Raw genomic sequence first — 72,089 nt, forward strand, 5'->3', positions numbered from 1 at the left:
TTCAAAATTCATTAAAATATTCGGCAGTGGGACCCACGTCTCAAATTTTGAAAAAACTTACGAAATCCGAACACCCATTCCGGGACGAGTCCAACCATATAAAAAATATCCAATTTCGATATCAAATGGACCTTCAAATTTTAAATTTTTATTTTTGGAAGAATTTATAAAAATCTGATTTTCCCCCCCATAAATTCACGGATTCATGATATAAATGAGTATAAAATCATGAAATATAATCAATATAGGATAAGGAATACTTACCCCAATATATTTTTGTGAAATCGCCCAAAAATTACCTCTTGAGGTTTAGGGTTCGAAAAATTGAAGAATGAATGAAAAATCTCGTCTAAGTCCAAAGTTATCAGTTGCGGATGTCGCATTTGCGACCTGAGCTTCGCAATTGCGAAGCTAGCAAATGCGAAGGGTTCATCGCAAATGAGAGAACCTTCACATTTCCGCTGCCTTCGCAAATGCGAAGATTATGTCGCATTTGCGACAATTCGCCCTTCGCAATTGCGAAGATATACTCGCAATTGCGAGAACTGCTGGCCTAGGCTTTCTTCGCAATTGCGATAAAAATCTCGTAATTGCCATACCTGCTTGGTTCGCATTTGCGATGCCTGATCTCACAATTGCGAGATCAGAGACCTGCAACAGGTTCAGTTATACCAACAACATTTTTCTATGTTCAAAACATCCCGTGGCCTATCCGAAACTCACCCGAGCCCTCAGGTCTCCAAACCAAACATGCATGCAAGTCTAAAAACATCATACGAACTTGCTCGTGCGATCAAATTACAAAAATAACACTTAAAACTATGGATTTAGCATCAAAACTCATGAATTCCTCAAGAACCTTTCAAAACTACTATTTTCTCAACCGGACGTCCGAATCACGTCAAATCAACTCCGATTTCTACCAAATTTCACAGACATTACTTATATATTATATTAAACATGTACCGAGCTCCTAAATAAAAATACAGGCCCGATTCCAACGAGATCAGACATTAATCAATTTCTTTAAATCCATAGAATTTCAGTCTTACAATTTTCATCAAAAAATTATTTCTCGAGCTAGGGACCTCGGAATTCGATTTCGGACATACTCCCAAGTCCCATATTTTACTACGGACCTTCCGGGAATGTCAGAACATGGATCCGCGTCCGTTTACTCAAAATATTGACCAAAGTCAACTAAAAATCGAATTTAAATCCCAAAAATTATTACTTCATAAATTTTCACATAAAGGCTTTCCGGATTTACGTCTGGACTATGCACGCAAATCAAAGTGAGTAAAAATAAGGTTTTTAAGGCTAACAAGCCCGGAATAGAGTCTTAATTCACAAGATGACCCTTTGGGTCATCATACCTTTTTTTGCAGGTTCTATTTCTAGATTGTTCTCAAACCTTAGATCTCGATTTGCTGGATTTCATATCTGTTAACATGAGTTTCAAAATGTCTTGATCAAAGTTTCTGATATGAGTTGTATCTTTTTTCAAAGTAGAGCGGACATGGTTTGTTCATAGCTGAATTGATTTTGAATGTTAACATGGAAGAGGAAAGGACAGAGGAGAGGGTGGCAGCGGCTAATGAGATTAGGATTAGGTTCGGAAAAATGGGTTAAACCATTCACATATAGCAATGGAATTGCATTTGCAGGTTCATCAGCAACCATTGAAGCCGAAAGGAGAACAAAAATATGTACTGACCCTAATTGTAGATGTATTTATATGTATTCGGGTCCGCATACATTGATTTTTAGTTTGTACAGTAGATTTCTCTTCTTGTATTTAGATGTATTTATATGTATTCGATAAGGCATAATTGTAGATGTATTTATATATATTCGGGTCCGCATATATTGATTTTTAGTTTGTACAGTGGGTTTCTCTTCTTGTATTTAGATGTATTTATATGTATTCGATAAGGCATACATTGATTTTTACTTTGTACAGTGATTTTTGACCGTTTTATTTAGATGTATTTATATATATTTGAGTTCATACAACAACATTTTTAAATACATTATTAGTTCTATCATTTTGATGTTATTCACCAATTAGTTATGCATTCAATCTAGCGGTATTCATATGTATTTTCAACCTAACTGTATCCATCTGTATTTAAAACAACAATACAATGAAATACAGTAAAATACTCTCAATATAAATAGAAAATCAATGAATACAACCAATGAAATATACTCAATAAAGCAGCAATACCATATATTAGGAATAAATAAAATATTGTGAATAAAAAAATAAACTTGAATACATTAAACACAACTGTTAGATACAACATAATACAAGCACTAGGTTTATTATGAAAAATGCAGGCAGTAAGTTACTATTACAGGTTGTATCCGGCATAAATACATGATGTATTCATATACAAAAAATCAATTTTTAAAGTATTTCTGTAGATACTTGTATCAATTCCGAGGAGAACCTCGAACAATGTCAGAAAAAAAAAACTCGAACTGTATCAGAAAAAAGAGAGGGATTGAAACTCTGAAAAATGCTCTATTTTTTGTGTTTAGCGTTTGATAAAGCTTTTCATTAATTGGATTGATAATGTTGTGTAATAATTGATTTAGGTGAGTTATATTAGGAGTGTATCCCGTTAAATTAGCAGCTTTCCGTTATTAAACAAATGAAGAGACCTATTATTACGTTGTATTCATGAATACATGGTACGAATATATGTGAATACAACGGCTGGCAGCTGGACTGCCCTATTTTTAGACGATTTTTGCTACCGTATTCATGAATACAGTAGCTCGAATACACCGAATACATTACCATAATAACTAAAAGGTAGCTACGGAAAGTAATTATGTATATGGTAGATATAAGAAGTTAATAGTCACTAAACAATAGTCATTTATGAAAATTTCTCAAAAAATTAAACGACTATTGGACTTAATATTTTGGGCCAATATGTAGTATTTATTATTCTGGATTGTGAGATAATAAAATACTATTTGAAATAAATAAAGTGAAAGAGTGAAATAAAAGAAAAAAAGATAAATATGAAAGCCGGCTATACAAGGATGCCACATCAGCTGTCCATATATATATATATATATATCCATGCAATTTGTGGGTCCTTTTTTTTTATCGATGCTCTTATGCAATTGTCATTTGTCTATGTCACTCTGAAAAGTTTAGTTACACTATTTTTACTTGAATTTTTTTTTTCACTTTTTTTATTTTATTTATAATTCTTTATGTCCAAACGCCCACTAGGTTTCCTCCATTTTGTTTGCATAATAAACTTTCGGATTTTACATTGCTTCTCAGAGATCTCTTCATCTTCCTCAAATTGCTTCTATCTACGGGTATGTTTTTAATTAATTTTGCACCTGTGTTTTGCTTTGCATCTGATAAATTATCAGTTACCAAAGCTAAACAGTGCACTCCTGCACTTTATTGTACTCCAAATTCGGCAGAATTCATACTTTCTTTTGATTTCAAATTTGATCCATTCTACAGAGGCAAAATCCATCATTATTTGCCAATAGAACAAAATTCCCAGTTTCTGCCGTCCCATTCCAACGTCGACTTCAAAAGAGCTATTTTGCCCATTTTTTGGTTATTTGTTTTCGTTCCTTCTAACCAAATGGCTAAGTTCTTTCAAGGAATTCAGAAGTGGGTTGGGGAATTCTTCTTAAATAGTATTCATGTACTTGATTCAGTGCATTATCTGGACTGAATCCTTGATCCAAATGGCTCAGTTCTGGAATTTACTCTTTCAATTAATTTCAGCCCACATGCAAAATTTTGGGTCGAGATCAATTCTTGATCTCAATCCGCTGATGATACTGATGTGGGTAAATTCTGAAGTTCAGTGGCTGTTGTAGGTTCCTTCCCCCCCCCCCCCCCCCCCCCCGTTCTTCTTTGATGTTCCTCACATATTTTTTCCCTTCTTTTAATTTTTGCCATATCTTCTTTTAGGTTCTGTTCATAAATTTTAATTTTACAGCTCGATGGTTGGTGTGTGCTAAATCGAGCGATAAAAATTATGTTTGATCTTGTAACGTGCTGAATTTTGGATTAGGGTTTTCTCAATTCTTCACATACTTCTTGACTTTTCAATCAGATACTTCTTGACTTTGCAATTTTCTGGCTGGTATATACGCTAAATTGTATAGGTCTTAATTTAAGGTTTTTATTTCTGAAATTATTTGGGCGGCGCTATCTTTCCCTAACTGGTAGGGACAATATGATCAAACTGACTGTTGTTTAATCATCACATGCATGACTGCTTCTAACTCTTAGGTTGTTCTAATTTTTCATCTTTCTCCTCTGTTTTGGTTGGAGTTATCTACTACTAATACTATTTCCTCCCGATTTTTTTTCTTTGTTATTGCAGTTCTTGCGATCCATTTTGATTGTCGTGTATTGTGTTATTCAATAGCGCCGGAAGGTAAATTTTTTGACCTCTAACCATTTATGTATAGGTATTGTAAGTTTTTGCATCGGTGCTTTACTTAGTATAAACATGCATGCATATCAGCCAATGTTGAACATACATTCAGTAATGTCAATATGCACTTGACTTTCACATTCAGGGAGTAGACGACCGAAAGGTCAAAATCATAAAAATGAAAACTTCGAAAAAATACATGCTGACAAGAAGGCTAGGCGCCACGAATTATATAGAATGATGCAAGCTGATAAAAAAGAGGCTCTCCTAGCACGAGCGCGAGCAAATGTGCCACTAACCTTGCTATTTCATCAGATTATTACAACCTCTCAATTAATAAAATCAGTGTTTAATTCTTTGTAGATGAATGGTTATGGAGGATCCATCAATACCTTCATACTGAAACTTGTGATTGGATAATATACTTATTCAGCAGACGGCCATCTCACATGATCTAATAAGGTAATTATGCTTTGAGTTCTTTGTTAATCACTCTCTTGAATTTGTATATTGTTTCAAAGATAAAATTTAGTTGATTTCAAGGCGACGATATCTTAATCCACTAATTTATAGTTACCTACCTCATGATGCCTCTAAATTGTTTCTCAAAGCTTCCTATTAGTGTGAGTCTTATTGTTGGATGTGACAGCTTGGTTTTGCTTCTCTTAATAATGTACAACAGTTTACGTAAGATACCCTGCTTGATCCTTTATGTCTAATCCATGTTAATCATACAATTTACTATAGAATTCAATCGAGTTACATGTGTTAAAAACACTGGTACTTTATACCTCTTCTTTCTTTTATTTTTTTCAGATTTTTTTTTTCAATTGCTTTGCTTTCGTTCTATTTCCTTTTTTAAAAATTTATGCATCCAATGTGTTTGTGTGATTCATTTTTTTGTGAGTTCAGGAAACACGACATAGCCAGCGTTATTTAGATTTGATGTTGAACTTACATGTTCTACAGATATTTAAGACCGTGCTAAGATCTTAACTTGTATTCGGAGCGTTATTTGGATTTGATGTTGTCTATATCTTACTTAATGAACAAGACTGCCTACCCTTAGAACCAACTAAAATCTTCTATAATCGTAATCTTGAATGAAATCGGTTGTTTCTATGAACTTAAAGCTTTGCATTTAGGCATTTATTACACTATTTAACTTAGCGTATGATTTTAGAAATGCTCTTAAAAGCAATCATGCAAGATCGCTAAGAAGCGACTAGAAGGTGCATGTAAGAAATTTCTCCTCTGGTCACTTATTCTCTTGATGAGATTTTCCTACAGTTTCTGTTTTTCCTAATCACCCTCCAAAGTTTTCTAAAGTTATAATAGATATTTCAAATGGCCATGCTTAGCTCGATTAGAATCTAACTATTGGAATCTGCATGTAGTAGCGTAAACGAACACAAGAACGCACTATTAGTAACACTATATTATAAATCCTGCGTTGTTTCCCACATACCTTAACTGGCAACCGATGATCTCTTCCTGTATTAACCTCTTATATACATAAACTCATTTGCGGAGATATAGACTTGGTACAAAAAATTGAGAGCTTCTACGATGTATAATGTACACAAATAGCTCTCTTAAATGGTATGTGCACATGAAAGCTCCATGAGTTGTGCTGCAAAACTTTTGCATGAAATATTATATACCTTAATTAGGATTGAGTTTTAATTGCCGAGTACCAATTATGGAAAGATTATTTAATTATTGTAACGATTCGGCCGGTTGTTTTGAGTATTTAGCCCTGATCCCCTATTTATTGTCTCCTCTATATTGTATTATGGTTATGTGACTTGCCGAGGTATTTGATTTTGGTTTAGGGTGCAGTTTTAGAGTGAAATGGGGCACATAGTCCCTAAGTTGGAGGCTTAAGTTGAAAGAGTTGATCGTAGTTTGACTTTTGTGTAGACGACTCTGAAATGGAGTTTTGACGGTTCCAATAGCTCCGTATGGTGATTTTGGACTTAGGAGCGTATCTGGATGTTGATTTGGATGTCCGTAGATCGTTCGACTTGAATTGGCGAAAGTTAGAAAATTAAAGGTTTGGAAGGTTGAGAAGTTTGACCGGAGTTGACTTTAGTTGATATCGGGGTCGGATTCTGATTCCGAAAGTTGGAATAGGTCCGTTATGTCATTTATGACTTGTGTGCAAAATTTGAGGTCGATCGAAGTTGTTTTGGTGTGAATTGACATTAGTTTTGGAATTTAGATGTCCATAGTTGTCACGACCCAAAAACCCACCACATGCGTCGTGATAACACATAGTCTCTAAGACAAGGTAAGCCGATTACTAACAACGATTAAGCCAGTTTTAACAATGATAATTTAAAATATATCTTAAAATAAATACCGAAATAAAAGAGGAACAAGCCTACGCGACAATGATCATAACAACCTCCCAAGATTTGGTAATACAGATTCAAGAACTCTAGATGAATATATGGAATGATCTCAAGGATGGAAATAAAATACTGTTCAAATAACAACCGACAGTACAATATAAGGAAATTACTCCAATGGACTGCGACGACCAAACAACTCTACCTTGAATCCTCGCGATCAATAAGCTGACTCCGCCCGAGTCCAATATCTCCAACACTTGGCCCTGCACAAAAATGTGCAAAAGTGTAGTATGAGTACACCACGGTCGGTACCACATAAGTATCAAGACTAACCTTGGTGGACTAGTGACGAGGTACAATCAAGACACTCACTAGACAAAGTAACCTGTGTAGTATAGAAATATAAAGCTAATACTGGAAAGCAAAAATCGGTAAATGGCAACAAAATCAACATGTGATATAAATAGTAAAGCAATGAGAACACCGTAAAATTACCATTGAAACCAAATAGGGAACACAAAGGACAAATAATTAATCAAGTCGTTCTAACACAAGATTCACAATGAAATCACTTCGTGATACCTCATTTCATAGTCACAAGTCACGGGTTTCAACCCGCCATCATATACTCGCGGCACCTCGTGCCGCATCTCGAATCACAAACGCACGGACAACTCTCGTGCCAATATCTCAATCCGCCTGGCATGATCACAGGCTCACAATCACAATCCGCCCGGCGTGGTCACATGCTCATAATCACAATCTGCCCGGCATGGTCACAAGCTCACAATCACAATCCACCCGTCATGGTCACAGGCTCACAATCACAATCCGTCCGGCATGGTCACATGCTCACAATCACAATCCGCCTAGTATGGTCACATGCTCAATAATAACATAAAGACGGATAATACAAAAACACATGGGCATGATCAATAAATGTCAAGTTTCATACTTCTCAGCTAGTATAAGTGGTATACTACGGTGTATGCTTGTGCGAATGTACTACTGCAGCCCCAACCAACAAGTAATATCAAGGACATCGAGTATCTCATCGAAGCAACAAAACAAGTCTCGTAAGGTGTATGACAGACACAAGGAAAAATACACCATCACACGAAAATCACCAACACAATGTCCCCAAGCCATCACACATCATCCCTGATATTGCCACCCTTATCTCTCCGATTGGCATCCGTATCACTCCGCCTTGACAATATCGTTAGCTACCCTTATCTCTTCGATAGCCACCCGTATCACTTCGTATAATAGCCACCGGTGTCACTCCGCCCTGACAATAACACAATAGCCACCCTCATCACTCCGTACATTCAACAACAGTGAGTTGCCACCCTTATGCTCCGCATAACAACAACGATAAAATGCCACCCTTATACTCCGCATAACAACAACCAAATCACACAACAATTCACAAATGCTAACATCACAACAACACGATGTATCAACTCATAACACAAGTGCCCATATGCCACAACCTTTCCAACGATCCAACAATATCAATATTTTCACCACAAATATCCCACGGCTCAAACATAATGTGTATAAAATCTCAATAACAACAAAATGAGCGAAAAAGTAACTCACAAAGAACAACACCCCCTTTAAACACAACTTCAATTTAAAATAGATTTAAGACTTTCGATAACCTCAATTCCATTTAATTGTTTAAGGATAAACTCAATAGTGAAAGTATCTCCATGAAATGGCAATTCTGGGTTCTAGTGTATGAATTAGGCTAACAATGAAAGAGAGATGGCACGAACTAGTATTACGTCTAAATGCATGCGAATGACCCGGCAACAAAAGGATATCGTGTACAACAATTTCAACTAAGAGTAACGTAACAATAAAAGAGATCACATAATGATAAAAGTGGTAACAACTTCAAATAACAAAAAAAAACACCTAGTATGATCCCAACAGGTGGGGTCTGGGGAGGGTAGTCTGTACGCAGACCTTACCCCTACCTAATGCAGGTAGAGAGGCTGTTTCCAATAGACCCTCGGCTCAGGAAGGGCAAGAAGAAGAAGATGAAAGCAAGGAAGGAAGAAAGAAGGAAGAGAAAAGAAAAAGGGAGAGATAAAAGATAAGTGGTACCAAATAATAGCAATAGGGAATACAATATCTGAGGCGAACAAAATCACATAACGTAATAAAAATCTAAGAATATGAATGGACATGTATGCTACTAAAACTATCGATGAACTACTAAAAACTACCCACTAGTCTTCTACCTTAATCCTCGACCTCCACACCCTTCTATCAAGGGTCATGTCCTTAGTGAGCTGAAGCAGCACCATGTCCTGTCTAATCTTCTCTTTCCAGTACTTCTTAGGCCTACCTCGGCCTCTTCTCAAACTCTTAATGGCCAACCTCTCACACTTCCTAACAGGAGCATCAATGCTTCTTCTCTTAACATGTCCGAACCATCTCAGCCTCGACTCCCGCATCTTGTCCTCCACGGAGGCTACTCCCACTCTGTCTCGGATAGCTTCATTCTTAATCCTATCTCTCCTGGTACACCCACACATCCATCTCAACATCCTCATCTCTACTACTTTTATCTTCTGCACGTGGGAGTTCTTGACTGGCCAACACTCAGCCCCATACAATAGAGCCGGTCAAACCACCACTCGATAAAACTTACCTTAAGTTTTGGCGGCACATTCTTATCACATAAAACACTGGAAGCGAGCCTCCACTTCATCCATCCCGCTCCGATGCGATGTGCGACATCTTCGTCAATCTCTCCCGTTACCCTGGATAATAGACCCGAGATACTTAAAACTCGCTCTCTTGGGGATAACTTGAGCATCAAGCTTAACCTCTACGTCTGCATCATGGGTCCCGTCACTGAATTTGCACTTCAAGTATTCTGTCTTGGTTCTACTCAGTTTGAAACCTTTAGACTCCAAGGCTTGTCTCCAAACCTCCAACCTCACGTTAACTCCACTTCGCGTCTCGTCAATCAACACTATATCATCGGCAAATAGCATGCACCAAGGCACCTCCCATTGGATGTGTCGCGACAGTACATCCATCGCCAAGGCAAATAAAAAAGGGCTAAGAGCCGATCCTTGGTGCAACCCCATCACTACAGGAAAATGCTTTGAGTCACCACCCACAGTCCTCACTCGAGTCTTAACATCATCATACATATCCTTAATCACCCTAATGTACGCTACCGGAACGCCGCTAACCTCCAAACACCTCCACAGTACCTCCATCGGGACTTTATCATACGCTTTCTCAAGGTCAATAAACACCATATGCAAATCTTTCTTCCTCTCCCTGTACTGCTCCACTAATATCCTTACCAGATGAATCCCTTCCGTAGTCGAACGCCCTGGCATGAATCCAAACTGATTCTCAGAAATAGACACGCACCTCCTCACCCTGGCCTCAACCACCATCTCCCAAACCTTCATAGTGTGACTCAACAACTTGATACCCCTATAATTGTTGCAATTTTGGATATCACCCTTGTTCTTGTAAAGCGGAACCATCGTATTCCACCTCCATTCTTCGGGCATCTTTTTCGTCTTAAAAATAACATTAAACAGCCCAGTGAGCCACTTCGAACCTGCCCGCCTCGCGCTCTTCCATAATTCCACCGGAATTTCGTCTAGCCCCGTCTCTCTGCCCCTGCACATCTTACGCATCGCCCCTTCCACCTCCTCTACCGTAATCCGCCTACGGTACCCAAAAATCCCGCCGACTCTCAGAGTGCTCCAACTCACCCAGCACAATGCTTCTATCCCTATCCTCGTTCAACAATTTATGGAAGTATGTCTACCATCTTCTCCTAATAAGTGCCTCGTCCATCAACATTTTTGCCATCCTCGTCCTTGATGCATTTGACTTGGTCTAAGTCGCGGGTTTTCCTCTCCCTTACCTTGGCCAACCGGTACAACTTCTTGTCCCCGCCTCTGCCCCCGAGCTTATCAAACAAACGAGCAAACACCGCGTTCTTAGCCGTTGTAACTGCTAACTTCGCCTCTTTCTTTGCCTTTCTGTAACACTCCTGATAAGTCTTTTTTCCTCCTCGTTTGTACTCTCCACTAGCTTCAAATAAGCAGCTTTCTTAGCTTCCACTTTACCTTGAACCTCTCCATTCCAACACCAGTCCCCTTTATGACCCCCAGGAGAGCCCTTCGTAACCCCTAAGACCTCTCTAGCAGCTACCCTAATGCAATTCGCAGTCGTGAACCACATACTAGATGCGTCCCCCTACTCGTCCAGGCCCTCATAGCCAACAACTTATCCCCTAACTCCTGAGCTTTTTCCTTGGTCAAGTTACCCCACTTGATCTTAGGTTGCCTGTACCCCACCCTCTTCCTCCTACTCATCTTGATCTCTAGGTCCATAACTAAGAGCCTATGTAGCGTCGTGAGGTGCTCACTTGGGATGACCTTGCAGTCAGTGCACATACCTTTATCGCATTTCCTGCAGAGAAGATAATCAATCTGAGTCTTGCCCATTGAATTCCGGAAAGTGACCAGGTGCTCTTCCCTCTTCGGAAAACTCGAGTTAGCTATAACCAAATCAAAAGCTCTAGCAAAATCCAGCAGTGAATTACCTCCCTCATTCCTATCTCCAAAACTGAACCCGCCATGCACATCATCATAACCCCTAGCACTAGTTCCAATATGGCCATTGAAATCTCCGCCAATGAACAACTTCTCTGTGTGCGGGATACTACGCACCATCTCGTCCAAATCCTCCCACAATTGCTTCTTGACCTCTTGGTCCAAACCTACCTGAGGAGCGTATGCACTAATCACGTTTACAGTAAACCTACAAACTACCAGCTTAATACTCATCAACCTATCATTTACCCTCCTAACCTCGACCACGAGCTCCCTGAGGTCCTTGTCTACTAAAATACCTACCCCATTCTTACCCCCAGCGCTTCCTGAGTACCATAGTTTAAACCCGTCTACATCTCGTGCCCTAGTACCCTTCCATCTAGTCTCTTGAACACACGCTATGTTGATCTTCCTCTTCTGAAGAATCTTACCTAACTCTATAGACTTCCCTGTCAACGTCCCAATGTTCCAAGACCCAACTCTCAGCCTAAAGGCTTTCTTACCCTTTTCCCACCCCTGGACCCCTCCCCCAGCCCCACCCGAGGACATGACCTTACTCTTACATCGTTCACTACCGCCACTATAAACCAAAGGTATTGGGTAAACACTACCACTAAGAACAAGTAGCGGGGACGAATGACTACAAGCTACGAACCCGAGAGCTAAAAACAACTCAAAGGAGCTACTACGCGAACAGTAACGCGAGCAGGCACTAGAACAATGAATCTACCACGTCTAAGAAACTACCCCTATGCAAACACAGAATTAAAATGGATAGATGAAACCTTAAGCTTAAAATACTAGTAGAAAAGATAGAAAAAGCAAGCAATCCAATTAAAATTGCTGGCAAGGCAACAGTAAATAGATGTGCGCAAATACAATTCAAGAAAGGTGGAACCTGGATCACAGTCGGGGATGTCCGGACGCGCTTCCAAATCTGCTGAATGCTGCTGCCTCCCAAACCCGTGTGTAGGAAAGTTTCGAGGATTTGCCAATTTCACCGTAAAGGTATCTCACAGCGGCAGTCGAAAAATTTCAATTCGATAATCAGAATGAAATGGGACACATAATCCTCTATGTTGTATTATGGTTATGTGACTTGTCGGGATGTTTGGTTTTGGGTTCAGTGAGTTTCAGAATGAAATGGGACATATAATCCCTAAGTTAGAGGCTTAAGTTGAAAGAGTTGACCGTAGTTTGATTTTTGTATAGACGACTCCGGAATGGAGTTTTGACGGTTTCAATAGCTCCGTATGGTAATTTTGGATTTAGGAGTGTGTCCGGATGTTGATTTGGAGGTCCGTATGTCGTTTTACTTGAATTGGCGAAAGTTAGAAAATTGAAGGTTTGGAAGGTTGTGAAATTTGATCGGGAGTTGAATTTAGTTATATCGGGATCAGATTCCAATTTCGGAAGTTCGCATAGGTTCGTCATGTAATTTATAACCTGTGTGAAAAATTTGAGGTCGATCGGAGTTGTTTTGGTATGAATCGACATTAGTTTTGGAATTCGGATGTTCATAGTTTCCATAGGCTTGAATTGGGTTGTGATTCGTTGAATCAATGTTGTTTGATGTGATTTTTGGCCTCGAGTGGGTCCGTTATGTATTTTGGAACTTATTGGTATATTCGGACGGGGTCCCGTGGGCTCCGGGTGTGATTCAGATTGAATCCGAAACAAATTTGGACTTGTGTGATTGCTGAAGCTTGGCTGTGTCTGGTGCAATCACACTTGTTCACTTTGGGCCGCAGGTGCGACCCTCGAGCTGCAGAACTTAATTTGGTCTTGCCCAGCTGGGACCGCAGGTGCGGTCAATGGCGAGCAGAAGCGAATGCGCAGATGCGACCGACCTTCCGCAGATGCGGTTGCGCAAATGCACTTATGGGTTCTGCAGGTGCGATCCTTCAGAGCCTAAGTTGGAACCGCACCTGCGATGGAAATTCCGCAGGTGCGGTGTGCGACCCCATGCCCGCAGAAGTGACATCACTGGGCAGAAATAAGGGTCTTCTAGGGTTTGATCTCATTTTTATTTTTGGACGCAGAGAGCTCGATTTGCGGTGATGTTTCGAAAGTTTTCAAGGAAATCATCGGGGTAAGAGATTCTAACTCGGTTTTGGCTATATTTCATGAATCCATTGTTATTTTCATCATTTAATTAGTGATTTGAGTTGAAAATTTGGAAAAAATTATGAAAGCTTCTTAGACTAAATTTTGCGGATTTGAAAGGCGATTTGAGTAATTTTTGTATGGTTGAACTCGTTATCGAATGAGTGTTCGAATTTTGTAATTTTGGTCGAATTTTGATACGCGGGCCCGAGAGTTGACTTTTTATTTCACTTTAAAGATCGTAACTTTATTGTTCGAAATAGTTTCCTGTAGTTTATATTTATGGTATGAAGTTGTTTTGGCTATATTCGAGCCATTCAGAGTTTAATAATCGAGGGAAAGGCTTACTAGTGGATTGAGTTAACGTGTTTTGAGGTAAGTGTCTTACCTAACTTTGCGAGAGGGGGAGGGGGGATTACCCCTTAGGATTGGTGTTGTTTTGTGTTAATTGTGATGTGTGGAAGCTGTGTACGTAAGGTGACGAGTGTGTACACGGGCTAAATTTGGTAATTGATCGGTTCTAGCTATGTAGATTCTTTTCATGCCTTTAATTGAGTTACCATAATATGCTATATTTATCATCTTTAGTCGATCTTCACATGTTTTACTTTCCTTACCTCTTACTTGGTATTTGCCTTTACATGCCTAGTTGAAATTATAATTTCCTCTATTCCTTATTAATTATTTAACCGTTGAGCTCCTTACTTGAAATTGTTATTCTTGGAATATCTTGTTGTTGAAATTGATATTGAGTTATAAAGGTCGTGATTCACATCGAGGCAAAGTTGTTAAATTGTGAAATACTATTCTTGTTGAGTTATTCACTTCCAGTTGCTATTGTTGAGACTCTTGTGCATATTGTGGTTGAATCATGGGCTATTTATTGTGGAAACACCATTATTGTTGACTTCAGGTGTAATTTGTGATACATTATGATATAGATACGCATGTGGTGGTATAAGGATTGGGGTTGAAACGCATGTGGTGAGATAAGGTGGGCTTGATACGCGTGTTGCTAGTAGGGGAACTGCTTGAAGCCACGCAGTGTGATAAGGTGGGCTAAAACACGGAAAGCTATTTCGGGAAAAATAATTTTCAAAACTAAATGCAAGGCTCCCGCTGTGATATAAGGAAAGATTGTGAATCGTTTTGTGATTTGAGACTACGAGGCAATATCTCGGTAGTGATTCTTGTTGATACATTTCTATTACTGTACTTGTGTTTTGGTTACTTGTTTCCTTGACATATCATTCCTTGTTTTCTTCCGTGATGCATTATTGCCTTAGTTCAGTATAGCTAATCTTGGTATAATTCTTTATTGTTTCATTTCCTTTGTTATCATTGTTACACTGTTATATACCGGTTTGGTTTCTTATTTATTTCAGTAGGGCCTTGACCTGACCTCGTCACTACTTTACCGAGGTTGGGCTTGGTACTTACTGGGTACCGTTGTGATGTACTCATGCTATGTTTTTACACATCTTTTTTGTGCAGATCTAGGTACCTCCTACCAGTACATGCACTAGTGAGACGAGGTCAGCTTCAGAGACTTTAAGGTATACCTGCCGGCATCCGCAGGCCTCAGAGTCACCCTTTATCTAGTCTACTTCATTTTCTTTCCCTTTTATAGACATTGTTGTATAGGGATGATCAGTACTTATTCGTAGAGCTTGTGACTTGTTTATCACCGAATTTTGGGAAGTTTGTTATGCTAAATTGCGAAATTTCTTTTATGATAGTTGTTGAGTAATTGAGAGTTTTATCATTATTTCAGTCATATTTCGCATGTATATTAGGCTTACCTAGTCTTAGAGATTAGGTACCATCACAACATCATACGGAGAAAAATTAGGGTCGTGAAAACTATAATTTTAATAACTCACTTGAGATACATTATATTTATGTTAGGCTTACCAGTTCATTGACCAGTTAGCTAAACAGATCAGTAAAAAGTTCTTTAAGCATATAAAAACATGTCATAATAAATCTCATCCAAAATCTAGAACATGCACAGAGAAGGCATGTTTGCAGGCATTTTTTTTTTATCAAGAACTACTAAAAAAAAAGAAGATCAGAAAAAAGACCAAACACCGAATACATAACGCATCACCTTTTGTTAATATATAAATAGTTATGTAATACCTGTTGTAACTAACGTGACACTTTAAGCACCCCTTAATGTGATGCTAACAATATCTTTTTTGATCAAATTGTATGTAAATAGGCATCTACCAATTAGCATGCAATATTTTCTACTCGATTCTACACTTACAATATCAATTTTCTTATATCTACAATTAGAAATCATACAAAGTTAAATAATGTTGGGCTCGTGCTGGCACGGGCAGCCCCACCTAGTATACTCTTATTCTCTCATTTTTCTCTTTACCATCCCATTTTCTCATTATTCCACCAAATTACTAACCTATGTTGCTCGAGCTTTTCGAAAATAATGCCGGGTGCGTGTCCGATCCTCCAAAAATAGTGTACTTTTAGAGGATCCGATATGGGTACGACAACATTTTGAAAAGTTCGCGCAACATAATCACTAACAACTCTTTCCTAGTACAAAAACAAGACAATTCCCTAATCATCCTCCTATTCTCATTCAAAATTTTGATGCTCATCTTTTTTTCAAGATATCCAACCATTGAAACATTTATTCAATCTTTCCCTACAAATTCAAGAGAGACCACATACAAGGAAGATGAGAGATTGATTCAGTATTACACAAACCATAACAACAATAAGAAGAGGAGCAGCTTTTAGATATTGGGTTTGTTTCTATACTATACATTATTGTTCTATTGTTCTACACAAATCACATTCTTTCGCACAAATAGTTCCTTTTAAATGAAGTTTTTTCACTTTTTATTTTATTTTATGTTAATCCATCTGTCCTTCTTCTCTTATTCAATTTTATTGCTTACATCCTTCACAATGCTATAATTGATCGATATGCTCACATTTAAACTGTGAAATTCTATTTAATTGGCAATTTATCCTGGCATCTATACTATTGGCCGCCTATTTATTCTTTGAACAAAAGCAATAGCAGTGGTCAAATTGTTTTTCCTGGAATGTAGTTCAAATTTATTAGTTACGGTAAAATATTAACATGAATCTTACAACATAAAAGCTCAACAAATGCGAGAAACTAAAGGGAGCAAAAGGATTCTACAACGGCTTGAGGAGCCCTTAAGATGATGATTTGTACAATATTTGGCTGATTCATGAAATGAATGATTATTCCATTCCATTTGATAGATATTTGTATCATCGTATGCACTTTAATTTGATATGTATAACAGTACCATTTCATATCATATTCTCCTTTTAAAATTTTATGCATTATCTTTATATGAATATGTTTGATTCATAATAGCAATTACAAAATGCTCTTCCTATCAAAAAGAGTTCAAAAAGTCCATATTTTCACTACAAACAAATCCATGTATACATATATAGTTTTGCTCATCTGATAATTATTTATATTTGGATAATAATAATATTTAGAATTCTAATATATTCAATCCTTCAAAAACCTTATATTATATTGTCTAATGACGTATTTTATGTAGCAATTTTATTTGTTGCGTTACAATGCATTTCTGCATGTTTTGTCCCTAATGAGCATAAAGATTTACACATATAAAATAATGCATTCTTATAGAGCTCTAATTAAATATATACTAATAATATAATTCACCATATGCTTATATCTTCACGATAAAAATTGTCTTACATCATACATGATTTCTAGTTCTACAATGGATAAACATATTATAAATCATCGACGTCAAACTTTCTTGAATAATTATTTGGTAAATTATTTATGCGAAATTAAATAATTTTATTACTTTATTATTCTTTGCAATATTATAACTATATTCGACTTTTGTTAAAGATGTAAATAAACAACATGAAGCTTCCATGGATGAGATGTATACAAGAATCACACAAATGCGGATATAATATTTGAAATATGAATAAGTACACGTTAGAAACAAAATATTTAAAGGAGCATTATCAGATAAATCATACAAAGAATGCCTGTGAATATAATTGTGTATATACGAATATTATGTTATTGCATTTACAAAATTTAAGTTTACATTATTACAAATAAATGTTATAACTGACATTTTTCACTATCAATGACTGTTTACCTCCGATTTATTTGATGTTGAAATTGATGAACTTCGTTTTTCATTTTCTTCATATTTAATATCCAACATGAGAATATGACTACAAAATTATAGCTTGTTTTATCGATCGCGCGAAGCACGGTCAGATTTTCTAGGTAATACATTCATGTGTGATGTGTCCTTTGGTTGGGGTTTGATGAGATTTAATTCCTACATTAAATCCACCATTATTTTATACCATATTTGGTTATTTACTTTTGTTTCTCTCATAAGAATGTGAGTATTAATGATATACGATGTAGCTGCAAACAAACGTGATAAGCTTATCCCAAACTTTAAACCATGTTTTTAACTTGATAAATTACATTATCAGATTATACGGTTTACTACAAAATAAAAATCTTCAAAACTAGGCATAGTTGTAGCGCAATAACCTAAAAATATGACCATGAACAAAAAAAAAAGTACTTGTCGTTTCAAATTAAGGGTAGAAACCTGAGCAAATTAAGTTGTTAATCAACAAAATGTATCCAGAGACTATAGATTGAGATAAAAAGATACAAAAAAGGAAGAGAGCAAACAAACCAAAATGTTGGACGAAAGAAGAAAAAGTATGGAGTAAAGAAGCAGAAGTATAAAATAGAATTATGGAATAATAAAAAAGGGCATAATTGAAAATAAAAATAGAAAACAATCTCACCACATCAAATCGGTTGTTTCGTAAAATGAGATTTTTTATTGTTTCGGAACAATGAATTGAACAATATAATAAAATCAACTTTAAATAAAGAACCAACTAAAATATTATTTTAAAATAATAATACAATATAATACAATGTGTAACAACCATCCAAACAAGTTGTAAGGTATCGTAACGTAAGAATTAATATTGCATGGATTAAAATATGTGCTTTTACTTAAAAAAAATTATTTAATACAATCAAAATTATTTAGTCATTATAGTTAGTTCAATCCATGTGTCATGCATCCCATATTCTTAGTCAACTTTTTATCCCATTTAACGTAATATGAAGATGTCATTTATGCCGCAACAAAAATTACAACCACTTAAGGGTAATTTGGTAGGAGATATTAAAAAAAAACAATGCAAGCATTAGCTTTGTGCATTACGAATTTCTTGTTTGGTATGTTTTCTCACATATGTATAGTTAATACTTGTATTAATTACAATAACAACAACAACAACAACCACTCTGAGGTAGAGAGGCTATTTCCGATAGACCTCGGCTCTCTTCCCTCTAAGAACTCCCCACATTGCTCTTGGGGTGACTCGAACTCACAACCTCTTAGTTGGAAGTGGATGGTGCTAGCCACTAGAGCAACCACTCTTGTCCTAATACTTGTATTAATTATACATCCTATTTGATATTATCTTATGTATAACAAATACATAGCAAATCATGGAGTTTTTGGATAATATTGTCCCTTATCTTTGAGGGTAGGTCTATTTTGGTCCCTCAAATATAGCCTTGAGCATATTTAGTCACTTAAGTATGCTAAAGTGGAGCACTTTTAGTCTCACTAACACAATATGTTCAAAAACTAATGGTGTTACCCAATACTGATTCATGAAGCAAATCTTCTGCTCTGAAGCAAAACGTTACCTCTCCTTTTATTGGATACCGCAAATTATCACTGTAATTTCTCATATTTAGATAATGTCTTCTAAAATTTTGACCTTGAAAATATCCCCTTTTGTGCCAGTTTTCAATGAGAAAATGACAATGTATAGCCGTTGTAAAAAAAATAACCGAAAAATATATAAAATTTGTATATATATACATTTTGTATGTTAATATACAAAAATTATACAAATTTTATATACTTTTTTCGCTACCAGATGTAAATAGTTTCTGCCACGGGCTAAAAGTGACAATATAACTTGGTTATTCGTTTGCTTCAATAATATGCCTAGAAGTGATCCTCGCAGCTCTATTTTTTTCAAATTTTAACTATTCTTTTTGGAAAACTCAATTGAAAATTTTAAATGTATATATATACAAAAATATATATATACAAATTTTATATATTTTTTCTGCTATTATTTTTACAGCGGTTATAAAATATTATTTTCTCATTAAAAACTGGCACAAAAGGGGATATTTTCAAGGTCAAAATTTTAGAAAACATTATCTAAAAATGAGGAATTAAAGTGATAATTTGTGTTATCCAATAAAAGGAGAGGAAATATTTTGCTTCAGAGCAGAAGATTTTCAGAGTTGGGTAACACCGTTAGTTTTTTAACATATTATGCCCAACTATGCCTTGTAAAAAGGATTAAGCGGTCGCTGCAAATATAATCCAGTTCAAATACGGAGTCGAATCCCACATGGAACTAACCTATTTACTATAACTTTTAACAATGCTAATGATAAGCTCAAATAACTTCCGGATGCAAGATTTTTAATGGAGTATAAGTGGAATTTATTTATCTAATGATAAATGACACAAAATTAGCAATAATCAAGAATAAGGTTGAATTCAACAGTAAAAAGGATCTAGGCCTATTGATTTTCCCAATTGCCGGACTAATTCCTGACACGTTAGATATAATCTCGCCGTAATACTCAATGAGGATTATGAGTTCCAGGCTACCGTAATTATCTCTCGATCAATTACGATAATTTACTAGAAGCATTCTCTCGAACTACTCTAGTTAACAAGTTATGCAACTCGGAATTATCCCACCAAAGCTTCGCTATCTCTAACCCCGCTTTTAAATTCAAGTAATTAATCTCTTAACTTAGCCGAAAGTGGTGTTGTTCAACAACAATCTAACCAAGTGTTCTTTCTCAAGCAACACAAGGTAACTAGACACGATTAATCAAGGGCTCTTTCAATTAATCACAACCCAACACATAGTTGAATAATCATAGAATAAGAACGGCTCAATTATATCTAAACATAGTCAAAACTTCATCCAACAATTGGTTCCATCAACCCTAGATGATGGATTTAGCTACTCATACTAATGGATAAAAATTCACTATAACAATTCATAATCAACAATGAAAGTAAGAAGAAGAAGAAGATGAAAACTCTTAGGAAATTCTCCGTCTTTTTTTTCCTCTTGTTCTTGCCTCCAAAAATCTCCTAAAAACAGCCCTCCTTCTCTTCTGGGCGAATTAGGCTTCATATAGGTTTAGGTTAGTCGCCTTAGAAATTACATAATTGCCCCTGAGTTGTTGGCCTCCGTTCGCCCGTCCGCGACCGCGGATTCGACCGTCAGTGTTCTGCCTCCAATGCGCGGTCCAATTCGCGGTCAACTCCGCAGTCGCGCACCTGGAGGGGACCTCCCCGCTTGCTTTTCTCGATCCTTTTCAATCGGGCTAACCTTCGATTGGCTTTCCACATTCCATATTGACTCCAAAACACTCTTTAGCTTCCTCCTAGCTCGGAGTGGCTCCTGCAAAGCATAAAATTCTTAATTAGAGCATTTTGTTATCTTTTAACATTCAAATATCACTAAAGTAAATTAGAGTATAAATAGTGTCTAAATTGCATAAATATAGCCTACTATCAATTATCTTTATATGAATATGTTTGATTCATAATAGCAATTACAAAATACTCTTCCTATCAAAAAGAGTTCAAAAAGTTCAAGCCATATTTTCACTACAAACAAATTCATGTATACATATATAGTTTTGCTCATCTGATAATTATTTATATTTGGGTAACAATAATATTTAGAATTCTAATATATTCTCTCCTTCAAAAACCTTATATTATATTGTCTAATGACGTTTTTTATGTTGCAATTTTATTTGTTGCATTATAATGCATTTCTGCATGTTTTGTCCCTAATGAGCAAAAAGGTTTACGCATATAAATTATATAGCTCTAAATTAAATATATGCTAATAATATAATTCATCATATGCTTATATCTTCACGATAAAATTTGTCTTACATCATACATGATTTCTACAATGGATAAACATATTATAGATCATCGACGTCAAACTTCCTTGAATAATTATATGGTAAATTATTTATGCGAAATTAAATAATTTTATTACTTTATTATTCTTTGCAATATTAAAACTATATTCGACTTTTGTTAAAGATGTAAATAAACAACATGATACTTCCATGGATGAGATGTATACAAGAATCACACAAATGCGGATAGAATATTTGAAATATGAATAAGTACACGTTAGAAACAATGCTTCTTTAAAGAACCAATTAAAATATTATTTTAGAATAATATTACAATTGGTAACAACCATCCAAACAAATCGTAAGGTATCATAACGTAAGAATTAATATTGCATGGATTAAAATATGTGCTTTTACTTTAAAAAAATTGTTTAATACAATCAAAATTATTTAGCCATTATAGTTAGTTTAATCCATGTGTTATGCGTCCCATATTCTTAGTCAACTTTTTATCCCATTTAACGTAATATGAAGATGTCATTTATGCCGCAACGAAAATTACGACCACTTAAGGGTCATTTGGTAGGAGATATTAAAAAAAAATGCAAACATTAGTTTTGTGCATTACGAATTTTTTGTTTGGTATATTTTCTCACCTATTTATAGTTAATACTTGTATTAATTATACATCCTATTTGATATTATCCCATGTATAACTAATACATAGCAAATTATGACATTAACAATGCAAGGGTTTTAATACTTGCTTAAACATGGTTAAAGATATCATTGCCCCTCAAATCCTTCAAAACCTATTCCAAATACTTTTCACCATATTTTGTATATTTTTATACTATGATATTTTAATTATTTTTCCCCTTTAGCATTCTACTATAATCAGAATAATATCATATTTAATACTATATTTGATTTTGCATTCGTTCAAAGTATAATCTAAAGTTTTTTTTTTTGTTAAAAATTTACCCATTTTTTAATAATTGGTATTTGTATTATATGTCATAGCAATTAAATTTTTCTTCCATTTTAACTTTAATATTTCAATTAGTTTTCTCTTTTAGTTTTGCTTCCCAGTAAAAAAGTTGGCTGCAGAGAGAATAAAAAATGCGGAGGGTAATAAAACTAGTGTACAACATTAAAAAATGTGAAGGATTTTCTTGTAAACGATCAATATTTTTAGAAATTATGCAATACTTTAATACACAAAATCAAACAATGTATAAAAAATAACTTCAGCATAACTAATCTCAACGTTACTACACTATTTTTATACTTCCTATCAAACGACTTTAGTGTATTGTAACACTAAATTTTATGTAAGTAATAAAATAGTAACCAAATAATACAATTCTAATGCTAAATTTTATACGAGTATGAAAAGAAAAAATGATCAGTGGATTTGGCGCGGGTTTCGTTAGAAGTTTCAATCGATGGGGTCCCTTTGGCCAACTACTACTTGTGAAAAAGTCTAAGCATTAGTGTTAGGTGTACTTGCTTCTTTCTGCCATTAGCGCCTCCAATTAGGAACACGTCTTCATTATTCTCTTTCCCTTTGACTCTTCTCTTTATTTATTCATATATACACGCAACCCCTTTTTTCTCCATCCAATAATTTCCCATAAACCCTACATTTCTTATAACTTTTCTCTATATTTTATGAGCAAATCCCCTTTTAATATAACTATTTGATCCAAATCTTCACAACTTTCGAACCCCATAAAAAAAACTACTTATAAATTTCTTCCTTTTTTTTCCCTTGAAAATTTTGATCATGGAAGCAGGGACGATCTCTCGGCTTCTTCAACCAATGAAGCTTCAAAGTTCAAATCTTTCCAATTTCAGCTCTAACTCTTCGATGTAAGCTTTTTATGGGTCATTCATTTTTTTTTGTTCTCGGAAATTCATTTCGGTTTTATACCTAGAAGCTGACCATTGTCAATTCTATGGGTTTTGATCCAATGATTTGTTAGCAAGATTATTTAATCTATTGTATGTCAACTGTTTGAAACTCAGAATCTTGCTGAAAGATGTTCTTTTTTTTTTCTTTTTGCTGCTGGGATTAATTTTCTGATGATTTGAGTTTTCGTAGGAGCCTGAGGTCATATAGTACTGTTTTCACCAGACATATGAAGAAATTGTTGGTTTTACACTAATTTGAATATAAGTTAATCATGTGAAGTAAATGCTTCTTGTACAAAAAATTAGATTTTACTCTTAACGTAACGTAACTCTTAACATATGCAATGCAACATAGTAGGGATAATTAAATAAAGGGAGTGTATTAAGTACAAAGTCATAGAACTTTAATTGGAGAAAAGATCCACTTTCTGTTTGAGATATGTTTGCCTATAAGAAGTAATGCGAGTCCCTCTGTAAATCATATCGTAAGTCTCTGTCTTGGCAGGTTCTGCCCTCGGACAAGGTTAATGCCTGCTTGCCATGTCTCACATGGTGGACAAGAAACGAATCCTACCGAGCAGGAATTGTCTATGGTTTTATCTTCAGAAAATAAGAAGAGCAGTGTATTTGGTGGATCGTCTTTACATCGTCCAGTGCACAAGAGAGATCCAGTCGGCAAAACGTTTTGCTCTGTTGGGGCGTATACATATCCCGGGAGCATTGCTGAATCTCCTTCACAGACAACTGAAGAAAAGATTGGGGTGCTACTTTTGAATCTTGGAGGACCAGACACGCTTCACGATGTTCAGCCTTTCCTGTTCAACTTATTTGCTGACCCTGTATGCTAGCAATCAGTCTAATTCCCTTGTTTCTTCTAAGCTGAAGATGTTGAACAGTTAAGTTAGATTTGTTTGTGGTTATGCTAATGGTATCATTCTTTTGTTTTTTGGTGGGCAGGATATTATACGTCTCCCTAGATTATTCCGATTTCTCCAACGCCCATTAGCACAGCTCATTTCTGTTCTCCGAGCCCCGAAGAGTAAGGAAGGGTACGCTGCAATTGGAGGCGGTTCCCCTTTACGAAAGATAACAGATGAGCAGGTAAAGAAAACCCTCAGTTTTATTTTTGGTACTATATGATAAAAAGCTCTTTTTTTTTTCCATATATGGTGGAGTCGTTTTCAACATGTTATAACCCTCTTAAGCTCACTATTATAGGCTAGCGCGCTAAAAATGGCACTAGAAACAAAGGAAGTTCCTGCAAATGTCTATGTTGCAATGCGTTACTGGCACCCATTCACCGAGGAAGCTGTTCACCAGGTAGGTCTAAAATGCCTTCTTTTTTTCCTTTAGCAGTTACATCTGTTTATTTCTTGATCACCTCTTTGATCTTGTCTGTGTCTTCTCTCATGTGTTTAGATTTATATCTAGCCAAGTTGAGTTGATAATGGCTTGCATTTATTCTTTTTCCTCGTTTTCATGTCAGTATGCATGTATTCTAGTTGTTCTTTAAAAAAATCCCCTTGATATTTCAAATAAGTCCAACTTGTGTTAAGAGTTTGTATAGGGGCAGAACTTCAAGAGAACCACCTAGATATCAAAACTGAAAAATGTAAGCCATCTTAGTATTAAGTAAGAACACAGATTTCCCCATAGGGCTTTGGTCTAGTGGTAAGAGCGCAACATGTGATGTGGGTTAGGCGCACGACACGGGTTTGAACCCTATGACAAACAAAAGCTCGGTATTTAAGTGGAGAAGGGTAGAGGGGTGGGCCTATTATCAACTGAGTTTCGAACTGTCAAGTGCCTACATAACTGCAGCTTCAATTTTGGCTATGGTAATGATGGAAATGGTTTTGGTATTAGACTAGTCAGAAAGGGGACGGCTAGCTGTCTAGACTGCATTTCGGGAGTTTGAAAACCATCCAAATACAACCAAATCTACAATCCCCGGTCCTCGGAATTGAGCTTCCAAAGGGGTGCTTGCTGGAGCAACTCAACGAGATGTGGGTTCAATTCCCGCTATGCCTCATCCTAGTAGGTGTTTCATGTCTGTGCCAACGGGCCAGCTAAACTTTGTAAATGATTTTTTCCTATCTAGAGTGAGGGAGCTTCAATTTCTTAAGAAGAACCGAGACATCTCAAGTGTGGTTCTGGAGCCGAGGCCATGCACTCCATTTGTCCTCAAGAATTTCTCAGTTATTGAAAAAAAGTAATAATAAAGAATCACTAATAATAGAGGAAATAATTCTGATTGATAGAACAAAAATTTGTAGGATCTTAAGATCATAACTTTTTGTCCTATGAGTCCTTATAAAAAAATGTCGTTTTGCCCTATGAGCTATGTTGCGCGGAGTCTCCAAAATGCTGCCGCACCCATGTCGGATCCTCCAAAAATGCACTACTTTTGGAGAATCCGGCACGCACCCAGCAATATTTTCGGGGAGTTCGAGCAACATAGCCTATGATCTTCTCTTCAATGTTTTTGTTTAGATTTATGATAGAAGTGGTCCTTATTTTTCTGGAACCTGCAGCTCATCTGCTGCAAATTCGCTTTTAATTTACGGTATAATGAATGTAAACAACGGTATACCTTTTGGCCCATCCTTTTCCATTTATGTTTATGCATAACCTGTATTACATGTTTTTACAAGTGATGTATGTTCTGAGCTCCTGTCGTATTTAGACATTTGAGTTTATATCTTTAGAATAGATTTTCACCAATTTCAACTTTTCCTGTAGTTATGCAAGTTGTAGGTATGTAATGTTTCTTTTTTCTTCTTCTAGTCTTATAAAGTTCTTATGATTTTACACTTAGACCTGGGATCCTAAAGCAATCCTAACCAGGATTTGATCCTAGAAAAAAAAAAAACTTCTTTAATGAGTAATTTTTGAAGAATTTTTTGTTGGGAAAAGTGGCAAATTAAAGATATAATAGATGACATTTCTAGTGAATGGATGCCTATTGAATTTGATTTTTTGTAGCTCACCACCCTCTCCTTCACTTTACACCCAAAGGGGAAATAATAAACATAAGAAAGAAGGAGAGAACACCTCTCTCGATCTCCAACCCTTATAGAGTTTTAGTGCAGGTAAATAGCAGAAGACTTCTGCACTATATGCTTTTGCATCGTCCTCATTATAATGAATATTCATTTTATAGGGGTACCTAAAGTAAATCAGTTGGACTCCTATCTTGTCTAGGAATGAGGACTATGATGATTACGAAATTTTCTAGTAATTAAATCGGATGCTTTCACAATATTTTCTTAGCAATTACAGATCTTCATATGCATACCAGTATGGAATCTACAATTTTATGCTGTGTAGATAGGACCAGGATGGGGGTAACCAACTGTTGGACATTGGATGTTTGTGTAGTGAATGGATGTCTGTTTGCATAGCAAAGCCTTATTGATAATGCAGTGTTTCCCTTAGTGATCTGTAATATACACTCTCAGCTTTATCTAGTAAATACATATGTATAATACATGTTAGATGTTGATAATTCTGAAAATCACCAGCTGTTAATTTGAGATCCTATATTTTTTTTGTCCTTTCATTTAAAAATCTCATGTGCTGAATGTCCTAGATAGTACATGCTTTATTCATATATCCAATCCCAGCAGCAGTCGTCCATTTTCGAAAGAAGCATCTGATTGAACAGCTGGGATTGAATGGGCCCGCCCCAGAATCACTCATCTCCTGCGAATGCTAAAATTATGTAAATCTTCTCTTTGATCTGAATTTGTGTTCCCTGTTGTGCGGCAGATTAAAAGAGATGGGATTACGAAGCTCGTAGTGCTGCCTTTGTATCCTCAATATTCTATCTCTACAACTGGTTCGAGCGTCCGTGCCCTACAAAATATTTTCAAGTAATTCTTTCTTTTCAATTTGGTAACTGCATGTGTGGAATGTCATATTCTTTCTTAATAATGTTACATATATATTGTTCCTGATTCTAAATAATATATGAACTCCTTTATCAAAATAATGTATGAACTTTGCTTCCTCTCAGGGATGACTCTTATCTGTCTAGACTGCCAGTTGCTATCATTGAATCCTGGTACCAACGACAAGGCTACATCAAGTCCATGGCAGACTTGATAGAGAAGGAGTTGCATAATTTCTCTAACCCTGAGGAGGTAGATTATCTTCTTATTCTTTAGTTGTATGGACTCAGTTCCTGTCCGTCATGTTTATACTTGTAATTGATGAACTCCTTTTTACTATTATTGAAACTGGGAGTAGCTACCGTGGCAACATAATGACAAGTTTTTGGATGATTTTAGGTCATGATTTTCTTTAGCGCCCATGGAGTGCCAGTTAGTTATGTTGAAGATGCTGGTGATCCGTATAGAGATCAGATGGAGGAGTGCATTTCCTTGATAATGAATGAGCTGAAAGCTAGAGGAACTAACAATCATCATACCTTGGCTTATCAGGTTTGTCATTGGATCATGTTTTCTGCGTTACACAGTTCTTGACATTCTATAATGCCATCTGCATTGAGCTCTCCCTTATGGTGGCCATTGCGTAAAGTTATTATAGATAATAGATTAGAAATAAATGTAGATTACACACTGTAATCAATCTACATCCAGTTGTGCTTATACTGATCAGTTCATGGCAAAGTTGGAAATAGTCCATGTTTTCCTCTTTAGCCTTTTCTGTATGGGGGTTGGGGGGCAGAACGGTGGGCTGGTGGGGTATTGAGAAAGAATAAATTGACCTTTGTCCCATGTTCTATTTTGATTTTGTGTGTGTGTGTGTGGGGGGGGGGGGAGTGGGCTGGTGGATTTTGAGAAAGAATATTGATACCTTTGTCCCATGTTAGTTCTATTTTGTCAGTCCAAAAGGATGGCATTTTCCTAAAATTGCGAAACTTTCCCCCCAACAATTCTGATATTATTTCCAATTTGATATGGCATAGTTTCAACGATATCCATTATAACATATTATTCCTATACATGTAAAAGTTAACCAGGTCCATTACAATGCGAAGGATGGATTTTTCTTCCTGTTTGGTGTTGAATTTAATCTGATATAATTTTTTTTTGGCATTCTAGAGCCGAGTTGGACCTGTACAGTGGTTGAAACCATACACTGACGAAGTTCTTGTTGAGCTTGGCAAGAAAGGTGTAAAGTCTCTGTTGGCTGTTCCAGTAAGGTATACATCCTAGAGCCACCTGAATTTTCTGTTCTCAGTTTCGTGCAGCTCTTTTAATGTGGTGCGATCAAACTCAGTGTTAAGAATTTATTGGGCAATATTTTGTTAGGTTCACATCCCAGTATTAGACTTACATAAAGCTATTTCCTTACATTTGTTGGGTACTGTTTCAAGGCTATGATGGTCTCTAGCCAGACCCAATTTGCTGGAGATGTGATAGGAAAGCCACATGACTGATAGGATGGTATTATCCCAATTATGTAACATAACTTTAGGCATCTTTGCAAATGGAAGCTAACTTTTGTGCATATATAGAGATTGAAAACTTGAGATGATTCAACTACAGAAGTGAGATGCTACTTTCTTGACTTATCAAAAGAAAGATAAACAAATTAATAGCAGTGAGATGCTACCTGAGTACAACAACAAAAAACAAATTAATAGCAGTGAGATGCTAACTGAGTACATTTCTCAAAATTCTCTGCAGTCTCATATTCTGGGTCAAGTTAAGCGAATCCTCGTTATGCTTTGAATCTTTGAACATTCATCAAATCTTTTGTTGGTAAGTTGGATATTTTAGGTCCTATAACTTATGAATTTCCGAGCACAGGAGCTGCATGCAGCTATCTAACATATGCCAAGCCAACCTTTGGTTTGAGTTACGTTATAGTTGTTGGAATTTGAAAAGGATCAAAATTTTGAAAATGTTAAGCACTTAAATATGAGAGAGTTAAGCACTTAAATTATCCTCCCCCCCCCCCGAAAGTATTATGGGCTTGATTGTTGAAATGACAGTTAAATACTTCTTGTGTCTCTTTAGACTTTCTTAATACTTGCACAAAGATGTTTTTTCTCTTGGTTTTCTTATTGATATCTCGTATTAATGTATGCTTGCTATTGGAATTTCAGCTTTGTGAGTGAGCACATAGAGACTCTTGAAGAGATTGATATGGAATACAAGGAATTAGCACTTGAATCAGGAATTGAAAATTGGGGTCGCGTTCCTGCTCTGAATTGCACCTCATCCTTCATAACTGATCTGGCAGATACAGTTATTGAAGCATTGCCTTCGGCTATGGCAATGTCGACGTCCACTAGTACAGAGGAAGAAGTTGACAATGATCCAATGCAATATTTTATAAAAATGCTTTTCGGATCACTATTAGCATTCGTTTTTCTGTTCTCACCAAAGATGGTATCGGCTTTTAGGAAGAACATCCTTTAGGGAAAGACAAAAGCTCCTTTTCAGTAAGGCAGGAGGATTAGTACAGAGAGTAAGAAGGCGATATTTCATATTCGTGTTGCCACCTGAAAGTTTCTTAATTTTGTGAGCAGTTTACAAGTTTTGTTCTAATTAAATATATTAGATATTACTTTTGTTAGAATGGATACAACAGTTTCGAAGTGCTAGTATTCTGTTTGGACTCGATACTTGTACATAGAACATGAACACAATCAGAAATACAATAATCTTTGTGGCCTTGGGTTTCGACCCATTAGAAGTTGTCTTGTACTTTTCCAAACCTATGAACTTCCTTTTTCTTTTTATTTATTTATTTAGAAGAATTAAAAGCTACTGTAGGCTTTCTTCTATTATACAGTAATATTTTTTGGTTAAGCATTTATAAGGAAACCGGCAAGGACAAATTAATTAGCACGGTTGCAAGCCGTGGAAGCAGCTTCTAAACATGCAAAGTAAGCTTAATGTGATCTAGCTTTCCTCAAACCTATGAATGTGCATAGCGGAAGTTTAGCTTCTAAACATGCAAAGTAAGCTTAATGTGATCTAGCTTTCCTCAAATCTATGAATGTGCATAGCAGAAGTTTAGTGCTGAACTTTAGTAAAGCATCTCTATAATCAGCAAATGAGGTGGCACGATTTTTAATGTGAATATGATCCTTACGATCAACTTTCTTGCCAGCTTATGCTCTTAAATTGAAACTGTTAGAAACCAAAGCAGGCCTAAAATAGTTATCCACTACCTAGCAACTACTATCCAATCGGAGTTAAATGGCATATGATCCAAGATGCTCTTAAACTATGCAAAAAATCTTAATTAGGTACTTTCCAAGTCAAAACTCACGAACAAAGTCTTGAACTCCCTCTGTCCCAGAATTTATACGTACTTTATTAAGGACAATCAAAACCTCAAATTGCCAGAGAGATCGCAAGAGTTGAACCAGATTTGAAAGTTTGTCCAATTTGGTAACATCACTCTCAAGATACAATCTCTAGTTCAGCAAGAAACTTTTCTTTTCAATTAAACAGCTTTAACTTTAAGACTGTTAAAAAGAGAGCCGCACAGGAATTATTTTGATTCCAGAGGAAAATAAACATATAGCAAGCAACAATAATCGCGCAATGACATGCTTGATGCCGCCTTATTGAAGCACATATATTACTCCTAACTCAGCCTTTGAAATCTTTAACAGAAGGCTCATCCTCTGCGTACATTGTACCTGCTAAACATGAAAATTGAAAATCTGTATCTCGTTGATACGTGTTATCCGCTCAAAGTAGAGATTGGCAATGACCTATCAAAAGTGATATAAGTCATTTCTTTGAAACCTAATACTTGGAGACATTCAGACATAATAACCAGTAATCGTGAACCCTCGTCCTATGATCTCCCCAGCACAAAACCAAGCAAAACATTCAAGGCCAAAAAGAGCAGCAATGCCAGCATCCTCGATTTTCAGCTCCTGTCTGTGCTTCCACAAGTGCTTGACATCATCAAGTTCCTTCCAGAATGCTTGATAACGACCAGGAATACTGTCCCAAGAAGCAGACAGATCATTAATACAAGATGAATGTGAAGGAATAAACTGAACAGGTTTTCTATCAGGTGACACAAAGAAGCTCAAGTTTTAACCTTTCCAATCTGACATCATCCAACAACATGCGAGAAGCACAAAAGTCTTTGCAACGATTAACTGTGGCAAAGTGGAAGCGTAATATGTTCCATACGGTCCAGCTTTAAACACAAACCCCCCCACTCCACCCCCCGATCAAATAAATCAAAAGACCTAGTCACTCTGTCCCACTTAATTACATACTTTACATGTGGTTTATCGCGAAATGCTTGGGGCACATATAAATACTCATTTTCCACTTTCAAGAATACAAATCATCACACATCAAATTTAAACTATTCCATGACATATACCCCAGCAAACCAAAACCATATACAGAATTCCAACAAATATCAACAACAACAACCAAGTGAAACCCCACTAGTGGGGTTTGGGGAGTATAGTATGTACGCAGACCTTACCCCTACCCCAAGGGGTAGAGAGGTTATTTCCGATAGACCCTCGGCTCAAGAAGACGAAAAAAGACAATATATCAGTACCATCCATAAAAATCTTAGAAAAAAATAACAGCATCACAAGAACATAGATGAAAAGCAAAACAATAACCGGTAGATAAAGCCCGGCACTAAAAGGAACGAAAGAGTAATGCGAACCCAATATTAACCACTTACAGTCTAAGACAAAACCCTAACAGACTAGCCTCACTCTAACGCGCCGTAGAAATATGCACAACTACCTCCTTACCTACGACCCTAATGCTCGACCTCCATAACTTCCTGTCTAGGGCCATGTCCTCGGTAATCTGAAACCTCGTCATGTCCTGCCTGATCATCTCTCCCCAATACTTCTTAGGCCGCTCTCTACCCTCGCATCCACCAAAGCCAGCAGCTCGCACCTCTTTACCGGGGCATCTAGGCTTCTCCTCTGAACGTGCCCGAACCATCTGAGCCTAGCTTCCCGCAGCTTGTCATCCATGGGGGTCACGCCTACCTTCTCCCCAATATCTTCATTCCTAATCTTATCCACCTTAGTGTGCCCGCACATCCGCCCCAACGTCCTCATTTCTGCTATTTTCATCTTCTGGATATGAGAGTTCTTAACTGGCTAAGACTCGGCCCCATACAACATAGCCGGTCTAACCACCGGCCTATAAAACGTATCTTTGAGTATCAACGGCACTTTTTTGGCACTTTCTTGTCACACAGGACTCCAGACGCTGACCTTCACTTCATCCACCCCACCCTAATACGGTAAGTGACATCCTCGTCGATCTCACTTTCCCCCTGTATAACCGACCCAAGGTACTTGAAACTGCCCCTCTTGGGGATGACCTGTGATCCAAACCTCACGTCCAATCCCGCTACCGTCGGCTCGACGCTGAACTTGCACTCTAGGTATTCCGTCTTAGTCCTGCTCAACTTGAAACTCTTAGACTCAAGGGCCTGTCTCCAAGCCTCCAGCCTCTCGTTGACGCTGCCTCGCGTCTTATCAATCAGAACAATGTCGTCAACAAATAACATACACCATGGCACCTCCCCTTGAATATGACGTGTAAGTGCATCCATCACCAGGGCAAATAAGAATGGGTTGAGCGCAAATCCTTGGTGTAACCCCATAACAACCGGAAAATGCTCTAAGTCGCCTCACACTGTCCTAACCCGAGTCTTAGCTCCATCATACATGTCCTTAATCACCCTAATGTAAGCAACCGACACACCTTTTGCCTCCAAGCATCTCCATAAAACCTCTCTAGGAACCTTATCATATGCTTTCTCCAGATCAATAAACATCATGTGAAGATCCTTCTTCCTATCCCTATACTGCTCCACCAACCTCCTAATAAGGTGGACAACATCCGTGGTAGAACGCCTCAGCATGAACCCAAACTGGTTGTTTGAAATAGACGCAGTCCTCCTCACCTCACTTCTATCACCCTCTCCCAAACTTTCATGGTATGACTCAGTAATTTGATACCCCTACAGTTGTTACAGCTTTGGATATCATCTTTGTTCTTGTACAACGGAACCACCATACTCCACCTCCACTCCTCCGGCATCCTATTCGTCCTGAAAATAACATTAAACAGCCCAGTCAGCCACTCCAAACATGCTCTACCCACACACCTCCAAAATTCTACCAGAATTTTGTCCGGCCCAGTAGCTCTGCCCCTACTCATCTTTCGCATAGCCTCCACGACCTCTGCAACCTTGATGCGCCTACAATACATAAAGTCACGGTGACTCTCGGAATGCCCCAATTCACCTAGCACAATATCCCGATACCCTTCCTCATTTAGAAGTTTATGAAAATAGGTCTGCCATCTCCGCTTAATTTGGTCCTCCCCCATCAATACTCTATCGTTCTCGTCTTTGATGCACCTCACTTGGTCCAGATCCCGAGCCTTCCTCTCCCTCGCCTTGGCTAGCCTGAATAACTTCTTCTCCCCGCCTTTGTCCCCCAGTTACTCGTACAGACGAGCAAAAGCCGCAGTCTTAGCCTCCGTGGCCGCCGGCTTCGCCTCCTTCTTAGCGGCCTTATATCTCTCACTGTTCGCTCTCCTCCTCCTCGCCAGTGCTACCTACTAACTTCAGGTACGCCGCCTTCTTCCCTTCCACTTTACCTTGGACCTCATCTTCTAGAATAAAATTCAATTATATAAGAGGAACTAAGTCCAATCAACATGTCACGGTAAACAGGAAAGCGAGAGCTCAAGCATCATTCCACTAAATGGGTCAAGTAGTTTAATAAGTAGCATATGAATTAGAGATAGTTACCCTTCTCTCAAAATTGGTACACTCACTAAACATTTAATGGTAGTAAGTACTGCAGACAGGCAGTAGAATTTGTCCGACTTTGGCCAATTACATTAGAACCTTCTTTTCTTTTCAGATATATAAAATCAAGTTACAACATGTGGGATGGCGCAAAACCATCAAAGAGTAACACCCAATAACTCATCCTTGCTAAGTCATCAACAAGTTAGAGTAGAGCCATAACCTAACATTCCTAGAGAAAACAAGAGTAAAATCTCCGGAGGTATCTTATTAGCACATACACCAGACTTTTTCATTCCCTCCATCATTCTGAACTCAATCTGAAGTCAAAAACCCAAAGTCAAACAAGAGTAGCTGCTTAGAACCTAGCAGAAAGACACTGGCCTCATCCAGTGTATTTCAAAAGGAATAGCTCAAGGAAAAAAGAAAATACTTCTAGGTATGCATACTTCTCCAAGCAACCGCGGCAGGTTAGAAATTGGAATCGAGATACTCAAGGCGTTTGGACAATATTTGGTTGAAGTTGAAAGAACAATATTTGAAGTTGGAAGAAGTACCGGAAAAAATCTGCAAGAATTTCCTTCCCTTGGTAAACTGTACATAAAATTCGCTATTAACAAAAAGATCCCAGATAATTCTCCAGGGTACTGCCTCTATTCATACAGAAGAGCTAGATCACTTTCAAGTCAGATACAAGATCAAGTGATCAACTGACCACGCCCGAATCAGTGGCCTACACAGTACACAAGTTACAAATTAATGAGTAACAACCAATAGCCAGAAAAGTGAATTACTACATGATGCCTGTTATTTTACTAACCAACACTTCTTTCCATATCTTATCACTCTTTTGGCATCTGTTCCAGACTTAGTGTCAACATGTCCAGATGTTTAGCTAGTATCTAAGCAACTCAAATCCATGTTTAGTCTAGGTTTTGACAATTCTACAATAATACTACAACAATTACACTTGAGTCCCAAACAATTTGGGGTCGTTTATATGAATCTTCGCGGATAATTCTACAATAATATCCTAACTTCTTTTTATGACGATGGTATCCAGACTAACTTGCATATACATTGACTATTTCATTCGGTTACCTGCTACCTCTCACCCGCACAATTACATGTAAAATTGCGCACCAAGACTTAGGCGGATGGGAAGAAATCACCTAATGTTTTTCGCCTCCGCTGGATTTTGAATCCTAGACCTCATGATTCTCCTCACTTCATTGACCATCAGGCCACACCCTTGATAATAGTAAACTAAATAACATTCCTATAAGTTCTTTTCCTAATAAACACCTCTTCTTCTCTAAAATAGACTTGCACTTCAAACACATAAAATATCTTGTGCATATCGGAATTTTCCCCTTCCATGCGATGAAAGTTTAACATACCTATTTTTGAGAAGAAAAAGAAAATATATATGTTAAAATAAAAAGTTTAACATACCTATCAAAAAGAAACACTTTAATAACTTAAGCAACTATAATAAAAAAAAAATCTTATGCAAATATAATAATTGCATGTTAAATGAAGCAAATGTAATAAGTTTACATCCCCCTTACTAAAAAACAGGCTTTACATCCATGAAATCTTTTATAAACATAAGGCATTATATGTTATTGGCTTCACTAGAGTAAAGACATCTAAACTTTGGAGACCAGCTCTAATTTCCAAATAAGACATTTTCCTCCCAATCTTTCAAACAAATTCTTTTTTTTCTCCTTTATCTTTTCAATTTCCCTTGGGAAATCCAGTGTTTTCTATTCTTCAATATCTTTTATCACTTTCTTTAGTTTGTCTAAGAATCATTTACCGTACTTTTTCAACCGCAATAAAATATTTATTCTCTAGCATTGTGTTATAACTGAGAAATTCCCGAGGGCTAGTGGTGCACGACTAAGTTGCTCCGGCATGGCAATTTAGGTGCCGGACCCAAGTCGACACCACACAGGTGTGGGTGTGGGTATGAGATCCATACCGGATCTAGTCAAACGATTTTGGGCATTTTGACAACGACGGACAGAAAAATTCGAGACGAGAAATAAATTGATTCCCGAAATCAGAACCAGAACTAGGGTAAATTTGAAGAAAATGGCATTACCTTTTCTAGGAAATCAATCATTTACTTTCTGCTTCTCCTCTTGATCGAGGAGAAAGAGCAGCAAAGAGTGTCAGTTGAGATAAGGGAAGACGGAGCGTTCGACAATTTGGGAAAGTGCAAGACCTTTGACTTTGTTTGAATATTATTATATTTAATAATATTGTACCTTTTCGTGAAAGCTTGACACAAGTCTGATTTTTATAATAATAATTAGAGATCTAATTTAAATTATAAAACTTAATATTTAATTGTAAATGAAAGATAACTATAAAAAAGTTAACTTGTAGGAGAATCCGAGAATGGACGAAAATCAAGAAATCATGTCTACAACTTGAGAATAAAAAAGAAATCTATACTTCACAAGAAATAGGTAAGTATTCCACAAAATTTCTCATAATTTAGAGATATTTTTATAATTTTGTTTTTGAAATTATTTTTAGCCGGATCCCTGCACCCATATCCATACTAGGATCTGTATCCTAGAATCTTAGAATTTACATCTCGAAGGATCCGACCTCTAGATCCACACCTAAGGGTGGCATGTGGGCCGGTTAGGATCGGGACCGGCCCAGGACCACAACCCAAATGGGCGGTGGGCCTAAACGGTCCTAACCGGATAGGACCGGGACCTTGAGGAGGTGGGCTGGGTAGTGGGCCGGTCCTATAGGGGAGGCCCGCGAGACCGGGACCGGCTGAGAAGTGGGCCGGTTCAAGCGGTCCTAAACGGGCCTATCCGGGTCCAACAGATAATTTTAAAAAAAAAAAATTGACTGTTTGGCCATTTAAAAACTAACTGTTTGGTCTGCCAAAATAGCCGTTGGCTATTTGCAAAATAGCCATTTAACCCCCCAAACTTTGTTTTAACCCCCAAACTTTTTATAATTACACTTTTCCCATATTTTCAACTATAAATACCCCCTCATTCTTTCATTTTTCTCACAAAATCATCAATCTCTCTCTAATATTCTTCTATAATTGCTTACTTAATTGTTACATTTTGTGCAAAATTGTGAAGTTGGTGAATTGAAGTCTTCAAGTCTTCAACGATAATTAATTTTCAACAAGTTGTTCGTCAAGTCGGTAAACTCGTTCCAACTCTTAAGTTTTAATATTATAGTTTTGTTTGTTTTATTTACTTTGCTTGATTAATTAAGATGGTTTATTCCTTAAAAAAAATGTTTAGTAAAAATAAGAAAAAATCCAAGAGTGGTGAATCTAGTGGCCAATTTGTTCCTCCTCCACTTCCCCCGGCTCCCCGACCCAAACCTGTTACCCGTCCTACACCTCCTATTCTTGATAGCGATAATAGTTTATTACAATTTACCGAGAGTCAATTTTGCCATAATATTGCACCCGGTGAACAATTAAACCATGAATATATGAATGCTCTTTATGGTAATCCAACTATTGATGAAAATGATGATGAAGAAATAGATTTTGATGAAACGCAACCGGATGACAATACACCCACTAGTCCTGCTCCTGAAGTTAACCCAACTAATAATAATCCAAATGATGCCTCGTCTGTCCTACTTTTTCTAGACAACCTTCTAAACGGGCAGAAACATCTCTTGTTTGGCCCTTTTTTATTCAACTAAGAGAAAAAAATAGGGCTAAGTGTAAAACTTGTGGCAAAGAGTTAGTTTTTAAATATGTTGGAAGTCGGGGGGACGGGATGTTTGACTAGACACATATTGCTACACCCTCAAGATAAAGCTAGATATTTTCGTATGGAAGCTTTGGCCGAGGGGACAAGTGCACCTAGTCAGACTGACCTTAGTACCGGGTCAAATCAATTTCAACCGGGAATTAACACAGTTACCGGTAGTATTTTATATTATGATCCAAAAAAAGATCGGGAAGAATTGGTAAAAATGGTTACTGTTATGTGCTTACCCTATAGTTTTCCTTCTAACCCTCACTTTGTGCATTATATTAGAAAAGTTTATAATCTTACTTATAAAGGTTTTCCTCGCATAACCGTAAAGAGCGATATTTATAAATATAAACATGAATATGAACAATATTTGCGCTATTTATTTACTCATATAAATTGTCGTGTTGCTATTACAACTGATATTGGTAGAAGTGGTAATGACTGTGATTACCTTACTGTTACTAGTCATTGGATTGATGAGGATTGGATAATGCAAAAGCGCATTATTGCTTATAGAATAATTAATTCACGTCACACAGGGCAGTTTATTTCTAGCACGATTACGGATATTTGTAGATATTTTTGCATTAATGATAAAATAATGTCAATTTCAATGGATAATGCTACTAGTAACACAAATGTTGTAGCCTTGCTTACCACTACACGAAGTCATGCATTTAGTAACATTTTTCATGTTAGATGTATTTGTCATATTTACCATTTAATTGTGGGTGATGGTATGCGAATTTTAAATGTTGAAATTGAAAAGGTTAAAATGGCTCTTAATTGGCTTTTTTATTCAAACCGTAAAAGTAAACTTAGAGAATATTTTAAAAGATGCGATGAATTTGGCCTAAGAGAAAGAAATGTTCCTAAACCTTGTCCGACTAGATGGAATTACATGTATGAAAGTTTAGTTGTTGCATATGAATATAGAAACCCCATATACTCAACGTTTAATGCTCATGTAAGTGATGATGATGAGCACCTTACAAATGCAGATTGGGCTAATGTTAAAATGCTTGTAGATTTTTTAGAAAAAATTTCATATTGCTATAAATGAATTTTCTGGGCAATATTACCCTACTATTTCTAACTGTTTAGTTTATATTGCAGAACTTGCAAATTTATTTGATCATTTTTCAGATGGTGGAGAAATTTATCAACTTGCTATTGATTCTATAAGAAAAAAGTTTAAAAAATATTTTTTCCCTATTCCCCCTATTTACGGTGTTGCTGCATTGTTAAATCCTACTATGAAATTAGGAGGTCCTCAGTTTTAGTATGAAACTGTTTATAATGGTTTAGCACTTGAAGGTGAGGAGTTGTCTAAACTTCCGGACGCAATAGCCTCAATTAAAATAAATGTTCAAACAATTTATAATGCTTATCAAGTTGCATTAGATCATGCTAGACCAAATGTTCCAACTCCTTCTTCTAGTTCTCAATCATCTAAAAGAACTGCGGGAATAAGAGCACTTAGTGCTTGGGCAGGGTTGAGGGGTTCTCAAGGTTCTAGTACTAGTGATTTTTCACAACTAAATGAGCTTGAAGTTTATTTGTCACAGGAAATTGAGGAAGTGAATCCCGACGGCTCCTTTAATATTTTGGAATGGTGGAAGGACAAAGAAAAACACTTTCCGATTCTTTCATGGATGGCTCGAGACATTTTAACTATTCAAGCTTCAACAGTGGCATCAGAGAGCGCTTTCAGTCAAGCAAGACTTCAACTCGGTGATTATAGAGCGTCTATGAGGGAGAGCTTGGAAAAATCAGTACTTTTCAGAGATTGGATCCGTTCGAAAAGAAGAAATTTTGGACTTGCTGAATCACAACCAGAGGTAGACGAAGCTTACGAAGAAATGCTAGCTGAACTTGCGGAGGATGATGCTTCGCCTGAAGCGGTGATGACCAAGCTTCATTTCCGCCACCACCAACGAAAATTCCTCCGGACCTTGAAGGATTTATGAAATTTGTAAGAGATACCATGTAAATTAATATGTAACTTGTATTTTGGCACATCTTGATTAGTTTCTTTTTCTTCTCAATGGTGGTATTAGCACCTTGTTGTGCTCATTCCATAGGGGGGAGGAAGACTAAGAAAGATATTGCCATGATTTTTTAATGCTCTAATAAAATTATAACGCATTGCTTTGAATATCTCTTTAAAATATTTTTGTCTTTTTATATATCTTAAGCTGTATATATAGTATAATATAGTATACTATACTATATATATATATATATATATATAATATATATACTATACTATACTATACTATATATACATAGTATATAAGCCATATTCGATAGTATACATCTTAAGATATACTATATATACATCTTAAGATATATATATATATATATATATATACAGGTGACAATTCTATAATATAATTTACAAATTGCCTTAGATATTTTTATTACCATTTTTTTTCTCTAACTTGTATAAATAAAAATTTAAAAAATAGAAAGTATTCGTTGGGCCCACTTAGGCCCGGGACCGTCCCACTTAACCCGGGACCGTTAGTTCGTGGTCCCGGTCCCGGACCGGTTCCAACAAGAAGTCTGGGAAGCCCGGGACCGCTTAGGACCGGGCCCGCGAAGCCCACTTAGGACCGGGCCCAGCCCACATGCCACCCCTATCCACACCCGTGTCCGAGCAACTTAGGCGCACGATATGAACCTCGATGGATAACGGGCCTGTTCCTCTACCCTTCTCCAATTAAATACCAGGTTTTCGTTTGATGCAGAGTTTGAACTCGCGATGTGCGCTATTCATTCCCTAACATTCAGTAGTTGAAGTTGATTTTTAATCTTTATCTCCACGGCCTGCTATTACTACTTCTAATGAGCTCCTATTTCAATCTCAGGTACATAAGAATTCACAAATTTTTGACAAGTCGGCTGCATTAAATCAACTGGTATGTTGACAACATCACCAAATACATAAACTAATCACCCTTTTTTTCCTAGGTGGACTAGAATTTCATGTTTAAAATTTTTATAGGTCCATGAATGATCAAGATCACGAGGATTCATAACCTTGATGTTGTTTTTTTGAGAAGGATCTTGATGATTGTTTCTTCAACTTAATCAGATAGCAGAAAGTTGATAAAATGTTCTTCCACTTTATGAGCAAGGGAAGTTACCCCTCGACTATAAGCAAGTGATTTTTCAATCACGGACCATTTAGGTTCTGAATGAGAGGATAAAACAAGAAACATATACAACTACAAGATGCTGAGCAGTTTGCAGTCTGAGCACTATAGCCCCAAAGGTAACTTAGCTACCCCCAACTTGTGACTAACAAGAAAAAAGAGACAGGAAAATGACGAAGAACAGGTAAGGTGAAGAACAACAAACATCTCTAACTACCTCAAAAGACTAAGTATCCCATACATAAAAGGACAAAAGTTCTGAATAACAAACCTAGCTAAGCGAGTGTAGAATACTTGTTTTGCCAAATGCTGGCATTTCTCCACAGTAGGTGGTTCTTGAATATATTGCTTGTTCTGTTGCAATGTCTGCTTGTAGTATGCACATCCATGCTTGGTCAAGAACTTTGAAGCTTCAACAGCCTTTGCTTTCACTATAGGTAGTTTTGAAGCCATAGTTTCCTAATCAACACATAATAGACACTGAAAAACATCATCACCAGTGTTACCGAAGGAGGAGTGTAGAAAACTGCTAAAATCTGCCAGGGATCTGAGGACAAAGTGCAATTATATAGTGTGCCATAGCGAAGAATCACTCTGATAAGCATAAACGTGATCAAACTAAAACGAGCTATACACATAATTTAAAAAAAAACAATTATAACGAAAAAATAAAATTGCATTTCAAGTATAGGGAAGCAAAACTAGGTCAATCAAGTTCAAACCGATTTTAAAAAACTGATTCAAATGCAAAGATTTTTTTCCCAACTACTTTTCTTATGCTAAATATCTAATCATATACATCTATCACAACACATTTATCCATAACGTGTTTAAATATTAATCCATCACCTTTGTGGAGATGTTTACTGTTAAGTAATGCCTTCTTCAAAATAGAGATACCTTAGCGCCAAGGTGCCTTTGTTAAAGAGCCACTTAAGCAAAGTCAAGCGCCCAACCTATATAACATGTACCTAGCTTCACAGCTCAAACGCACTTCAAGCCACTATTTAATACGTAATTACTAATAATCATCACTAGACTTTGAAGTGACCGGCATCATACTTTCTATTAGGGGCAAAGCCATTCAATTTAACTATTAAATACCCAACTCCTACACATTTCAAAGCAATTGATTAATTCGAAATTATGAAAACTAAAATAAAATCTCCAGGGAATTTAGCTTCATAAGCGAGGGAGGTCACATTTCTACATCGCGCATGGAGCAGCTCACAAGTTCTAATGTTTTTTCATTTACCCTTTTAGAATTTCACATAATCTGAAATATCAATTGGAACACATAATTCAAAAAGAAGCAATTAGCCATAAGCAGAAAGAGAGAGACCAACAATATACAGAGTGAATCACACGCACTGACCTACAAAATTCAATGCTTCGTTCTGATGGCTCCTTGAGTTGCAGAGAGTGAGAGAGAAATAGGGTTTTGATGTAAGCTCAAATATATAAATTGTTGCGGCTCAGCTATTCGGCTTCATCTATAAATTTGGCTCGGCGCCACTTAGAATTAATTACAAGTGGAGTTGCACCTTGTTGGTGAATTAAAATTAATATCTGTAAGGACCCCTGAAGTTCCACTCAAATGAACAAACCTCCCTTAAGTTTAAGGACTGCTCAAAATTATCCTATGAGTACCTCCGTTTAGAGTGCAGTGACGTAGAGTGGCAGGGATGCTTGACCCAAAAACTAGTTTTGAAAATAAATAATTAAATTTGTATTTTTCAGGCCACTGGCAATTTATTTGATTCCAGACAGTTACAAATAACAAACAACGGTAAATAAGAAAGAGCGGAATAGATTAAACAGAACGATGAACCAGAGAAAATTTTTCTTAATTTCCAATTCCCGAGCAATCTCCGATCGCAGGTATGATCGAACTACAAAGCTAATGAGAAAGAATCTAGTACAAGATGATATTTTGTATACCAAGAAAGTTTTTTCTGATGTCCCTTTCTAGTCGTTTACAGTGGTAGGGAAAAAGCTGTCGTTCCCAAGTTTGAGTCAATACACCAGGAGATTAGGTAGTGGGGAGCCAGATCCTCGCTAGTGGCAACCTTTCCAGCATAACAATGATATCTACGATCTACGTATAAGCTTGACTGAATCTCTAGCTATACACATTCATTGTTCGAGTACTTAACCGTCCGATGACCATTATCCCATAGCGAAAGGACCTTCCGAACTCGGCAGCGGATCCCATCACTTATTTCGATCTCTGAATTTTAATTGTCACATAGGACTTTCCGGGCACGCCACATGGAGAGGGTAAATTTTACCCATACAAGGGAGAAGAGAATATCTTTTTCTCCTATAAAGAAAGTAATCCACTAATTAAGAAAGCAGCTTTATTTCTGTTTTATATTTACAACTTTTATATTATTTTGTATTTCAAGAGAACACCAATCAGGAAATGCACTACTTATTAGCTACTGTAGCAATTTTGGGGCCTTCTTTTTTACAGTGACTTATTGCAATTTAAAAATTTTTAATGTGACATTTTCTCGATCAACTAACCTCTTAACTAGTATTACTTTAAGAGTTTCTTTCACTATTATATGGATAAAATATATAGGTCAGGTAGTCAAATAAACAAAATCTGAAGGAGAATACTCATATTTATGATTGTTTATGTGAATTCTATGAATGTGTTTATGTTAAAACAAAATAAAAGCAGCAGCAATATTAGATAAAGAGACAAGGTTATGAAACAAGAGTTCTGCCAAGAAGAAGTCGCTGAATATATAACTGATATTTTGTTTGAACAAAATAGAAGCAATAGCAATAGCTAAATCATGTTTGGTAGGAGATTCTGTGAAGCAAAGAAAAGCCAATCTCAAGATAGATGACATAAACTGAAGCTTTTCATTTAAATGATCATCGTCCTCTGTCAGCAAAAAGGGCAGCATCTACAATCTTGACAATATCTGTGATGACCCGATAGTTTTGACATTGAAGGTCACTCGCTTGATTTGACTCATTTTGTCGAAAATTAGTATTTTGAAAGTTTGAAAATTTTCTGAGTTTGACCGTAAATTGACTTCATAGCTAACGTATTCGAATTTTGATGTTGAAACTTAAAATAGGTCTGTATCGCCATTTGAAACTTGTCTACAAATTTTGGTGCAATTCGGAATTGATTTGACATGATTCGTATGCTTAGATGTGACTCTAGTTGTTCTTGAGTTTACTTTGAAATTTTATTCGTTTTGAGGGTTGATTTGTAGGTGTTATTTTGGTATTTTGATCACACAAGCGAGTTCATATGATGTTATTATACTTGTGCTCATGTTTGGTTTGGAACCCGAGGGGCTCAAATGAGTTTCGGACGCGTTTCAGAAGAGTTTTGGATGACTTGAGCTGTTGGTGCATTGAACACTTCTGGTGTCTGATGCAGATCTCGCATTTGCGAGGTCTGGCTCGCAATTGTGAGCCCCGCTTTTGCGAAGAATTGTTCGCATTTGCGAGCATGGGCTGGGCTGGGTGAATATCGCATTTGCGAGGATTTTGTTCGCTTTTGCAAATTGTGGCCGTTCGCTTTTGTGAAGGAAGTGGTCGCATTTGCGATCACAGGCCGCTTGAGTCTGCTTCGCATTTGCGAAATTTCTGGCCGCATTTGCGATGGTAGAGTTTTCGCATTTGCTATCTAAATGTCGCAATTGCGAATTCTGGACTTCTGAGGCAAGGTTCGCATTTGCGACCCTTGTATCACATTTGCGATGTTCGTAATTGCAAACATGACTTCGCAATTGCAAATATGACTTCGCAATTGCAAACATGACTTCGCAATTGCGACATCTGCAACTGGGTAAAATAGGGAAAAATCGGGACTTAGCTCATTTTACACCATTTTTCAACCCTAAACACTCTAGAGGCGATTTTTCCAAGAGACTTTTCTTTCCAAATTCGTTGGTAAGTGACTTTAATCCATTTCTTTTTACTTATCCATTACTTTTCATGAGATTTCAATATCAAATTTAGGATTTCCATGGTAGAAATTAGGGATTTGGGTAGAAATTGAGATTTTTTGTAAAATTGAGATTTAGACCTCAAATTGAGGTTGGATTTCGAAACAAATTACATAATCGGAATCAGGGGTGAATGGGTAATCGAGTTTTGGTTCGAACCTCAGGTTTTGACCAAGCAGGCCCGGAGTTAACTTTTGTTGACTTTTTAAAAAATGATCAAAATTGAAACTCTTTCATTAATGGGTAGTTTCTAAAGCTTATTTTGAACCGTTTGATCGATAATTTGCTAGATTTGATTGGTTTGGAGGCTTGTTCGAAAGGCAATTTCGAGATTGGTAGATTGCTTGACTCGCGGAGTGAGGTAAGGGTTGGGTCTAACCTTGACTTGAGGGAATTTAGAATCCTTGAACTATGTGTTATGTGAATTATGTGGGGAAAATGGCGTATATGCGAGGTGACGAGTGTATATACGTCGTCATGATATTTGTTTCCATGTTTTCGTTTATCTCATGATATATGTTGCTTCATGCCTTAATTGTTACATGTTTATTTGACTTCTATGCCCTAATTATTATTTGACATTTAATTATTCTTGTATTAAATTATCCGTCCCTTCTATGACTCCCTGCTTATTTGCTACATGCCTCTACTTGCTTTACTTGCATACCCAAATTGTCACATACTTTATGTAAAGCCCCGTGAATTTTTATAATTAATCGGACTAATTTTGAGTTTGAGAATGCAGTGTAATTAAACTCGAGATATATGGTTATACGAATGGAACGAAGTCATGGGAGCACTTGTAATTAACTTTGGTATAGCTTAGAATTAATTATAGTTCCATGGAATAAGTATTTAAATTGATTAAGAGTATTTATTTTAGTAATAATTGAAATTGTTTAGTAAGAAAGAAAAAGGGAGAATCTGGGAACTAGAAACCATGTGACTAAGCTAATTCATTTGAAGAATTCGATAGATTTTGAAACAGACATTGGATTACTATGTGCCGAAAAATGGAGGGACAAGAAAATGTATAAAATGGAAAAGACAAGGAACAAAATAGAATGAATTTGAAGGAAAACTTACTTGTGATTTGCCAAAGGCAACGCAATGTGCAGTGAAGTCAGACCAAGGCGTTCAGGAAGGCGTCCAAATTTTTGTAGCGAAGGGACAGGTCACGCGATGGGGATGCGTCGCACCTGTCCCGCGAGAATCACTGAAGCAGCCTTTTTATAGGCTATCCGAGAGTGAGAAATATTATTTGGGTCAAGTTCTTTTGGGTTAGAAAGAAGAGAGAGCTTCCACTCCATTAATGCATCTTCAAGGTAAGAATTAAATGTCTTTCATGGTAGATTTGGTTCATTTATTACATCTCTTAACCCTCCAACATGATGAAATTCATAGATCTTTGAAGAAAATCTCAAGGACACTTCAAGAACTCAAATCTTGAAAATTCTAGGGTTTGTCAAAGAGGTAATCTCTTCACTCCAAACTTAGGTATTATACTTCGTGGTCGTAGTAAAGTGTATTTATGAAGGTAGAATTTTATTTAAACATCTATTCATGAAACCCTAAGAAGAGTTGGTTGGTAGGGATGATGAATAGTGTTGGGTCTTATTCGAACGATGTCATTTTGAGCTTCTAGTGGGACGACTAGATCCCATAATATGTGTAATGAAGGATTTGGAGTTAAAATTCAAGGATTTACCTTCAAATGATGAAATGGGGATTTTTGTTAAACTTATGAAATTGGACTTAAAGTGTTAGACACATAGTTGGGTCAGTTGGTATTGTTGTGACGCGTTATTAAATTATGTGAGTTCGTATATGTAGATTGTGACTCGTCGGCATTATTGGATCATTTGGGGTAAGGTTGGAAGCAATTTGAGGTACGTTGAAACTTATTACCTTCGGAGCTTTTCTCCAAACTCATATCGAAACACGATTAAATTGAGCTTCTAAATGTAAGTCCTAGCTCGTGGGGACGAGTGAGTTGGGATTGTACTATTTATTGCATCATAAAAGATTTGAGTGTTATGAATATTATTTTCTTGAAATGTATTCCAATTTCAAAACTAAATATATGAGGAATAGTACTTGTAGTATTTTGTTTTTGAAACGGAAATACGTGAGTTGTGAAATATCTTGAATTTAACTATTCTCAAATAGTTGATTTGGCTATGAATATCATCTTTGATAAATGTAAAGGTTTTGGGAGTTACTTAAGTTCACCGAGATTGACATTGGATACTTTTCCTCATTAGGTCATGAAACTACACGTGCCGGTGTAGGCGTAGAACCCACCTTACGGATGGGAACTACGGCAGAGTACTTCCCATTATGAGGTACTATTGTGCTACCTTATTAGCATGGCTGAGTCGATTCATGCGGCACAACGATGAGACGACCTGAGCAAGTAGGGTATATGATACTTGCCGCTAGGTACATAACCTAGTTGACTTTTCTTCGTGTCGGTGATGGTATAGTGCTCCCGGTAAATAAAAAATCTAACATGATTTTGTAAAGATTAATGTTAAAGGAAGACATTGAAATATGTTTTATCTTATTATTTTATTTTATTTTTTAAATTATTAATTAATATAAATGTTTCTTTCTTATATCAATTGTTATTGCATATCTTAAAACTTCTTAAGGCTTGTCCTATATTTTTGTTGGAGAACGGTTCATGATTCGTACTAGGCATGTGGAGATTAGGCCCTTCGGCCATATTTCTATTTTTATTTTCAGGGATTGGACTTGAGCAGCTCGGACCGCGTGGATAAGGCAGCTCTACATTTCCTGTTGATACTTTTGGTGAGACTCCACCCTCGCACCCGTGGAAGACTTTATTATATTATCATTCTTTTGAGCCATCGGGTTATGCCTTGGTTGACTATGTCATTCCGTGTTATAGAGATTCCATAGACAATAGTAGTATTCATTTTTGGGTTGTAATCCTATGGTTACTCATATGGCATGCATGAATGAAACTTTCCTTTTATCTTTATGAAGTTTTTTGTCGAAGTAAAATATTTTCTTAAAGATATTTTTCATATTTTGGGTTATATCTTAAAATGATTATATTTGAAGAGGCTTCCACACCCCCCTCCCCCCCTCCCCCCTATTAGGCATATAGATGAGTATTAATTTATGGGATGATTCACTTGGGTAGGGTAGAGTACCGAGTACCGGTCACATATTTTTAGGGCGTGACAAACTTGGTATCAGAGCCTTAGGTTCTAATTCGAGTCCTAGGAAGTCTATGGAATCGTGTCTGGTAGAGTTCTCCTTATTGGTGTGTTGTGCACCACACTTATATCGAGAAGGCTATATGGACATTATAAGAATACTTCACTCTTTCTTCTTATTCTAGAATCGTGCAATAGAACTAAGAAATATTTCCTAACTCGTAAGCTATATATATATTGGCAGAAGATGGTGAACACGCATGGCAGTAATATGAACCGGGAAGCTGCTCCTATACCCGATGCGGCTTCGGGAGGGGTACCCGCTAGACCTAGGGGCCGACCCCCAAGATCTGCAAGAGAACGGACCGTGCCAGTTCCAATGGCTCCAAGGATGGTCCAGGGGCTCGAGAAAGAAGTTGATGAGGCACCTGCTCCACCTTCAAAACCAAATCACTTGGAAAAGACCCCCACTGATATTAAAAAGGCTATGGATACTTTTGTTGATCTCATGGCTATGCAGACCCAACAGAACCTTTAAGTGGGTATTCAGGCACTCCAACAAGGAAGGATGAGAGCACCAGTGGTTGAGGACATGGCGCAGTTGGCCATGAAATTTATGAAACTTGAGCCGCCAGTTTTCACTGGTACAAATCCTACTGCAGACCCTCAGTATTCTTGGAGGAAGTTGAGAAAGCTACTACTTTGCTGGGAGTTAAAGACTACCGGGTGGTTCGATTAGCAGCCTACCAGTTGAAAGACATTGCTGACCTTTGGTTCAAGGGGGTAGAGAAAAGTAAACCGGATGATGCACCTCCAATGGTTTGGACGGAGTTTAAGAAGATCTTCATTAAGAAATAGTTACCATCAGGAGTGAGAGCTTCCCTTGCGATACTGTTTGAGACCTTAAAGCAGGTTACCATGACCGTCCTAGAGTATAGCATCAAATTTGAGAAGTTATCTCGTTATGCTCCCCACCTCATCCCATCTGAGGATGAGAAGATTAAACGCTTTGCTCATGGCTTGATTCCGGGCATCAGAAAAGATGCAGCTAGTGGGAGGAGAAATACTACCTTTACTGACTTTGTGGATCTAGCAATGGATATCGAAAGGATTTATCAGGAGGAGAGGGCCAACAGGGAGCAAAACAAAAAGGCCCGTACTTTTGGCACTTTCAGTGCAGTGCCTAGTTCGGGCAAGGGTTAGAGCAGCAGAGGGCCATCTGGCCCACCACATTCTAGGGTACATACAGCTTTTAGTAAACCTCAAGTGGCATACAGTTCTGGACATGGAGACCAGTCTAGGACCATTCAGAGTGACCACCGTACTGCACAGGCTCAAAGTAGTGTGGGTTCTCATCAGCGTCAGTCTAGTGTTACCAAGGGACCCCGTGGTCTGTGCTATGGTTGCGGGTTGATGGGTCATATCCGAAAGTTTTGCCCTAACGGGCAACAGGGTTCGAGAGCTTATCCGACACCTTCTACGGCTACTACTTAGGTTGCACCACCCCCACCTTGGGGTAATGAAGCCCACAATGGGTGCAATGTGGGAAAGGTACCGCAAACAGCTTCCACTTCTCAGGGGTCTCATCCTCGTTTCTATGCCACAGAGGCTTCAGATACAGTCGTCACAGGTATACTTACTGTTTGTGCTCTAGACGCTTATGCTCTTATGGATCCCGGATCTACTTTTTCCTATGTTACTCCGTACTTTGCTTTGGATTTTGGGATAGAGCCAGAACAACTACTTGAACCATTTTCTGTGTCGACTCCGGTGGGAGATTCTCTTATTGCTTCCCGCATCTATAGGGGTTGTGTGAATATAATTCAAGATCGAGAGACTACGGCAGACCTCATTGAGCTAGAAATAGTTGACTTTGATGTAATCATGGGGATAGATTGGTTATACAAGTGTTACGCTATTCTTGATTGTCGTGCTAAAGTGGTCAAGTTTGAGTTTCCTAATGAGTCAGTTCGTGAGTGGAGGGGCAATATTGCTGAGCCTCGAGGTAAGTTTATTTCATACCTTAAGGCGAAGAAGATGATTACAAAGGGATGTCTTTATCATTTAGTCAGAGTCACTGACACAACCGCGGAGGTAGCATGCATTTAGTCTGTGCCAGCTGTTAATGAGTTTTCTGATGTTTTTCCTGATGAGCTTACGTGTATCCCACCAGATCGGGTCATCGACTTTAGGATAGATGTGGTGCCAGATACTCAGCCGATATCTATTCCCTCATACCGAATGACTCCAGCCGAGTTAAGAGAATTGAAGGATCAATTGAAATATTTACTGGATAAAGGGTTTATTTGATAGAATCAAGGACAAGGATAGAGTTTTGGAAGCTCCAAGGTCATTTACAAGATCTCAAGCTAAAGAGTTGTACTCTAAGATTGCTGGACTTCAATGGCAAATAAAGAAGCTTTTAATTGTAGAGGAAGAGCTCAAGCCCAAAGTAGATGAATTATCCAAGTTTTACAATTATTTGGTGATCAAAATTGAAGTCCAAGAGGAGGAAGATTGGGCCACCAAATCAGCCCTTGAAGTCCACCAAAGGGGCTCAAAATGAGCTTAAAAGAGGTCCAAAAGGGGGTGTTTCAAAAGGAGCCCAATTGGAGTCCAAATCAATGGCCCAAACTAGTAGTTTTAAGGTCCAAATCTGCCCCAAAGGGATTTGGCCGCTCCCCCACCTAATTGTAATGACTTTTCTTACTCCTTAGCAACCACCCTACCTAATTGTAATGACTTTTTATGTCTTAGCAACCACCCTACCTAATTTTAAGGACTTTTTGTGCCTTAGTACTCCTATAAATAAGGAGTTATTCTCATTCATTGAGAGACTTCATTATTGATTAAGTATATCATACTTTGAGAGTTCTTTTGAATCTTTATTACTTGTGCTTTGAGATTTATCTTTCAACCTTTACTAGTTCATAGTTCAAGGTAGTAAGATTACTTCTCTATTGTGATATCTTTGATTCCTTTGTAGTATTCTTAGAAGGCGATTAATACTAGTTATTAATTATTGTCTCAAGTTACTCGTAAAGCGGTCAAGATCCGAATCTATTATTTTGATTTGCTTTTAAGTAAAGGCATTTAATTTCTTCAATAAATCAAGACGTTGTTACTTTGATCTTGTCAAGGCTATAGAACTTACGTTCTTGGAAGTTCTTGGAATTCTTTCCTTGAATTTTCCCATATCTTTTATTTTCTGCCCTTTAGTTCTAGTTGTTCAATTTCCTTATTGTTATTGCTTCCACATTTACTTTTCAAATTCTTACTCTAGTTTGAATTCCTGACCTTATCGTTATCAAGTGATATCAGAGCGGTTCTATCAAGGTTTCGTTCTAGATAATTCTGGGAATTTCTTGAATACTAAGAGCGGAAAAAAAACAAGTAAAAAAAACAAAAAAAAACGAAAATTAATTTTTTTTAAAAAATTGCTTGCTCTCCAGGAACTTTCTTTTTTATCTAATTTGTTTCCAAAAACTATCAAAGGAAATAAGAAGAGGAGATCCCAGATTTTAAAAATAAGTTAAAATTTTAATTTTTCTTACTCTTTCTAATCTAAATATATAATCATTTCCTTTTTGTTCGTGTCTTGTTTCAACCGAGCCTAATAGTTCTAGGATTTGGTTCTTCTTTCATTTGTTCCCCAAAAATCTATATTTTACTACTAAGAACTTTATACGAGTTGGGTTTAACTATAAATCTACAAAGTATTTTGTTCAAAGGTTATTTCGAGAGAGAAAAAAAGGCAAAGTGTGTGTGAGAACAATTGAGAAAAAATTCAATTTGTCTGATACAGTTTAATTATTTAAGATGTCACATACAGGTAGTGATGATGAACGAAGGGTTCTTTAAGAAGCCGAAATCAAAGCAAGAAATGATTTTACCTTGCAAGCTATGCATCAACAATTCGAAAGGTGGAATTTGCAACTCCAAGAGATGAGGGACACCATTGCTGAGCAAAATGATACAATAGCTGAACTTAGAAGGGAAAATAATGTTAGGCTCCAAGCTAGGAGAAATGTACCCCTTGCTCCCATTGTAAATCAAGAAAACCCTATAGATGATTTTAATGATATTAATTTTGATAGGGTGGGAAGAGATAGGAGGGGACAAAGAGGTAGAGTAGAAGATGATAATATAAGCAGTATAAAGATGAAGATGCCATCTTTCAAGGGAACAAGGGATCCAGACTTGTACCTTGATTGGGGGAGAAAGGTTGAAGCCATCTTTGACTGTCACAACTACTCTGAGGGTAAGAAGGTTAAACTTGCTATTGTTGAGTTTTCTGACTATGCTGCTATTTGGTGGAAAAAGCTTGCTATGTACAGATTGCAAGAAGGACAAGCACAAATTGCTACTTGGGCTGAGATGAAAAGGGTGATGAGAAAGTGATTCATACCATCATACTTTCAAAGAGAGCTACAACAACGCCTTCAAACATTGAATCAAGTATCCATGTCTGTGGATGAGTACTTTAAGGCTATGGATATGGCTATGATCCAAGCTAATTGTATGGAGGAAGAAGAGGCTACAATGGCTAGGTTTTTAAATGGTTTAAATAAGGAAATAGCTGATGTAGTAGAATTACAACAATATGTAACAATAGATGAGTTAGTTGATTTGTCTGTAAAGGTAGAAAATCAAAATAAAAGAAAGCAAGCTAGCTCATGGAAAGGTCGGTCAAACACCATCTCCAAGAAGCCATGGTCGAATCAAGAGATGAAGAGTTCTTCTAGACCTCAAGAAGACAAGGATAAAGGTAAATTTGAGAACAAAGAGGGAGGTAAAACCTTTAACCCTAAACCTTTTACACCTTCTAGTTCTATTCAGTGTCATAAATGTAAAGGAAGGGGACATATGATGCATGAATGTCCAAGTAGAAGAAACATCATTCTTAGAGAAGATGGAGGATATGAGAGTGAAAAAAGTGAGGGAGAAGAAGAGGGAGATGTGAGTAATGATGATGATATATAACTACATAATGATGGCATGATTGGGGTAGTTACAAGGATTATAACTATCAATTTGGGAAGCAATAGTGAAGAACAAAGGGAGAATATATTCCATACTAGGTGTGGGATAAAGGAAAAAACTTGTTCTATGATCATTGATAGTGGTAGTTGTGCTAATGTGGTGAGTTCATACTTTGTGGAAAAATTGGGACTTGCATGCATGAAACACCCTACTCCCTATAGACTCCAATGGTTAAATAATAGTGGTGAACTAAAGGTAAACAAATAATGCATGATTTCATTCAATGTTGGTAGATATGAGGATGATATTCTTTATGACATAGTCCCTATGCAAGCTTGTCATATCTTACTGGGTCGTCCTTGACAGTATGATAGGAATGTTTTTCATGATGGAAGGAAGAATAGATATTCTCTTGAGTTAAATGGCAGAAAATTTACTCTTGCACATTTATCTCCTTCTCAAGTGTTTGAAGATCAAAAGAGATTAAGGAAAATAATGGGAAAACCAAGGGGAGGGATAAAAAGTGAGCTTGAGGAATAAAAAAAAAGAAAGGAGGCCAAGAGTTAGAAAAGAAGAGAGATGGCCGAGAGAAAGAGAGAGAGGGCAACAATTTGAGAGAAGAGATAAAAAGGGGCTTGAATGAAAAAATAGAAAGTCTTGGTGAGAGGAAAGAGGCTAAGGAAATAAAAAAAATAAAGTTTTTATATAAAAACCAAAGAGTGTTTAAATGCAAGAAAAGAGTGGTTGCACATAATACTACTTACTTACAAAGAAGCTTTGATTAATTCTGAGTTACTAACTTCTTATTTGCCAAGTAGTATTTCTTCTCTTTTGCAGGATTTTGAAGATGTCTTTCCTGAAGATATTCCTAATGGATTGCCACCTTTACGTGGCATTGAGCATCAAATTGATTTTGTACCTGGATCACGAATCCCAAATAGGCCTGCTTATAAGAGTAATCCAGAAGAGACAAAAGAGCTTCAAAGGCAAGTTGAGGAGCTGCTTGAGAAAGGCTTTGTGAGAGAGAGCACGAGCCCTTGCTCTGTTCCCGTCCCATTGGTACCCAAAAAGGATGGAACTTGGAGGATGTGCGTGGATTGTAGAGCAATCAACAAGATAACGGTAAAGTATCGCCATCTTATTCCTCGTCTTGATGATATGTTGGATCAATTACATGGATCTAAAATCTTTTCTAAAATTGATCTAAAAAGTGGTTACCATCAGATTCGAATGAATCCTGAAGATGAATGGAAAACTGCTTTTAAGACCAAATATGGGTTTTATGAGTGGTTAGTTATGCCTTTTGGCTTGACTAATGCACCTAGCACTTTCATGAGATTAATGAATCATATCTTTAAGGATTTTCATGGAAAATTTGTTGTGGTGTACTTCGATGATATCTTGATCTTTTCTAACACTTTAGAAGAGCATGTAGAACACCTAAAACAAGTTTTTGAAGTTCTTAGAAAGCAACTCTTATTTGCTAATCTTAAAAAGTGTACTTTTTTATGGATCATGTGATTTTTTTGGGTTTTGTGGTTAGTTCTAAAGGAGTTGAGGTTGATGAAGAGAAAATTAAAGCAATAAAAGAATGGCCAAAGCCTAAGAGTGTAACTGAAGTTAGGAGTTTTCATGGACTTGCTAGTTTTTATAGGAGGTTTGTGAGATACTTTAGCACCATTGCTTCTCCTTTAACTTAAGTTATTAAAAAGGATGAGATTTTTACATGGGAAAAAGAACAAGATGCTGCTTTTAACTTGTTGAAAGAAAAGTTATGTTCTGCTCTATTGTTACAATTGCCTAATTTTTCTAAATCTTTTGAAATTGAATGTGATGCTTCTGGCAAAGGAATAAGTGCTGTTTTGATACAAGATTCTAAACCTATTGCCTACTTTAGTGAGAAGTTGAGTGGAGCTACATTGAACTATTCCACTTATGACAAAGAGCTATATGCTTTGGTAAGGGCTTTAGCCACATGGCAACATTACTTGTGGCCAAGAGAGTTTGTCATTAAAACTGACCATGAATCCTTGAAATACTTGAAGAGTCAAGGTAAGCTTAGTAGAAGGCATGCTAAGTGGGTTGAATTCATTGAAACTTTTTCTTATGTAATTTCTTACAAACAAGGGAAAGAGAATGTTGTTGCGGATGCACTTTCAAGAAGGTATGTCTTAGTTTCTACCCTGACTTCTAAATTGATGGGTTTTGATTAAATCAAGGGACTTTATGCTAATGATGTTGATTTTGGCACGATTTTTGCAGATTGTAAGTTGGGTCCTTTTGAGAGGTTTAACCTCCAAGATGGGTTTTTCTTTAAGGAAAATAAGTTGTGTATCCCTAATTACTCTTTACGTAAAGTATTTGTAAGGGAAGCACATTGTGGAGGGCTTATGGGTCACTTTGGAGTTCCAAAGACACTAGACATACTTGCTGAAATTATTTTTTGGCCTGGAATGAGAAAAGATGTTGAAAGAATGTGTGCACAGTGTTTGGAATGTAAACAAGCTAAATCTAAAGTGTTACCACATGGTCTTTACACGCCATTACATGTTCCTACTTCACCTTGGATTGATATCTCTATGGATTTTGTGTTAGGTTTACCTAGAACAAGGTATGGTAAGGATAGTATATATGTTGTGGTAGATAGGTTCTCCAAAATGGCTCGTTTTATTCCTTGTTTAAAGACTAATGATGCTTCACATGTTGCTGATCTTTTTGTAAAAGAAGTTGTCAAATTGCATGGTATACCTAGAACTATTGTTAGTGATAGGGATGTTAAGTTTTTGAGCCACTTTTGGCGTGTATTTTGAGGAAGTTAGGCACTAAATTATTGTTTTCTACTTCTTGTCATCCACAAACTGATGGACAAACTGAAGTAGTTAATAGAACCTTAGAAAACCTGTTGAGGGATGTTTTGAAAGGTAAATTAACTTCTTGGGAAGCTCACTTACCTGTGATTGAATTTGCTTACAATAGAACAATCCATTCTTCTACAGGTATGTCACCTTTTGAGGTTGTTTATGATTTTAATCCCTTTACTCCCCTTGATTTATTACCATTATCTACTAATGATATTGTTAATCTTGATGGTAGGACAAAGGCTGAGATGATGAAAAAAAATCATAAACAAACAAGGCTTGCAATTGAGAAGAAAAATGAGCAAACTGCCTTGAGAAAAAATAAGGGTAAAAAATAAGTTATATTTAAACCTGGAGATTTAGTTTGGGTCCACTTTAGAAAGGAGAGATTTTCCTCCAAAAGGAAGTCAAAGTTGCATCCTAGAGGAGATAGCCCATTTCAAGTCCTTGAAAGGATTGGAGACAATGCTTACAAGCTGGACCTACCTGGTGAGTTCTAAGTAAGTGCTACATTCAATATTGCTGACTTGTCTTTGTTTGATGTAGGATTGAATTCGGGGACGCATTCTTTTCAAGAAGAGGGGAATGATAGAATCAAGGACAAGGATAGAGTTTTGGAAGCTCCAAGGCCATTTACAAGATCTCAAGCCAAAGAGTTGCACTCTAAGGTTGCTGGACTTCAATGGCAAATAAAAAAGCTTTTAATTGTAGAGGAAGAGCTCAAGCCCAAAGTAGATGAATTATCCAAGTTTTACAATTATTTAGTGATCCAAATTGAAGTCCAAGAGGAGGAAGATTGGGCCACCAAATCAGCCCTTGAAGTCCACCAAAGGGGCTCAAAATGAGCTTAAAAGATATCCAAAAGGGGGTGTTTCAAAAGGAGCCCAATTGGAGTCCAAATCAATGACCCAAACTAGTAGTTTTAAGGTCCAAATCTGCCCCAAAGGGATTTGGCCGCCCCCCTCCCCCCCACCTAATTGTAATGACTTTTCTTACTCCTTAGCAACCACCCTACCTAATTGTAATGACTTTTTATGCCTTAGCAACCACCCTACCTAATTTTAAGGACTTTTTGTGCCTTTGTACTCCTATAAATAAGGAGTTATTCTCATTCATTGAGAGACTTAATTATTGATTAAGTATATTATACTTTGAGAGTTCTTTTGAACCTTTGTTACTTATGCTTTGAGATTTATCTTTTAACCTTTACTAGTTCATAGTTCAAGGTAGTAAGATTACTTCTCTATTGTGATATCTTTGATTCCTTTGTGGTATTCTTAGAAGGCAATTAATACTAGTTATTAATTGTTATCTCAAGTTACTCGTAAAGCGGTCAAGATCTGAATTTATTGTTTTGATTTGCTTTTAAGTAAAGGCGTTTGATTTCTTCAATAAATCAAGACGTTGTTGCTTTGATCTTGTCAAGGCTATAGAACTTGCATTCTTGGAAGTTCTTGGAATTCTTTCCTTGAATTTTCCCATATCCTTTATTTTCTGCCCTTTAGTTCTAGTTGTTCAATTTCCTTATTGTTATTGCTTCCGCATTTACTTTTCAAATTCTTACTCTAGTTTGGATTCCCGACCTTATCGTTATCATTATTAGACCTAATGTATCACCTTGGGGTGCGCCAGTGCTATTTGTGAAAAATAAAGATGGTTCTTTGAGGATGTGTATTAACTACAGGCAACTTAACAAAGTGACCATCAAGAATAGGTACCCAATACCTTGGATAGACGACTTGTTTGACCAGTTGCAAGGGGCGAAGTGCTTCTCAAAGATTGATTTAAGGTTGGGGTATCATCAATTGAAAATTTGAGAGAAGGATATTCCCAAAACAGCTTTTCGGACCCGCTACAAACATTATAAATTTTTCGTGATGTCATTTAGGTTAACTAATGCACCCGCAGCCTTTATGGATCTAATGAATCTGGTTTTCAAACCATTTCTTGACAGGTTCGTAATTATTTTCATTGATGGCATATTAGTCTATTTGCAGAGTCAAGAGGAGCATGCCAATCATTTGAGAATAGTGTTGCAGACGCTTTCCGAGAATGAGTTATATGTTAAATTCTCTAAGTGTGAATTTTGGCTCGAATCCGTGGCATTCTTGGGTCATGTGGTATCTCGCGAAGGTATTAAGGTTGATCCTCAAAAGACTGAAGCGGTTAAGAGTTGGCCTCGACCAACTACACCAACAGAGATCAGCAGTTTCTTGGGATTAGCAGGCTACTATCGGCGGTTTGTTGAAGGATTTTCTACTCTTGCATCTCCGTTAACCAAGAAGTTTCAGTGGTGGGATGCTTGTGAGAGAAGTTTTCAAGAGTTGAAGGCTAGTTTGAGTACGACGTCTGTGTTGACATTGCCAGCAGGTTTGGGTGACTTTGTGGTTTACTATGATGCCTCTAGAGTTGGGTTGGGTTGTGTCTTGATGCAGAAATGTAAGGTTATTGTTTATGCTTCTAGAAGTTGAAGATCCATGAGAAAAACTATCCGACCCATGACTTGGAAATTATCGCGGTTGTTTTTGCTTTGAAAATCCGGTGGCATTACTTGTACGGTGAGCACTGTGAAGTATACACCGACCATAAAAGCTTGCAATATATATTCAAGCAGAGGGAATTAAACTTGAGGCAAAGGAGATGGTTAGAACTATTGAACGATTATGATTTAAGCATTCATTACCATCCGGGAAAGGTGAATGTGGTAGCCGACGCGCTAAGCCGAAAGTCAGGAGGTACCTTGGCACATTTACCAATAAGTAAAGAGCTTGCCGCTTGTGCCATAGCATGTTCCTCTCTTATTGAGCGTGTTAAGGCTAAGCAATTTGAAGATCCAAATTTAGTGAATATTCAAAATGGTGTACAATCTAAAAACATCCTTGCTTTTTCTCTCGAAGAGGATGAGGTGTTGAAGATGTACGGTCGCTTGTGCATGCCAGATGTCGATGGGCTTCGTAATGAAATTATGGCTGAGGCACACAACTCAAGATATTCCATATATCCAGGGTCCACAAAAATGTACAAGGACTTGCGGGAGATTTATTGGTGGAATCGAATGAAGGAAAACATTTCAGACTTCGTGGCTAGATGTTTAAATTCCCAGCAAGTAAAGGCTGAGCATCAAAGACCTGGAGGGTTGACTCAGAATATTGAGATTCCACTTTGGAAGTGGGAGATGATTAATATGGACTTTGTTGTGGGTTTGCCTCGTACTCGCTTGAATCATGACTCTATTTGGGTGATTGTAGACCGACTTACAAAGTCGGCACATTTCTTACCGGTAAAGATGACTGGCACGGCACCACAGTATGCTAAGTTGTACTTGAAAGAAATTGTCAGACTTCATGGTATACCAGTTTCCATTATATCTTATAGAGGGGCCCAGTTTACTGCTCATTTTTGGCAGTCCTTTCAAGAAGGATTGGGTACAAGTGTCAATTTGAGTACCGCTTTTCATCCACAGACTGACGGGCAGGCTGAGAGGTCTATTCAGACGGTTGAGGATATGTTGCGAGCTTGTGTCCTTGATTTTGGTGGGAATTGGGATGAACACTTACCTCTGATTGAATTTGCCTACAATAATAGCTATCATGCTAGTATCCAGATGGCTCCCTATGAGGCTTTGTACGGACAACGTTGTAGATCACCTATTGGATGGTTTGATCCGACTGAGGTAGGACTACTTGGTCCCGATCTTGTACATGATGCCTTGGAGAAGGTGGCTTTGATTCAACAACGACTTAAGACCGCTCAAAGCTGACAAAAAAGCTATACAGATGTACATCGACGTAAGTTGGAGTTTAAAGAGGGTGGTCAGGTGTTCTTAAAGGTATCGCCAATGAAGGGCGTTATGAGATTCGGGAAGAAGGGCAAGCTAGGTCCTAGATTTATTGGTCCATATCAAATCTTGAAAAGGATTGGGGAGGTGGCCTACAAGCTGGAGTTACCTGCATCAATGACTTTGGTTCATCCTGTTTTTCATGTATCGATGCTACGGGGGTATGTGCAATCCTACTCACATCATCTCACCGGATGTAGTAGAAATAAATGACGGCTTAACTTATGACGAAGAACCTGTTGAGATTCTTGATAGGCAAGTCCGTAGGTTGAGGACTAAGGACATAGCTTCAGTTAAAGTGTTATGGCGTAATCATGACGGCGAGGAGGCTACTTGGGAGGCCGAAGAAGATATGAAGATTCGATATCCACACTTATTCGCGACTTCAGGTATGACTACTTTTTGAAATTCTGAGTTTAGAGTTATCATAATATACTTCCATCGGACAAGTGATTTATTGGTTCATCTATTGCACATGATTATTAGACATATATTATGGTAATAAATTTTATTGTTGTGATGCCGGGAGAGGCTATGTAATGGTAGCTGGAGACATATGAAGTCATGAAGGCATTTATTGATGTAGTTATGATGAGTAGATCCATGTAGGGCCTTGTATATTGTACTAGTGTGGCTCGTTGTCAGGTTAAAAAATTTTGGATAGGCCTATAAATAAAGAAAACTCTAGCAAAATTTTTAGAAATTTGGAGAGTTAGTCAAATTTCAAAGCTTTAAGAATTGGGAAGTAGGGAAAATCTTGGAGATGCTTGGAGATCATGCTTTTTGGACTTTAACATGACCGAGGAATTACATTCGAGGACGGATGTTTCTAAGTAGGGGAGAATATAAAGCCCCGTGAATTTCTATAATTAATCAGACTAATTTTGAGTTTGAGAATGCAGTGTAATTAAACTCGAGATACATGGTTATACGAATGGAACGAAGTCATGGGAGCACTTGTAATTAACTTTGGTATAGCTTGGAATTAAATATATTTCCATGGAATAAGTATTTAAATTGATTAAGAGTATTTATTTTAGTAATAATTAAAATTATTTAGTAAGAAAGAAAAAGGGAGAATCTGGGAAATAGGAACCATGTGACTAAGCTAAGTCATTTGAAGAATTCGATAGATTTTGAAACAGACATTGGATTACTATGTGCCGAAAAATGGAGGGACAAAGAAATGTATTAAATGGAAAAGACAAGGAACAAAATAGAATGAATTTGAAGGAAAACTTACTTGTGATTGGCCAAAGGCAACACAATGAGGAGTGAAGTCAGATCAAGGTGTCCAGGAAGGCGTGCGAATTTTTGTGGCAAAGGGACAGGTCGCGCGATAGGGATGCGCCGCACCTGTCCCGCGAGAATCACTGAAGCAGACTTTTTATAGGCTATCCGAGAGTGAGAAATATTATTTGGGTCAAGCTCTTTTGGGTTAGAAAGAAGAGAGAGCTTCCTCTCCATTAATGCATCTTCAAGGTAAGAATTAAATGCCTTTCATTGGTAGATTTGGTTCATTTATTACATCTCTTAACCCTCCAACATGATGAAATTCATAGATCTTTGAAGAAAATCTCAAGGACACTTCAAGAACTCAAATCTTGAAAATTTTAGGGTTTGTCAAAGAGGTAATCTCTTCACTCCAAACTTAGGTATTATACTCCGTGGTCATAGTAGAGTGTATTTATAAAGGTAGAATTTTATTTAAACATCTATTCATGAAACCCTAAGAAGAGTTGGTTGGTAGAGATGATGAATAGTGCTGGGTCTTATTCGAACGATGTCATTTTGAGCTTCTAGTGGGACGATTAGATCCCATAATATGTGTAATGAAGGATTTGGAGTTAAAATTCAAGGACTTACCTTCAAATGATGAAATGGGAATTTTTGTTAAACTTATGAAATTGGACTTAAAGTGTTAGACACGTAGTTAGGTTAGTTGGTATTGTTGTGACGCGTTATTAAATTATGTGAGTTCGTATATGTAGATTGTGACTCGTCGGCATTATTGGATCATTTGGGGTAAGGTTGGAAGCAATTTGAGGTACGTTGAAACTTATTACCTTCGGAGCTTTTCTCCAAACTCATATCGAAACACGATTAAATTGAGTTTCTAAATGTAAGTCCTAGCTCGTGGGGACGAGTGAGTTGGGATTGTACCATTTCTTGCATCATAAAAGATTTGAGTGTTATGAATATTATTTTCTTGAAATATATTCCAATTTCAAAACTAAATATATGAGGAATAGTACTTGTAGTATTTCGTTTTTAAAACGGAAATACGTGAGTTGTGAAATATCTTGAATTTAACTATTCTCAAATAGTTGATTTGGCTATGAATATCGTCTTTGATAAATGTAAAGGTTTTGGGAGTTACTTAAGTTCACCGAGATTGACATTGGATACTTTTCCTCATTAGGTCATGAAACTACACATGCCGGTGTAGGCGTAGAACCCACCTTACGGATGGGAACTACGGCAGAGTACTTCCCATTATGGGGTACTATTGTGCTACTTTATTAGCACGGCTAAGTCGATTCATGCGGCACAACGATGAGACGACCTGAGCAAGTAGGGTATATGATACTTGCCGCTAGGTACATAACCTAGTTGACTTTTCTTCGTGTCGGTGATGGTATAGTGCTCCCGGTGAATGAAAAATCTAACATGATTTTGTAAAGATTAATGCTAAAGGAAGACATTGAAATATATTTTATCTTATTATTTTATTTTATTTTCTATATTGTTAATTGATATAAATTCTTCTTTCTTATATCAATTGTTATTGCATATTTTACAACTTCTTAAGGCTTGTCCTATATTTTTGTTGGGGAACGGTTCATGATTCGTACTAGGCATGTGGAGCTTAGGCCTTTCGGCCACATTTCCATTTCTGTTTTTAGGGACTGGACCTGAGCAGCTTGTACCGCGTGGATAGGGCAGCTCTACATTTCCTGTTGATACTTTTGGTGAGACTCCACCCTCGCACCCGTGGAGGAATTTATTATATTATCATTCTTTTGAGACATGGTGCCTTGGTTGGCTATGTCATTCCGTGTCATAGAGATTCCATAGACAATAGTAGTATTTATTTTTGGGTTGTAATCCTATGGTTACTCATATGGCATGCATGAATGAAACTTTCCTTTTATCTTTATGAAGTTTTCTGTCGAAGTAAAATATTTGCTTAAAGATATTTTTCATGTTTTGGGTTATATCTTAAAATTATTGTATTTGAAGAGGCTTCCCCCCCCCCCATTAGGCATATAGATGAGTATTAATTTATGGGATGGTTCACTCGGGTAGGGTAGAGTACTGAGTGCCGGTCACGTATTTTTAAAGCGTGACACTTTACTCATTTTATTATTTTGTAATATTTGTTGCATTATAGAATGTGGTTGTACTTGCGTGAGTTGTTTAGTTTATAGATACTGATGAATTGGTAAAGTTGAAACTTCGAGAGTTAGAGATTCTTTGATTATTATGTGGTTCTTTATTGCCTTGTGCATTTACCCTCTTGATGTAGAAATATTTATAAAATTTGGTTGTTGAATTGTCTATGTTAATTGAAATTGTTTAGGAAGTGGGTTCCACGCCGCAGCAGAAATTAAAAGGTAATTGATTGAAATGGTGGAATAAGGATGGATTATGACATTGATAGATGATAATATCGTGAGATCGGGTTGCGCGCAACAACGGATTGTATATGTGATACTTGTTTGTGATTGTTGGAATTGCCTCAGTATTGTGATATGAGACTATGAGATTTATTATTTTGGGCTCTCTGGTAGTTAAATTTCGAGTCCGTTCTCATGAGTTAACTGCTTTATTTCCATTTCCTGTTTTTCCGCTATTATTGTTGTTGCATATAGGTTATTATAAGTAGCCTGCCTTAGCCTCGTCACTACTTCGTCGAGGTTAGGCTCAGCACTTACAGAGTACATGGGTTTGGTTGTACTCATACTATACTCTACACTTCTTGTGCATATATCGGAGTGGGCCCAGCAACGGTGACTGAGATTTCCCGGATCCAGCTACCTATGGAGACTTAAGGTATAGTTGCACGATGTCCGCAGCCGTGAAATCCTCTTCTATGTCATCATTGCTGTTTATTTTGATTCAAATAGTTGTGTTTTATTTATACTATTATCTGTAGTACTCTAGACGATCATATATTCGTGACTCCGGTTTCTGGGATTGTATTTGGATTACGTCATTCAGTTGTTTACTACCTAATTTCAGACTATTCGGTTGTTATTGTTATCATTTGATTTAAATTGTTAAAACTAGTTAATAAAAATAGTTATGGTTGGCTTGTATATCAAGTGAAATGTTAGGCGCCATCACGATCCCGAGGGAGGGAATTCTTGGTCGTGACAAAGTTGGTATCAGAGCACTAGGTTGCCTAGGTCTCACGACTCATGAGCAAGCTTGGTAAAGTCTGGAGGATCGGTACGGAGACGTTTGTACTTATCTTTCGGAGGCTATAAGGCTTTAGAAAAATTTCACTTCTTTCTTTCTCCATCGTGCGGTTTATTTCCATTATTGAAGTTTGAACTATTCTACTCTTGTTCTCTCGCAGATGGTGAGAACTCGCATAGCGTCTACAGCAGGGCAGGAGCCAGAGCCCCCTGTTACAGCCACTACCAGGGGTAGGGGTAGGGGCCGAGGTAAAGGCAGAGCTCAGCCTAAAGCACGAGCAACAGCACCCATGGTGGAGCCTTAGATTGATCATGAGGAGGAGGTCCTAGCTCAGACCTCACCAGTCGGACCCGCTCAGGTCCCAGAGGGATTCATTGCCACTCCCGTACTTCAGGACACCCTAGTCGGCTTAGTTGGACTCATGGAGAGTATGGATCAGACCGGAGTATTTCCTATGGCACCAGCTGTCTCTCAGGCTGGGGGAGGAGCACAGACTTCCGCCATTCACACTTCGGATGGCTCCCATATACCAGAATCCAATAGCTCCAGCAATTGGGGTAGTTCAGCCCGTTGTTCCTACACAGCCCGGGGAGAGGGTCGCAATGTCTTTTGAGGGATTGACGAGGTTTGATAAGTTCACCAAGCTCTTTCCTGTTCATTATAATGGTGAACCTTATGAGGACCCATAAGATTACTTGGACCGTTACCACGAGGTGTTGCGCAACATGGGTATTGTTAAGACCAATGGGGTCGACTTTGTAGTTTTTTAGATGATTGATTTTGCCAAGAGGTGGTGGTAGGATTTTGAGCGGAGGAGACCAGTTGGTTCACCTCCACTTACCCGGAATCAGTTTTCGCAGCTATTTCTGGAGAAGTTTATTCCTTTAACTCTAAGAGAGGAGTACCGCAGGCAGTTCGAGCGCCTTCAACAGGGTAGCATGACTGTCACCTAGTATGAGACCAGGTTTGTGGACCTAGCCCATCATGTAACTATTTTTCTTCCCACTTATAGAGAGAGGGTGAGGAGGTTTATTGATGGTCTTACCTTCGGAATTAGGCTTCAGATGTCCAAGGAGACGGGGGATGATATTTCTTTTCAGAGGGCCGTAGAGATTGTAGATGAATCGAGATGGTTTGCAGTCAGGATAGAGAGGCGATATCTGATTAGAGGCCTCATCATTTCGATGGCTTCAGTGGTGCCTCATATGGAGGCAGAGGTTCTTTTGGTAGAGTCCATCCTCCTAGGCCGATTTAGTCAGCTCTTCAGGTAGCCCACGGTGCTTCGGGCAGTCGTGGTTCTTATGGGTCTCATCCTGAGCAGCCACATTTAGTGCCCCTCCAGGTCCTATCAGTGCACCACCGCTTCAAAGTTATCATAGTGGCTATCTGGAAAGTCAGGGTCAGTCTCAGCTTCAGCAGCCGAGGGAGTGCTTTGAGTGTGGGGACATAGGTTACATCAGGAAGTATTGCCCTAGATTGACGAAGGGTTCTCGTGCCATTATGCTGGCACCAGTTGCTCCACTGCCCGCACAGTTAGCTAGAGGCTGGGGTCAGGTTGCTAAAGGTGGAGGCTAGCCAGCTAGAGGTCGCTCAAGGGAAGGAGGTCAGAGTGGTAGGGCCCAACCCTGTTTTTTATGCATTTCCAACTAGACTTGAGGCAGAGTTATCTGACGCCGTCATCACATGTATTGTTCCAGTTTTCCATAAAGATGCTTCAGATCTATTTGATCCGGTTCTACTTATTCCTACGTGTCATCCTATTTTGCTTCATATCTGATCATGCATCGTGATCCTTTGAGTGCTTTTATATATGTGTCCACGAGTTTTAGAAGAGTTTTGGATGACTTGAACTGCTGGTGCATTGAACACTTTTGGTGTTTGATGCAGATCTCGCATTTGCGAGGGAACCTCGCTTTTGCGAACAATTTTTCGCATTTGCAAGCATGGGTTAGGCTGGGTGAATTTTGCATTGGCGAGGATTTTGTTCGCTTTTGCGAACTATGGCCGTTCGCTTTTGCGAAGGAATTGGTTGCATTTGCAATCACACGCCACTTGAGTATGCAAAGTTTCTGGCCGCATTTGCAATGGTGGAGTTTTCGCATTTGCGATCTAAATGTCGCATTTGCTACTTTTGGGCTTCTGAGGTAGGGTTCGCATTTGCAACCCTTGTATCGCATTTGCGATGTTCGTAATTGCGAACATGACTTTGCAATTGCGACATATGCATGTCACGACCCCAATTTTCCTCTGTAGGATGTCGTGATGGCACCTAATCTCTAAGACTAGGTAAGCCTAACACTTACTAAATTTAAAATAGACTTTAATCAATCGACTATTAAGCATGAATAAGAAATTTCTATAATAAGCCAACAATCCTAAGTACGATACAATATCCCAAAACCAGTAGTACAAGTCATAAGCTCTACCGAGTTTACTAGAAAAAAATCTCTAAGTACAACTGTTCCGGAATAGAAATAGACTGTACAAGGTAAAATTTCAGAAGGTGACTCCGAGGCCTGCAAACACGATGGCAGGTATACCTTGAGTCTCCACAGCAATGTGCGATCAGCTAGCTAATAGTCAACAAACTCTGAAGTAACTGGATCTGCACAAAAATATACAGAAAGTGCAGCATGAGTACACCATGGCGGTACCCAGTAACTATCAAGACTAACCTCGGTGAAGTAGTGACAAGGGACAGTCAAGACACCTACTAGACTTAATAACATGTATAAGTATGAATGTGAAACTAATAGAGAACAATACCAATAATAAGCTAAGCATGGTAAAAACGACAAATAATACTTGCAATAGAAAACTGGTAGATACAATTAGCAACAAGGAACAACCATGTAATAATATCATGGAGCAAGCTGAGAGCAGTTAAATTCTGGTGAAACCAAATAAGGAAAAACAGGTAACAACCCAATAGACAACCGCTTTCACACAAGATTCATACAAGAATTTTCCCGAGGCATAACACTTCATAATCACAATTCTCAGGTCCCAAATCGCGAACCCAAATCATTTGGAATCTTGTTCCCAAATTACAAATCACAACTGCACGAACAACTCACGAGTTGCACGGACAACTCATGTGCCAATACCATTAATACCTCATATCTTTACGGACAACTCACGTGCTAAGGGAGTGGAAATATCTCATATCCGCACGGACAACTCACGTGCAAGCAGTAACAATACTTCATAACAGCACGGACTACTTACGTGCCAATAGTACAACTCTCACACAAAGACAAGTATACAAGAATACATGTAAATGATCAATAAACATCAGGGTTCATCTTCTTTAACCGATATGAATGATTAATTACGTGTATGTTTGTGCAAGTGTTCTATCACAACTTGAGTCAACAAGTAAGAGCAGAGACAACCATGGCACATAGAAAATAACAAACAAAACGTAAAATGCATAACTCACACAAGGTAGGCACACCAGTACACAAATATCATCAATAATAATGCCCTCAGGCCATCACGAGTCATCATAATTCATCCCCGACATATCCCTCATTGTCTCGCCATGTGCGCAACAACAAAGTAAATGCTCGCCCACACACACACACACACACACACACACACACACACACACACACACACACACACACACACACACACACACACACACACACACACACACATATATATATATATATATATATATATATATATATATATATATATATATATATATATATACACACACACACACACACACACACACACACACACACCATATGCAATTATCAATAATAATAATAATAGCATGGACAACTCACGTGCGAACACCCCGACAATCCTCTCAACAGTATCACGCGTGCCAAAAACATAACAACATAATATAATAACTCGCACCACATGTGCCCATATGCCACAATATTTTCTCAAAACAATTCCACTACTACAACCACACATATCCCTCGGCTCAACCACGCTGAGTACAACAACAACAACAATAATAACACGAGAGTACGGCAGGTAAATCAACATAAGAATTACAAAAAACAAAGAAACGGATGAACGGGCTCACAATGAAAGACACGACAAGTAACAAATGTTTTAACTAGAATAACTCAACAATGATATAGATAGTGTGTAACAACGATTTCAAATAAGAGTAACTCAACAATAGAAGAGATAACATGTAACAATGATTCCCAATAAGAATGACTCAACGATAAAAGAGATAACATGTAACAATTATTCCAATTAAGAACAACTCAACAATAAGAGAGATACCATGTAGCAGTGGATTCAAATAAGGATAAGTCAATAATGGAAGAGATAACAATAACTTCAATTAAGGATAATCAACTACGGAAGAAATACATGGCAATGAAAAAGATAACAACTTCAATTAAGGCATATAAGAGTATATTTGGAAATAAAGGGGTGGAACATGAAGTAATCAACTTCAAATAAGGCATGTAAGGGTATATTTAGCAATAGAGGATTTAACATGATAAGACATATTCATTTTAATGAACATAAGAACCTAAGAGTCTAAACATGTCAAATTTTCACATAAACCCATGTACACACTCATCACCTCGTATACACGTCTTTCACGTAGTTCAAATAGTACAAACAAACTAATCCCTACGGGGTAGTTCTCCCACACAATGTTAGGTAAGATACTTACCTCAAAAGCCCTCAATCAATACTCAAAAATAGCTTTTCCTTTACAATTCACCTCCACTCGGCACAAATCTAACCAAAATCAACTTAATAACATCAAATAATACAAGAAAAATCACTTTCAATAAATAAAGCTATGATCTTTACATAATTCCTCAAAAGTCAACAAAAGTCAACTCGGGACTCGCCCGGTCAAAACCTGGGTCCAATGGTAGATTCCAACTACCCATGACCCCACAAGTTCATATATGTGATTAGTTTCAAAATTTGAGTCCAAATCGACTCTCAAAACTCAAATTCTTATTTTTTTTTCAAAACTTGATAAAGTTTAACAAATTTTCACTTTGATTCACATGATTTTGATGTTAATATCTAAGATATATTGATGGAATATGATTAGAAATATATTAGAATCACTTATCCAAAGTTTTTAGATGAAAATCCCTCTTCAAAATCGTCTCCTACCGAGTCTAGGGTTCCAAAATATAAAAATGAGGCTAAAAATCCCGTCTCTCGCCTTTTTGTCCAGTCGCAAATGCGGCCTGGGGTTTGCAATTGCGAACCCCGCAAATGCGAAGTAATTATCGCAAAAGCAAAACTCTTCACATCCCACTGTCATTGCAAATGCGATGACTCGTTCGCGAATGCGAACTTTGGACCTTCGCAAAAGCGATCAAGATGATCGCAAATGCGATCACCGCTGAACCCAGACCACCTTCGCAAATGCGAACACAGGGTTCGCAAATGCGAACCTAGCTGACTAAGCCAAACATCACAAATGCGATCTCCACCTCGCATTTGCGAAGCCCGCATCACCTTTTCACACCATCAACATTAAAATTCTCCCAAACACTCTGATACGCGTATGGAGATCCAACCCAAACACCAACACAAGTCTAAAAACATAACACGAACTTGCTCGCGCGATCAAATCATCAAGATAACATCCGAAATCACGAATCGGATCTCAAAACACTTGAATTCAACATGAAACTCAAGAACTTCTAAAAAAGCAATCGCGCGTCCGATTCCTATCAAATCAACTCGAAATGATGCCAAACTTTACATACAAGTTCCAAATGACAAAACGGACCTATTCCAAGTCCCAAAATTAAAATCCAAACATGATGGCTATGAATTCAACCCACGGTCAAACTTTTCAACTTCAAATTGCTAAAATTCGGCAAGTCAACACAAATCAAGCCACGAACTTCCGAAATCAATCTCGAGTATACGCCCAAGTACGAAATTACGATACGAACATATCGAAGCCATAAAAACACTGTTACAGGGTCGTTTTCACAAAAGTTAAACCTCGATCAATATTTTTCACTTAAACTTCTAAAGTGAGAATCACTCATCCGAATTCGTTCTGAGTCATCCTAAAATCAAATCCGAACATGCACGCAAGTAATAATACATAATAGGAAGCTACTCAAGACCTCGAACCACTGAACGGATCGCTAAATCTCAAAATGACTGGTCGGGTCGTTACACTGCAGCTGGATAAAAGAGGAAAAAATCGAGACTTAGCTCATTTTATACCATTTCTCAACCTAAATACTCTAGAGGCGATTTTTCAAGAGACTTTTCTTCCCAAATTCGTTGGTAAGTGACATTAATCCATTAAATTTTACTTACCCATTACTTTTCATGAGATTTCAACATCAACTTTAGGATTTTCATGGTACAAATTAGGAATTTGGGTAGAAAGTAGATTTTTTTGTAAAATTGAGATTTAGACCTCAAATTGAGGTCGAATTTCGAAACAAATAACATAACCGGGCTCGGGGGTGAATGGGTAATCAAGTTTTGGTTTGAATCTCGAATTTTGACCAAGCGGACCCGGAGTTAACTTTTGTTGACTTTTTTAGAAATAATCAAAATTGAACCTCATTCATTAATGGGTAGTTTCTAAAGCTTATTTTGAATCGTTTGATCGATAGTTTGCTAGATTTGGTTAGTTTGGAGGCTTGTTCGAAAGGCAATGTCGTGGTTTGTTGATTGTTTGATTCACGGAGTGAGGTAAGTGTTGGGTCTAACATTGACTTGAGTGAATTAGGAATCCTTGAACTATTGTTATGTGAATTATATGGGAAAAATGACGTATATGCGAGGTGACGAGTGTATATACGCCGTCATGGTATTTGTTTCCATGTTTTCGTTTATCTCATGATATATCTTGCTTCATGCCTTAATTGTTACATGTTTATTTAACTTTTATGCCCTAATTTTTACTTGTCATTTAATTATTCTTGTATTAAATTATTCGTCCCTTCCATTACTCCCTGCTTATTTGCTACTTGTTTTATATGAATACCTAAATTGTCACATGCTTTACTCGTTTTATTATTTTGTAATATTTGTTGCATTCTATAATGTGGTTGTACTTGCGTGAGTTATTTAGTTGATAGTTACCGATGAATTAGTAAAGTTGAAACTTCGAGTTGTTAGAGATTCTTTGATTATTATATAGTTCTTTATTGCCTTGTGCATTTACCCTCTTGACGTAGAAATTCTTGTAAAATTTGGTTGTTGAATTGTCTATGTTCATTTAAATTGTTTGGGGGCGGGCTACACGCCGCAACGGAAATTGAAAGGTAATGGATTGAAATGGTGGAATAAGGACGGATTATGATACTGATAGATGATGATATGGTGGGATCGGGTTGCGCGCTGTAATAGATTATATATGTGGTACTTATTTGTGATTGTTGGCATTGCCTCGGTATTGTGATATGAGACTATGAGATTTATTATTCTGGGCTCTCTGGTAGTTAAATTTCGAGTTCGTTCTCATGAGTTAACTGATTTATTTCCATTTTCTATTTTTCCGTTATTATTTTTATTGCGTATAGGTTATTATAAGTGGCCCGCCTTAGCCTCGTCGCTACTTCGTCGAGGTTAGGCTCAGCACTTACAGAATACATGGGGTCGGTTATACTCATACTATATTCTACACTTCTTGTGCAGATATCGGAGTGGGCCCAGCA

At 37.4% G+C, this 72,089-nt stretch overlaps 2 protein-coding genes and 1 long non-coding RNA gene across 5 annotated transcripts; 2 read left to right on the forward strand and 1 right to left on the reverse strand.

The window, feature by feature from the left end:
- Positions 1 to 3,202: 3,202 nt before the first annotated feature.
- On the forward strand, positions 3,203 to 15,242 carry LOC107816936 (uncharacterized). The gene is made up of 4 exons (XR_001655072.2): positions 3,203 to 3,348; positions 4,383 to 4,436; positions 4,800 to 4,898; positions 15,004 to 15,242. It is a non-coding gene; the product is annotated as an uncharacterized LOC107816936 (long non-coding RNA).
- Positions 15,243 to 23,064: 7,822 nt separating this feature from the next.
- Positions 23,065 to 30,151, forward strand: LOC107817912 (ferrochelatase-2, chloroplastic). The gene is made up of 9 exons (XM_016643806.2): positions 23,065 to 23,437; positions 23,985 to 24,318; positions 24,437 to 24,580; positions 24,698 to 24,799; positions 27,251 to 27,354; positions 27,498 to 27,624; positions 27,772 to 27,924; positions 28,549 to 28,649; positions 29,559 to 30,151. Exons 1-9 carry the CDS (start codon positions 23,352 to 23,354, stop codon positions 29,872 to 29,874), a joined length of 1,467 nt encoding a protein of 488 aa, XP_016499292.2. The 5' UTR covers positions 23,065 to 23,351; the 3' UTR covers positions 29,875 to 30,151.
- An 897-nt stretch (positions 30,152 to 31,048) lies between these two features.
- Positions 31,049 to 43,246, reverse strand: LOC107764659 (uncharacterized). Of its 3 annotated transcripts, none has more exons than XM_075245358.1 (3): positions 43,107 to 43,246; positions 41,437 to 41,624; positions 31,049 to 31,422 (listed from the first exon to the last, which is right to left on the reverse strand). In XM_075245358.1, exons 2-3 carry the CDS (start codon positions 41,616 to 41,618, stop codon positions 31,236 to 31,238), a joined length of 369 nt encoding a protein of 122 aa, XP_075101459.1. In that variant the 5' UTR covers positions 41,619 to 41,624; positions 43,107 to 43,246; the 3' UTR covers positions 31,049 to 31,235. The 3 variants fall into 3 exon arrangements, with proteins under 3 accessions (XP_075101459.1, XP_075101457.1, XP_075101458.1); XM_075245356.1 differs by lacking the exon at positions 43,107 to 43,246 and adding an exon at positions 42,541 to 42,701; XM_075245357.1 differs by lacking the exon at positions 43,107 to 43,246 and adding an exon at positions 42,541 to 42,671 and having other exon boundaries at positions 41,437 to 41,645.
- Between the last annotated feature and the right edge of the window lie 28,843 nt (positions 43,247 to 72,089).

This window comes from Nicotiana tabacum, chromosome 23 (genome assembly GCF_000715075.1).
Source record: "Nicotiana tabacum cultivar K326 chromosome 23, ASM71507v2, whole genome shotgun sequence".
In the NCBI taxonomy this organism is placed as follows: Eukaryota; Viridiplantae; Streptophyta; class Magnoliopsida; order Solanales; family Solanaceae; genus Nicotiana; species Nicotiana tabacum.

Coding starts and splice junctions, on each gene's coding strand:
- LOC107817912 (XM_016643806.2), top strand. CDS start 23,352: ATGGAAGCAGGGACGATCTCTCGGCTTCTTCAACCAATGAAGCTTCAA. Junction 27,625..27,771: donor ATTTCTCTAACCCTGAGGAG/GTAGATTATCTT, acceptor GGATGATTTTAG/GTCATGATTTTCTTTAGCGC. Junction 27,925..28,548: donor ATCATACCTTGGCTTATCAG/GTTTGTCATTGG, acceptor TTGGCATTCTAG/AGCCGAGTTGGACCTGTACA.
- LOC107764659 (XM_075245358.1), bottom strand. CDS start 41,618: ATGGCTTCAAAACTACCTATAGTGAAAGCAAAGGCTGTTGAAGCTTCA. Junction 31,423..41,436: donor TTCTACACTCGCTTAGCTAG/GTTTGTTATTCA, acceptor TTCTTGGGACAG/TATTCCTGGTCGTTATCAAG.